The following is a 72089-nucleotide window of genomic DNA, read 5'->3' as shown; positions in this document are numbered from 1 at the left end:
ATAGTACAGGTAAATCACATTGCAACTATGAGTTCATATGGGGCAGATTTATAGGATCATATCTTACAGGAAAGTCAGCAGAATGACAGGTATAAGGAGCTTAGGCACAAGTTACAGCAGGATACAGCTGATCAAGATGTGGACTATCATCTCACAACAGATGGTTTGGTCATATTTAGGGGCAGGATCTATGTGTTGGACAAATAGTGAGCTCAAGAAGCTTATCTTAAGGGAATTTCATGTTAATATGTATTCAGGTCATCCAGCATATCAGAAGACATTGACAGTGGTGAAGAAGTTCTACTATTGGATAATTATGAAGAATGAAGTGGCTGAGTTTGTGGCTAGATGTTTGGATTAACAACAGGTAAAAGCAGAGTGTAAGCATCTAGGTGTTTTACTACAACCGATTCTGATTCCAAAGTGGAAATGGGAGGTCATTTCCATGGATTTCATTATAGATTTTTCAAGGACATCTAGACATCATGATTCCATCATGGTTGTGGTGGAAAGGTGAAAAAAGGTAGCACACTTCATCCTAGTGAAGTCTACTTATTCAGTTAGTGATATAGTATAGTTTATCATCAGGGAGATAGTGAGGTTGCATGGTGTTCTGAAGAAGATTGTGTATCACGAGTATAAGGAGTCATTGAGGATGAGTCTATTTGAGGCACTGTATGGGTGGAGTTGTAATATTCCCATCAGTTGGAATGAATCAGTGAACGAAGTGTTGATTGGACTGGACATGTTGGCAGAAATGGAATAGGAAATGTAGGTTATCAAATAGAATTTAAAGGCAGTACAGGATAGGTAGAAAATTTATGCAAATCAACACAAGGCATTTAAGCAGTTTCAGGCTGGGGAATGTGTACTTACGCATCAAACCAAAGAAGAGCTCCTTGAGGATTGGGTCATGTGCGAAGCTCAAGATCCTTAAGAGAATTGGACTAGTGGCCTACATACTTGCACTGCCTCTGATAGTGAAAGTCCATGATGTTTTCCATGTTTCATTGCTTAAAATTTATGTAAAGGATGTTGATCATGTTATTGATTGGTTTGTATTGTAGGTGGAGCCAGGAGAAGAATTCCAGCCAGAACCTCAGTGCATTTTGCAAAGAAATATGCTCATGCTCCGAAACCAAGCAATCGAGCAAGTTAAAGTGTAGTGGAAGCACTTTAGGCCCAATGAAGCTACCTGGGAGATGGTTGATCAGATGCAAGCTATGTATCCCTTTTTGTTTTCCGGTTGAGGAAAAGCAGTTTTGGTATATGTATATGTGTATATGGATGTAAATACCACCATGAGCTTTGTTATAAAGCTCCAATATGTAGTAAGAGTGTCATGTTGGTTTGTTTTCTAGTAGGTTGATATTGTAAATACTGCATCGATCTAAGTTATAAATATCCATGGGAAATATGTTTTTCTTTCAGCGGCCTTGCTGGTTATATGTGTCATTGAACATTGAGGACAATGTTCCCCTAAGGTGAAGGGGTTTGTAACAACCCCGGGTTAAAATTTCATGTAATAAAGTTAATAAAGGAAAAATAAGACCAAGTTCATGGGACACATATTCCAAGCTGAATATTGGGAAAAACATCCAAGTGGGTGTTCATTTGGTTTATTATGGCTAAGGAAAATTCGCAAAGGCAATGGCAAAGGCTTTGAAAAGGAAAGGGCCATTCATTGGAATTTTATTTATAAAAATAAAGGAAATTAGGAGAAAAGGAAGGTGAAAGGTCATAGGTTTCAAGTGAGGAGGAAAATGAAGGAAGAATAATAGAAATTGAAGAAAATAGAGGCCTCATTGATAAAAAAGGCATATGAGGATCAATTCACAAGCTTTTGTCAATTTATTTTTGGAGCTCTCTCTTTATTCTCTACTCTCTCATACTCCTGCAAACTTAGAGCATTCTTGTAGCATTCTAGTATTGGAGGCAGGAAGGAAGGAAAAGGAAGGAAAACAAATCAAAGGGAATCAAGGATCAAGAAAGGAAGACCAGGATCAAGTAGCTACAACAAGATTACTTGTAGGTATCAAGTTGCATGTATGATTTCCTTGCTAGTTTGGCCTGCATGGTACATGAATGTGTGTATTTGGTTCTATTGTTGTTGTTGGCATGGGTTTTTCTATGTGTGACAGTGGTTTTCAGCCTTGCCTTTCCATTTCAAGATAGCCATGGTGTGATGGGGTTTCTCTTACATGGTTGAGCTGCATTATTGGATGGTTTCGAAAATGAGTGGGGTGGTCTCAAGAAATATCACAAGGCATAGCAATCCTTGGATTGGTAAAGGTGGGATTGCAATAAAGCCTGGTTGTGTATACCCTCGTTGGGCCTAGGAATCCTTCACAGGTAAATGGTGGGACATAATGTAAAGCCTAAAGGGTGGAGGCAGATAAATTCCTCATGGTTTAGGTGGAGAGATCCAGATCAATCCATGCTTGTATAGGCCTAGTGATCCTAGGACCGGTATATGGTGTAATTGCAGTAAAGCCTGATAGTACATGTTTCTTGTTTGGGCCTAGGAATCCCTTAGTGGGATATATGGTAAAGCCTAGTTATATTGGTGCTTGCTTCAGGCCTAGAAATCCTTGACCAGTTTTGGTAGGATATGCAGTAAAGCCTAAGAAGCATGCTCAGTTTAGTTGTATGCCCCACATTCATGGTTGGAATATGGCATGGGGGTGATTAGTTGAAAGAAATACTTGGTTCAACCCAATCTATGGTTGGGTGGTACATGGAAGTCCCCGACTTGGTTGGCTTTTGCATATGAATAATAAGAATATTTCCTCTTGAGTTTTATGAGTAAATGTGTTTGTTACTATGTGATTTTATTGGTTGTTCTATAATTTTTAATCTGTTGGTTATATTCTAGTGATAAGCATGGTTTATGACTGACGTTGATTTTGGCTCTCATCATGTTTGGTTTTGTAAATGAAATTTCAATGAATGTATGACCTAATAGATGATAATGAAACTATTGTGGGAGGGCATCAGACCTTCTTGACTAATCTCAAATAAATATTAGGTCCCTATGTTCATATGTGTTTATATTACCTGTACATTATATGTTTATGATGTGTTTGATGAAATGCATGTCATGTTTAGGATGCGTCTGGTTAGTTCCTTATTCAATTTTTTCCTTTGAGGCATTGTCTCCTTGTTATCTATCACTTCTGATAATTTCATCAAGTTCTTGGCAAAGGGCTGAGTCCTAGCCTTGAAAAAGTGGCTCATATTTCAGCTTCGTTGGCACAAAACTTCCTAAAAAAGAATGCAGTTGCAGGGAGGCCTTGTTTTGGGAGCAACTAGAGGGTTTCAGTCACATGGAGTGCTTGTAATGCGAACAACTAGGGGTCTAGTTCAATTAAAAGGCAAGCTAACTCAGGGGTTGGACACCTAGAGTGGTTAGTTAGTCCTTGGGAGTCCTATAGCTCCTGAGGAAGGTTAGTTTAGTTTTTTATGTGTCGATTCCACTTCCTTAATTGTACACAGGGAGTTGAATCATATCATAGTAACTCTTCGTCACCTGTTTACCCTAGTGGGACAGTTAGCTTAGGTAAATGTGGGATGAGGGTTACAAGTTGATATAAGGAGAAGCACCAACATCAAAGGCACCTTACAGGATAAGCACTCCAGATTTAGTGGAACTGAATTTGAAACTTAATGAAATGCTTGACAAGGGGTACATAAGGCCAAGTGTGTCACCTTGGGGTGAACCAATATTCTTTGTAAAGAAGAAGGATGGTAATCTCAGATTACACATTGATTACAAGAAGTTGAATAAGATGGCCATTAAGAACAAATATCCATTACTGAGGATTAATGACTTGCTTGATCAATTGTAGGAAGCAACAATGTTCTTGAAAATTTACCTGAGATCAGGATATCATCAGGTGCACATTAAATAAGAAGACATCTATAAAATTATATTTCATACCAGGTATGGGCATTATGAGTTTGCGGTGGTTCCTTTATGTATTACTAATGCTCCAACTACTTTCATGTGTTTGATGAACAATGTGTTGCATCCTTACTTGGACTAGTTTGTGATAGTGTTCATTAATGACATATTGATATATTCTAACATTGAGGAAGAGCATTCAGAACACCTACTAGTAGTATTGAGATTGATAAGAGAACATCAGTTGTATGCCAGGCTCAACAAGTGCAGTTTATTTCAGACTAAAGTTTATTACTTGGGAAACGTTGTTTCTAAGGAAGGGACAATAGTGGATCTGGAAAATATTAGAGCTATCATGGAGTGGCCGACTCCTAGGAATGTAGATGAGGTGAGATCATTCATGGGGATAGCAGGTTATATACGAGGTTAATTAGGAACTTCTCAAGAATTTCCTATCTTATTACATCATTTCAAAGAAAAGGAAAGAAGTTTAAATGGACAAAGTAATGTGTAGCTAGTTTTGAGCAATTGAAGCATACTTACAAATGCTCTGGTCTTGAAGATTCTAGATCCTGACAAAGAATTTGTAGTCTGTACAAATGCTTGTAAGAGAGGATCACTTGGTGGGGTCCTGAGGCAAGAGGGACAAGTGGTATGCTATGAGTCGAGGAAACTGAATGAGCAAGAGCAAAACTATGAGACTCCTAATCTTGAGTTGAAAGTTATCGTTCATGCCTTGAAGATGTGGAGATATTATCTTCTTGGCAGGAGGTTTATTTGATGAGTGAACATAGTGGACTAAGGTATCTATTTTACCAACTTGATTTGAATTCTAGGCAAGCTAGATGGTTGGCTACCCTTAGTTAGTTTGACTTTGAGATCAGGTACATCAAAGGTAAGGAGAACAAATTTCCATATGCTCTCAGTAGGTAGAGTGCAGGTAAATCATATTGCAGCTATGAGTTATTATAGGACAAATTTGCATGAGCATATCTTGTAGGTAGGGAAACATTATGACAAGTACAAGGAGTTGAAGCACATGTTTCAAGAGAAAGGTGGAGGTGATAGGGATGAGGAGTATCACCTCACGGTGGATAGTTTGGTCAAATTCAGGGACAATATTTATGTGTCGGATGACAGTGGACTAAATAAGCTTATCTCGAGGGAGTTTCATGTCAAACCGTATTCAGGTCACTTGGGATATCGGAAGATATTGACAACTGTTAAGAAATTGTACCATTGGATGACCCTCGAGAAGGAAGTGGCTAAGTTTTTTGCTAGATGCTTGGATTTTCAACAGGTGAAAGTTGAGTGTAAGCACCTAGACAATCTATTACAACCTATTTCGATTCCAGAATGGAAATGGGAGGTCATTTCCATGGAATTCATTACATGATTTTTGAGAACATCGAAGCAACATGATTCCATCATGGTTGTGGTTGATATGTTGAGAAAGTTAGCTTATTTCATTCCAGTGAAGTCTAAAAATCCCGCTAGTGAGTTATCTTAGGTCTTCATCAGGGAGATAGTGAGTTTCCATGGTGTTCCCAAGAAGATCATATCAGACAGAGATGCCAAGTTCACTTCCAGGTTTTGGAAGGATTTGTTTCCATGCTTAGGGGAATAGTTAGATTTCAATACAATTTATCATCCGTATAAATATGGATAGACAATGAGAGTTAACAGGATTCTTGAGGACATGTTAAGGATGTATGTCATGCATCAACAGACGACGTGGTAGGAGTATCTTCCACTGGTAGAGTTTGAATAGAATAATGGGTATCATGAATCCTTGAGTATGAGTCCATTTGAGGATATCTATGGGCAAATTTGTAATATTCCCAACATCTGGAGTGATCTAGTGAACAAGGTGCTGATTGGACCAGACAAGTTGGATGAGATAGAGTAGGATATGTAAGTTATCAAGAAGGATTTGAAGGTAGCATAGGACAGGAAGAAGAGTTATCCATATCAACACGTATAATTCAAGGAGTTTTAGGTTGGGGAGCATGTGTACTTACACATTAAGCCTAAGAGGAGCTCCTTGAGGATTGGATCACGTGCCAAGTTGGTGTAGAAGTTCCTTGTAGATTCAAACTGTAGATTGTAATATGCTAAAACAATTGACTTGAATCTACTCTACTCATCAGCGGAAACAATAATTGATCGATGAAATCGTGAAGTAGAAAAAGGAAGAATTCAATCACACATAACACAATAATGTTTTGGGGAAAGCCACAGCTAAAAATCCCTGCTATCTGCATATTTCATTAATCAGAAAATTTGAGAATATTATAATGCTTTGCTCATGCCCAAGAAAACTCTGCACTATCACAATCTATCTCACTACTTCACAAACCATCTCAAGCCAATACTTAGCTAATTTTTCTGCCTACGAAGCTCCTATTTCCTTCCACAATTTCCTAGGGAATTAGCCCATATTTAATTGGGAAATTCCTCATCCATTATTGCACAATCCATCAAAAGCCTTCCTATGATTTCATGCACCATCAGTTTAATTTGGATGATTTTGCAACTGATAGTACACTATCCCTAAACTCTAATCTCAATTGGGTCTTTCTCTGATTTGACATGCATGAGTTATTTATGAGTGAATCTTCAATTTACCAGTTGAGCAGTGCTGGTTACATCCCATTACTGCAAGTTACACCTCACTACTAGATCTCCCACTAATCCTCCATCATTTGGAACTAGTTTTACTAAATTTACTCAGTTAAACTAAATTAAATAATTATAACCCAAAATAACTCAACCTGGGCCCCTAAAATTTAGGAACTGCTCTACATGACTCTAGAGATACTCCCAACCCGAATTAACTGAGTCAACTAAGTCAAATTAACTTAGTTAACTATTATGAGTTGCTATGAGAATTAAAATTACAATTTAATTTCTAATTTAATTCAAGGACAAAATTAAACTAGGATTTTCTTGTTGCATTTTTTAACACTTCTTCTCAACAAGGAAGGGATTATCTACTACCCCAATATTGCCTCTCTGAAACTTGAATTTTCATCTTGACAACACCTTTGTCAAAATATTTACATCCTACTCCTCTGTAGGAATGTATTCCAGCAACATGATTCTCCTCTGCACACAATCTCGTAGATGGTGATACGGAATGTCAATGTGATTGGACCGATCATGAAAAAATGGATTCTCAAAGAGTTTGATACAACTCTGATTGTCACAATAAATCATTGTAGGATCAATCTTCTGACCAGATAACCCAACAAGGATCTTCCTCATCTAGATAGCCTCACAAGCTGCTTGACTAGAATCCATGTACTCTTCTTCTGTTGAACTGAGTGAAACTGATCTCTACTTCTTGTTGTACTAAGAAACTATTGTTGAACCAATACTGAAGATTACATTTGATGTGCTCTTTTTTTAGATGGACTCCTTGCCCAATTTGCATTTGAGAAATTCTTGAAGCTTCACTCCCTCTATCCGTCTGTACCAAATAACAAACTAAGTGGTGCCTCTGATTCGTAAGTGCATTTTGGTAGGGTCTCTGGTAGATGCTAGATACCAAACTCATTAAGTCCATGACGTTCCATCCCCAAATTGACGGCCAAACAGAAGTCGTCAACAAGATGATCATACACATTTTTCGCATGTAAAACTCGAGGCATCCACGCACATGGGATGAAATCCTCCCCTATGTCTAGCACAACTGCAATAGAGCTCTCCACAACTCAACAAGCCACAACCCCTTTCAGCTAGGGCTGGGATTTTAGCCATTATGTCCCTTTGATGTGGCCCTACAATTTGCAACTACTCAGGTAGATTCGGCCCATGTCCAGTTTCTTCGCCAACAGGGCTAACAACTTCATTGAGCACATTCAACACATCCACCAGCAGTTCAATGATATATTAGACAGAGCCAATGCTAAGTACAAGAAATGCCATGATCAGCATCGGGTGTTGCACAAGGTCTAGGTGGGTGAAAAAGTTTGGCTACATTTGCAAAAGGATCACCTCGATACACCCTACCGCAAGCTTCACTCTCTCCGATATGGGCCATACACCATCACCAAGGTTGTAGGGGACAATGCCTTCAAGCTTAGAATTCCGCCGTTTCTTAGTCTACACCCAGTGTTCAATGTAGACCACCTTTGATCATAATTTCCACCATTGTTGGACACATCTGACATTGCAGACAACTCACACCAACAGAGCTAAACCCAGACTGCATGGAACAAGCCACAACTGATTAGATCATGGACACGCAAATCAAGAACACTCGTTAGCAGAAGATCCAACTATATTGGGTTGTCAAAGCTGGCCAACTCCTTCACCAAGGCGAGTGGCTCACCAGGGACCAATTCAGCAGAAGTTTCCCCATCTCATGGAGGCACTCAACGCAATTAGGACCATTGCTTCCTAAGGGGGGAGGAATGATCCAAGTGGATATTAGTGGCCACCTACCTATTCCGCTTGGACCCCCAACATTGTATCTTTCGATTTTTTGGTTTCCTTAATTGTAGCACAATTTACTATTTTTGGCAATTTTTCCGGTCCTGAACATCCGGAGCCGTTTTGAGGCCCTAAACGAAGTTTTTAGGGAAAACGAAGAGATTGAAAATGTCTGAAATCATCTTGCCCATTATTTTTGGCCTTCTCTTCGAGATCCTTGAAACAATGTATTATGATAGCCAAACGGAGATCATATGCCAAAGTTACAACCCTAGGAAGTTGATGTACCAATTTACCCAAATAGGGCCCACAGTTTTGGCGCTTCATCTCCTACAGTTAGGTTTTTGGATGTTTAGGATTTTCCATTGTTTCTCAATAATAAATAGGCCTTTGAGCCTCATTGTAACATAATTTAAAGGCATGTAGCTTCCACATCTCTTCTCAAAGATAAGCTACCATCGCCCAAGCTAGTTTATTTCCATTCTATTAGTAAGCATATTTCATTATTCTGATATTAATGAAATGAAGTGTTATTTCTATTGCATTTCTATATTTATGGTTATATGTGTAATTTTGTGTGTTCCTATTTAAGTTCGGATCACTTACACTGCCACCAACATCGAAAGTCCATGATGTTTTCCATGTTTCATTGCTTAAGAGATATGTGCGAGATGTTGATCATGTCATTGATTGGTCTGTATTGCAGGTGGAACCAGAGGGAGGGTTCTATCCAGAGACATAGTGCATTTTGTAGCGAAAACATCTCATGCTCCAAAACTGAACAATAGAGCAAGTTAAAGTGCAGTGGAAGCACTTTGGGCTGATGAAGCTACATGGGAGATGTATCCTTCATTATTTGTTGATTCAAGCAAAGGAGTTTGGTATATATATATATATATATATATATATATATATATATATATATATATATATATATATATATATAGATATAGATATATATATATCTGGTTGTAAATATTGCAATGAGTTGTGTTATAAAGCTCTAATAAGCAGCACGTTTATTTTGCTTTCAGTAGGATGTCATTGTAAATACTAAATCGAGTTGTACTATAAAGCTCCACGGGAAATATGTTTTGGTTTTCAGCAATTTTTCTGGTCATAGGTGCCATAGAACACCGAGGATGGTGTTCCCCAAGGCGGAGGGGTTTGTAATGGCCCCAGGTTAAATTTTCATGTGGTAAAGGATAATAACGGAAAAATAAATAAGACCAAGGTCATGGGACACATATTCCAAGCTTAATGTTTGGAAAGCACTATAGAGGGCATCACTTGTGGTTTATTATGGCTAAGGAAATTGGAAAATGCAAAGAGGCATTAATTGGCATTTAATTATGAAAATAAAGGGAAATAGGAGAAAAGGGAGATAAAGAGACACAAACTTGCATGAGAAGGAAATTAGAGGAAAAATGAAGGAAAATGAAGAAAATAGAGGCATCAATGATAAAAAGGCTTCACAGAAATAGTTTCTATCTTTCTTGCAGTTTTTGGCTTGAGCTATTATTCATTCTCTCATACTCTTACACACTTAGAGCACTAGAGCATTCTCTTGGATTTGGAGAAAGAAAGCAAAGGACAAGCAAAGGAAGTAAATGACAAGCAAAGTAAGATTCGATCAACAACTTCACCAAGAGGATTTTGTAGGTAATAGGTTGCATGTTTGATTTTCTAGCTGAGTTGTGAATTCATGGTAAATGCATTTGTTCATTTGGTTCATTTGTTTTCATTGCCATGGGTTTTGTCGAGTTTGACAATGGTTTCAATCTTGCCTTGTTGTTTCCTAGATAGCCATGGTGCAATGGGATTAATTATTAGTTAATATTTGGATTGACAAAAGGTTTTAGATATAGGAGAGGTGGTCTCAGGAAAACTCCCAAGGGTTGGGGGTGGAGATGTTTTCTCGGGACGCCCTCGATAGGTGGGTGTAGATAGGAAAATTCCTCAAGGGATGTGAAGGAATTATGAGACATCCAATATTGGTTTGGATTTTTGATCTCGTTATTCGTATAGGTGAGATCACAGTAGCTTGAGGGTGGAGGTGGTTTAACCTATGAAGACCCTGGTTGTTTATGTGTTGTCAATCCCATGAGATCCCATGTTCATGTTTGGAACATGGCACATGGGTGATTGGCTGAAAGAAATATTTAATTTAGCCCAATCTATGGTCAGGTGGTGCATGGAAGTCCTTGGATTGGTTAACTTTTGCATATGTAATTAAGAGTTATTTTAATACTTGATTAATGAGCACATGTACTTGTATTTATGTTGATTATATGGAAGAATTTTCATGATTCTTATTCTGGTTATATGTTGGTCACAAACATGGTTCTATGATGTGTTCTAGTTATGTATGTTGTCCATGATTTGATATTTTAATGAATGGCTAATGGATGCACGGACTAACAAGTGTTATTTTAGCTATTATGAGAGGGCATTAGACCTTCTTGCTGATTCTCAGATGAAGTTCAAACTCTTACGATTAGATATGGATTCGTGACCTGTAGTTTATATGTTTGTCATATGTTTGAAGAAATTCCTATCATGGTTAATCATGGTTAGGTCAAGTTCTTATTCAAGTTTGTAATGATTAGCATTCTTAGCATCTTATTTATGCTTCTAGAAAGTTAGTGGGAGTGGTCTGGAGACTAGCCTAGAAAAGTGGCTCAGATCCTAGAACTACATGCACATAACTAGAGCTTTTGGGCCATAACCACATGGAGACAAGCCTATGAGTACGGTTATAGCCTCATAACCACATGGATGCAGTGTCAAGGGTGCGGTTATGGGTCTAGGTTAGTGAAAAAGAGTTATAGCTCAGGGATTGGTCACTAGGGGTGGTTGTTTAGCTCTTGGGTGGTTTGTAGCCCCTAAGGAAGGTCAGAAAGTTTTCAATTGTAGGGCCTACTTCTTTAGCTTGACTTGGAGGTCGTGTCATGTCATAGTAACAATCAACTCATGTTTACCCTAGAGGGCTCATGAAAATAGTAAATGTGGGAGGGGTAGTTACATTTTTTATGAATAAGGCCTAAAAATGTTGGTTCTATGGGGACTCCAAAAGATTTTAGAGTGGCTACAAGGCTTCAAGCACCAAGTTGGTTGTAGAGTGGATGTAAGGCTACATGAACTAGATAATTATCTAGCTTCAGGGCACCCTAAAATTTGTTGAAGACCTTAAGACCACATATACATCTATATCCTTTTGAGTACAACCAAGAGACAGACACTCTCTCAATGGAAGTATACACAAGGAAAGTTCGCTCATTGCATCTCAAATGAAAATAATGGGTGGAAATTCATCCATTATGAAAAATTGATCTATGAGACTCAGTTCTTCTTGCCCCAATTATGAGTTGCCAAAATTATTGTGATAATCAGTAATCTTGCCGAACCACTTTTAAAGACATTTGACATTCCCAATCCTTTTTTGTGCTTTCTCTAGCAAAATAAGTGGGACAATGCTACATTGAGGTGATTTCTTTTTTGTGGGTCAATGTCAACCAATGCAATTTGTAAGTTTTTGATGAATTTGAAGCATTCTATCTTTTTATTACACACACACACACACACACACATATGCATGAAGAATTCTGGCCTAGTGATTTTTTAATAATAACATGTCAATCGAAGTAGAAGTTAAGTATGTGGGACCCTAGAAAGATGCAAGGAAGGATGCGATGTTGGTGGTAAAATGTTTGCAACCTTGCAGTTGTCATTAATTTTATTGAGCATGCAAAATATTTGAATGTTCATACCACAAGCAAATATTATACATAACAAAAAATAAATGGCTTGGACTCTAGAATATGTACAAACTCAATAAGAAAGACAACTATGCATGATAGATCCAAAGAAAGATAAGGGCAGAAAATGACTACACGAGTGATCTTAATGCAATGAAAGAGATAAATATCAATTCTAGCTAATTAATACTAAACATTACCCAAAACTGTGGCCATAATAGAGTTGATGGCAAGTAATAAATTATACAGAATTACGGCCATGATAAATTTGATAACATGTGCAGAGTTCTATATAGTATGCACAATTGTAAATCATTAGAGAATGTAGTTTCTCTTAGAAAATATATTCAAATTTTCAGACACTTACTCTTTTTTACTATCCAAAATGTGATCACGAGAGACCCGTGTAATGCATTAATCTGAAATTTAATATTTTGCGGGGTGCATGGATCGATAACTGTCACAATTAAAAAGTAAGGACATGTATTAATTTAATTAAACAATAATTACAACCTTAAGGATGGCCCATATTATGACCACATATCTCTTAGTTAGGAGAGTCAACATGCATATATAACATTATTTGACATGGTGATAATTATTCACTTTTCATATACCAAATATGGAATAGATTTGGCAAGATCATATGGAATAGATTCAACAAGAGCATATGTAGGGTTAATTGGGGCTATTAAAATGGTTTCTAGAATGATTTATGAGAGGATAAATAAGTAGCTATGCTGGTTCTTTTCCCTAGTGCTTGATTGTGGATTTCCTCCTCCTCGACTAGGCATTAACCGTGGCTAAAAAAATTGAAATCCCTCGAGCATGTGTTGCAAAGTATTTGTGGAATATTGTGTGGAGAATACAAACCAGGCTGAAAACCTCCAGTTAACCCAACATTTTATTGTTTTGTAGACTGGCAGGAAGAATCAGTTCCAGAGCAATAGTGGAAAACTTGTGAGATTTTGGGAAACATTTGGAATTTGTGACTAGAAGAACCCATAGTATATTCGTTGAAAAATCTGGTTGGACCAACACCCAAGCTACTAATTTTATAAAGTAAGCGCTTTAACTAGGAGCACCAGTAGTATATTCACAAGACTCATACAGTAACAGAGGAAAAGGTATGAACTTAATAATCTATTTATGTGTTAGTTGGTTCTCATACTTGCAATCATGTCCTGCCAATTATTAAATGCATTTTATAAATAGCTATCAAAAGAACGTTCCATGGAACCCTTAGAAGTCAGGTTCCATGGGTATGGACACGTAAACTTCACTTTGTCATTCAATGCATCTTCTGAATCATTGTCAAAATAATATTCCATGAAACCCTTAGAAGTTAGGTTCCATGGGTATGGACGGGTAAACTACAAGTGGTTATTGAATGCTTCTTCTAAATCGTTGTCAAAAGAACATTCCATGAAACCCTAGAATTCAAGTTCCATGGGTATGGACGAGTAAACTACATGTGGTCATCTATATTGCAAGTGTAACATACATCATTTCATTGTATTCCATGGCAAGCAAATAAAATAGCAAATTTGTCATTGTATTACAAATGTATTACAAGATTTTACTTCAATAAATATGCAGAAAAGCCAGTGTGACAAATACTTCTTCAATGAGTTCTTACTTGGAAGACTTCTAGGATTAGAAATTATCTTTGCAAGGATTTTCTCCATCCTTTCTTGATTATGTACTCATATATCTTTTATTATGTGCTCAATAGATGAAGTTGTTTATGTGGTCAACAAATAAACCTATGTAGCACCTTGAAAGCTAGGAGTAGGCTTACGAGGACCTTCAACAAGCTAGGAGTAGTATTACAGATATCTTCATGAGAAGTATTACACATATTTTTAGGTGTGTGCAAGCAACATTAAGGCGGACAATATTACAAATATATTCAGGTGTGTGCAAGAAACATTAAGGCTGGAGTCTTCCAAGATGAATGGGAGGCTATTGTGATGTAGGTCTGATAAAAAGTAGCTAAGAGAATTTTCACCAATAGACCTCACCAATAGGCTTGGAAGGTGTTCATCCATATGAGGAAACATTCAAACAAAACACAGGAAGAAACATTCAAACAAAACACAGGAAGAAACATTCAAACAAAACACAAGAAGAAGCATTTTAACAACAACACATCGGGTCATGCAATAGTCTTGACAGATATGGTAGACATGTTAGACATATGTCCATGCATCAACACATCATCTTCACAGATATGGTAGACATGTTAGATATGTGGTCCATGTTTACAAAAGGAGCATACTTTCACTTTCCGAGCCATAGTTACCAAACTTAAAATGTTTGGGAATTAATGCTAAGTGAAAGCTAGCATCAGTCAAATTGTCTTCATTAATTATATTTATCCTAAACTTTTCCAAATAAGATCATGATTTTACTAATTTGTTAAAAGGAAGAAAATGATTTCGATGAATTTTTAAAAGGAAAAGGGAGTTCATTAATATAAAACAAACTTTGGTTAAAATGGAAAAGGACTTCATCGGTTTTTATGGTGAACTAATTCATCTGTTTTGATAAAAGTATTAATATAGTCCCTATCTCTGAAGGGGCAAGGACTAATAACATATTAAAAAAGAGAAATAAATAAAGGGGAATCGAATAGATTTTGACCTTGATTGAAAGGGGATTGAAAAAGACTTTGTTAGATCCAAATGCTTTCGAAAAAATTCATAAACATAATCCCATAATTTTAAGACATATCTATAGTAAAAAAAGGTCCTATTGAAATCAAAATGAAGCCAAGTGACTTCAAAATGACTTTATATTAGAAATGCTCGAGAACCCTCTATAATTTCTTGCCTTTAAAGGTGGTATTTTTAGTTCTTGTTTTTATCCTTATTTTAAAGTGATATTTTCAATAACAATTTTCCTTTTCTAAAGGGGAAAGATATTGCATTAGCATTTATAATGTTTTTATTATGGTGTTGCCAAATTATTGTACATTTTAGATTTTTTGGTCGAATTCAGTGAAACATTTTTTCGTCAGATCTTGTATTTTTGTTGTTTAAAATTTATTTTTAAATGCATAAATGGATTCAGGGTCTTCAAAAAACCTTTAGAGTACTAATATTATGTAGAGAACACAAAACAAACTAGTGATTCCAACAAATTACTATCAGATTCTTGGCAAATTTCATTAAAAAAAATCTTCAGAAAACCTCCAAAACGTGTAACAGTTAAACTATATATATGTGTGTGTGTGTGTGCGCGCGCGTGCGTGTGCTATAAAAATTATTTCAATTTTTTAAATGCTCTTAAAAAAATTAAAATTAAAATTGATGTTATTTATTTTATAAAAAAATAATTAACATTAAAATATATATAGTGAGGTAAATGCCCATGGGGGATTCGAATCGGTGACTTTTTCGCATGGAGTGCCACAGCAAAACACCCATTCACCATCAATTCAACGCCCCATGGACAATATATTATATATTTAAATAAAGCTAAAATGTTATTTTTAAATGTTTTTATAGGCCATTTTAAAGAAAGTTTTTTCATAAAAATAACAATAATAATAATGAAAGAAATTGTGAGTTAAATTGTTTTTCCTTCAAAACTGGAGATTACAGGATAAAACTGTAAAGTCAAAGTCAATTTCTTACTGGGGAGACTAGAGAAAATCCAAAATTGACTCTTAATAGAGAGGTAAGAGGTAACTAAGTGTTAGGAGAAACAAAGTTTACCATACAAAAATGGATAGGTTGGCCTAATCGGTTGTGTAAATAAATAGTAGGAACAAATGACCAATATATCATAGTCTTTTGTTCCTAAACAAAAGGATTAGAGACCATGGTAGCGACTTGGATGGGATCTTTATTGTCCCATGTGGTGCCTCTTGCCAAGGGAAGGATGTTGAGATGTTGTTCAATGTGCTCCATATATCGATTTAAGTACTTCATGTGATGATGAAGATGCTCAAAGGAATGGAGAATATCTGCATGATTCTCATGCCAGTCCAATAGGGTGCAACCCAGGAGGAAATTCATGTGCTAATAGAGATCAAATATGTGCATATATTGATTAAATTGGTTGCAGGTGTGCCTACTGTCTGGTATCCAATTTTCCATCTTAACAAGAACCTCTACATTTGAGAGGTGAAATCAATGAGAGGAGGCTTTTCCCTCATCACGTTAGATCCTCCTAAATAGGGCTCAGTGTGAGGTCATGGAAGAGGGAGGTGGCTTCCTCTAGATGATAATGTATACGTGTACTACCATTGTGGGCTCGCTCTTGGTAGTAAGCGACGCCCCTATGAACCTAAGTGCATTGATGAGGCATGGGAGGTGTCAAAGGATATAAAAGATCTGAACAATAGTTGAGAAAAAGAAGGAATGTCATGCCGAGGGGAACACCACATTGTGAGTGCATAGGGAGGAGGGTCAACATGGCAAGAGTGATAGCTAATGATTGCCACTTGCTATGTCATTGAGAAAGGAAATGAAAGATTGCAAGAGAGTGCTAACAAAGGAAAAGTGAGTTGAATCCAAGGCAAATGTCTACATTGAAGGACCCAGAGTGAAGGAGAAAGTGGTGTGAAGGAATGGACAGGAGGTATAAGAAGGAGAAGTGAAACAGGGATGAAGAGGTTCTGGAGGATGAGGGATCAGGTGCTCAATATTTAGCTCAAAAATAAAGTTATTATAATGCCTCAAAACTTGAATGACTGTGTCCGTCTCGGAAAAACGATCCTAACACAACTCGTTTCATCAAAAATCGAATTTGTATGAGAAAGTTAGTGTGTTATGATCACTTTGCTAAACATGCGAAATTTTGCAAAAAAGATGCCCAATCATTGCATAGTCAGTAGTATGTATTGCTGACATGGCAGATAATTAGGCATGGTCAACGCTGGTCAACAGTGAATCAAGGATGGAAAAGTGGCATCGTTTGGTTGGATTGTACAGTGGTGTGTTGGCGCATTTCTATTGGTTTTATTTTGGACCAATGGAAGAATGCCACATGGCAAGCCCAGAGGCCGCCACGTGGCACCCCCCAAAGGTTGGCTGGAGGTATATACATTGGAGCAAAATTTTAGTTGGAGGTCGGGTCGAACCTGTGACCTCCGGCCTACTGTCCCCACACCTTAACCGCCTACTCTACCGTGTGTTTCTTACCATGTTACAACTCTATTTATATTTGAAGTTTAATGGTTTATGGGTTGGCGATTAGGGGAGGGCCAGCTTGCAGGCCAACCCTCCCCCCATGTGAATGCAATGTTTAAACCACAACAATCATGTTAACCGGGCAGCTATCCAAACCAACACTGTAAATAATTACCAAGTGAACGTTATCACTGCAACCTCAAATAGTCAGTTAACTCCAACGACTCTGCTCCAACATTTAATGTGACATTAACGTTACATGTGACATCCCATCAAAACCACTAGATATAACGGTTGTGGTTAATGCTAACCGCAGATTTAAATTAATTGATCTGAGTTTAAAGCCCTTAAGCACAATTTAACTCTGAGTTTAAGCTAGCGGTAATTTTGGTGGTGCCCCCAAATTCGGGCTTGCCTCCAGATTTAGTGGGGCTAACTGGAGATATTCCAGAATTAGAGGAGAAAATGTAGGAAAAGGTTGACTGAGCCATAGAGAAGTCAATTTTCGACCAAATTGAGCTCAGAAAGAGGTGTTCTTGGCTAATTTGGACATTCTGAACACATTGGTGTAGGTATCAAGAGCCATAGAGCTTTGTAAAACATCATTTTTCCACATTGAGCTAATATAGAGGCCCAAGCCATGGAAGCTAGACCAAGGAGATGTAGCCCAGGAGGGGTGAACTCCTTCATTAGAAAATTGTGTTAAAGTGTCTCTTTGATGGTTTGTTGTACTTTGAATGTCTATTGTTCAGTATTTGTTTTTGAAGCTATTTTCTCATGAATGTCATTTTAAACTTAAGGAAATTTACATGATTGCATACAAAAATAGTTAATGAAACCTCAGAACAAGAAGCAATAAGCAAGCATATGTTTAGAAATTTGTAATTGTTATTAGCACAGAGAAACTAATCATACAAAAACAGATCAATGAGAAAGAGGGTGGGTCTCTAAAGATGGAGAAAAACCCAAAAGGAGATTAGCGGGACTACGCCCAGAGACTGTGGCTAGGAGTGAGGTTGAAACTTCTGAAAATTGAAAAGGCCTGAGCACAAGGATATATAGAAAGTTAACACTACAAGGAAAATACCCTCTAGCAAATGTCTTTGCGGAAGCCCCTATTAAAATAGCCTAAAAATCTATTTGTACTGGAGGTGACTAGCGGAATTGGGTGGACAAATGTTTTAGTGGAGTATTTTAATAGTGTGTCTATAATACACTAACACATCAGTGTGTTACTATAACTATACACACCAATGCTTAATAACATATGGTGCATTGTGGCAAAGTTATTTTTTATAAAAATAAAAAATAATGGTGCACTAAGTACATAATGCACATTGGTGCGTATACTACTCCATAACACCGAAAAAGTATTAAATTTTAAAAAATTGTCAATCATAAAATTCATTTTTCCCAGTATGGTGTTATACTCTCGCGATGACCTAGTGCTAAACCTGTACACAAATGCCCAGGTGCATAAACAATATGGTGCACCATTGTGGGTTTTTTTATTTAAAAGTAGCATTGCATAACTTATATTATACGCACTGGTGTTGTTAACTGAACTAAAGGCCCCAGTGGTTAATAGAAATGGTGCAGTGTTGCAGGATTGCTTTTTATTCAAATAAAAACAACGGTGCACTATGTATATGAGGCACACTGGTGCGTATATTATTCGGCAGCACTAGACAAGGGTTAAATTTAAAAAACAAATGTCGGTCATAAAATTTATTTTCACCATTTTGGTGCTATACTCACATAAAGCACCGGTGCTTTCCCTTTTTACGAAAGCCCCAGTGCGTAAAAGTATGGTGTATCGTGGCAAGGTTTTTAATTTAAAAAATACTAGTGCACTACTCATATAATAAGCATCGGTGCCATTAATAGAAATGTACTTCCTAATGCTTAATAGACAATGGTGCACCGTTTGAGGGTTATATTTAAAAAAATAAAAATAACAGTGTGCAAAGTAACTCTAGATCACCTGTGTGTATACTATTGATAGCATCAGAATGCTGCGATTTTTAAAAATTAAAAACCTTACCACGAGGAACCATGTTATTTACGCATCGGAACGTTTCAAAACAAGAATATCACCGGTGCTTCATAGGAGTATAGCACTGAAATGGTGAAAAATAATTTTACGATCGACATTTTTTTAGTTTTAACCTTTGTCTACGCACGAGTGCTACAGTTTTACCTAGTGCAACATTATTTTTAAATTAAAGACCATGTAATTGTGCACCATTATTTTTAAATTAAAAACCATGTAATTGTACACCATTATTTTTAAATTAAAAACCATGTAATTGTGCAACATATTGTATACGCACTAGGGCATTTAGAAAATGTCATAGTGTCGAGGCTTTGTGGGAGTATAGCACCGGAATGGTGAAAATAAATTTATGACCGACATTTTTTTAATTTTAACACACTTGTGCTTTGTTTTGATTAATTATGGGCCTCCTTGGAAGACCATCTAAGCTAGGATTATAATGAAATGGTCTCTTAAGAGTTAGAATATTAATGGGTAGTAAGTGGCTCCTTCTTCCATGGTTGGGAATTCATGGAAGGCGACACCACATTTATAGTAGTAAAACATCTACAATGTGGAAATGAAACATTTATTATTTTAACAATGTGATATGAGACACTTTTATATGGTGGTGGATGGGGGCTATAATTTCTAGAAATATCCTCAATATAGCTAATATTTAAACATAACATTACTTGAAGGTCCACTTTGGTCACCTTTACCACTATGACCAAAATAATTTTACTTAGCATATTCCAACACACCCCCTAAATATTTGCATGGGAAATGGGATACAAAACAACTTAGTTAAACAACCATTACAGGAACACATTGCCCTCCACCACCCCTACATGAATTGGGTTAGGAAACCCATTCCTATCACATGAAATCCTTGAAATCAAACATATAACATTCTTTATATAAAATTTGTTTCCTAAACTTTATTTGTGGTTTATGGCAGGCCTTTCCTTCCTTTATTTCAATAGTATCCTTTCTCTCTCACCCTGGGGAGAACTTGATTTTGCCTAAGGGGGAGACATAGGCTAGTGAGCAATCGATCAATCAAGCCAGTTAGAGAAACAATTGGGCCAGACAAGCAAGAGGCGTGTGTGTTTCCAGAAACCACGAGAAAGAGCTGAAACCTTACTATCTTCGGCCCCGTTTCAACCTTCAATAAAGTAGTGCTCTCCTTCGCCGCGATAAGAAATTGTATCACTGTCACTTCCGTTACAAGGAACTTGATTTGATCCTTTTTCTTGATAACGAACTCAATGTTCATTTTTTTATTAGCTTAAATATAAAGTAATTAGAAACTAAATCTTTAATATTCCTCATCAAACAAACTTAGTCTAACATACTAGTCTTATTGTGTTCAAATAATCCTTGAAAATAGTTCTATATTTCTATCAATAAGCAAAAAAAATCATTTTTCAAATATTAAATTTTAAATCAAACTTCTAAAAAAAGCTTTAAAACGTTATAATTAAAAATAAAATGTTATTTTATTTTATTAATATTATGTAATATATCATTCGAATATATGATTGATATTATAATAATGAATTTATATGTCAAATTTTTTGAAACTTTTTCATGTTAACATTAACATACATATATTGAAAATATATATATATATATATATATATATATATATATAATTATTAAAAAAATGATTTGAACATTTTGAGGTTACCAATTTTGCATGTCGCTGATGTAGCTCATTGAAATTTTCTGCTTATCTTAAACTTTTATTTTTAAGTTTGGTTGAATTTTTTTTAAATATTTTTTAATTATTTATCTTATTTTAAGTTTTGGAGATTATTATTTATATTAAAATATGTATGTTAAGTTTAGGAGATTACTATTATCATATTTTACATTAATATCATGAGAATCACGAATTCTTTTAGTAAAATGGTGGCGTGATTTTTTATATGATTAATAGCTTTTTTTATTGCAAATATATTTTTATATATATAATGAATTTAAAAAGTTTTAAAATTTCAAATTATTTAATTATATATTTAAATATATAAATAAATTCAAAATTTTAAAAAATAAATCAAATTTTTTAATTATATAAGTAAATTCAAAACATTAAAAATACACAATCACGTCATTATTTTAATTTAATTTAGAGAAAAATAATTACACCTATTTTAATTTATAAATAAAATTAAAATTAATCAACTTATTTAATTATATTAATTTAACCATATATGTTATATGTAATATTAATTTAAGAATTTAAATTTATTAATTTGATTTTTTTAGTTTTATATTTATATATAACTCAAAACATTAAAAATACACAAGTTACTATTAACAAGTTCTCAATTGAAGTTTCAAGTAATAAAAGAAATAGAAAACCAACCCTTGGTATGACAAAGATTGTAAAAGTGGGAGGAGAGCAATTAAGGAAGTTGTTGATGAATCTCTTAAAATTGGCAAGATAAAAATATACAAAGCCCTAACTAAAAGGAAAAAAAAGCAATATATTCGTAAAAGACAAGAGAATCTCTTACACCTCTCTAAAGTAGCTCCTAAGAAATTCTGGAGGCAGATTCTAACTAGGAAAACTTAAGATAATAATAAAATTGCTTTACACGACTAGAATTCCTATCTTAAAAAGCTTTATGAATCTCCAAATGTTATGCATAACTTTGAAACCCTACTCACAATGAAAGAAGTTTTCTCATTAGAAGACATTGATTTTGGGGTTAAACGCATGGCAAATGGGAAAGTTAAGGACATTGAAGGTTACCAGGCAGAAAACTGAAAAATTGGAGGTCTTGTCCTCATCCCCCACATCCACAAGCTTTTCAATCAAGCGGTCAAGCAAGGGTTCCCTAAACCATGGACTCAGAATTATCGGACTATTATGATCAACCCTCTCTTAACCAAGTTATATGGTATTATTTTGGAAAAGAAGTTGAGCATATGGCTTGAAAGTGAAGGTAAGCGAGCTAAAGGCCAAGCGGGTTTTAGAAGGCAACACTCAACAACGGACCACCTTGTTACGCTTAGGATCATTATGGAGGAATGTCGTAATGATAAAACCAATATCTTTTGTTGCTTTGTGGACTTTAGAAAGGCTCTCGATACGGTTCCTAGAAACAACCTATGGAATAGATTAGAAGAGTTAAGGGTTCCTTTCGAGTTGAGAGCTGCCACTATAAGGTTATAAGAGAATGTAATTGCCAAGTTAAAGAGCAACGAGGGGTGGTTGAAAGATATTAAGTGTCATATCGGAGTTAAACAAGGTTGCCCCCTCTCCCCCACCCTATTTGGCATTTACATTGACAAGCTAGAAGGATGTTTAGAGGAAGCAAGTTGCATTGACACAATCTTAGCTGGGATAGTCATCATCCTTCTTCTCTATGCTGACGATATTGTTCTTCTTGCAAGGTGTCCATCTGATCTTGATGAGCAACTTAGAATTCTTGAGGATTTCTGCTCTACCATGGGTATGAATGTTAACACTGACAAAACAAAAGTTATGATTATCAAATCCAAGAATGACACTTACGCTAGTTTTATGTATGACAATAGTAACTTAGAGGAAGTGTCTTCTTACAAGTACCTAGGAATTGATATTCATCACAAGCTCAACTGGAACTATAACATTGAGAAAATGATTAATGTGGGGTGGAAAGCTTATTTTGGTCTTAAAAATAATTGTAAAATGACAAACCTCGTAATGTGGGATAGAAAGAAGTTCCTCTTTGAAACTTTAGTCACTCTTATTATCTTATATGGATGTGAGGTTTGGGGTTGCAACATTTCTAGAGAATCCTGGAGAAAGATTGAGCAAATCCAGAAACGTTTTATAATGTATAACCTCAAAATTAAAAGCAATACACCCTATCCTATTCTCCTTATAGAAGTGGATCTTTCCCCTATCGAGAGCCTAGCTATGACTAGGCTTCTGTTGTACAAGCACAAGCTCAATAACATAGGAGACCATAGACTTCCTAAGCTAGCTTTAAATTCTAGCCAAAACCACCTAAGGCTCAAATGAGGTTGGCATAAAGACGCGAGGGCCTAGTTAAACCATTGGGAGATCCACGAGAATGTTGCATTGCAAAACATTAATAACATCAAAAATATTGTTACCTCTAAGTTCAAAGAAAAGATGTGGTGTGAGAAAGATTTAGCGGCTAAAAGAAAATTAAGATATTATAAGGAGGTCATCAACCCCACCCTAGAAGATCAAAAGTATCTCTCTGTTTTAACTAGCTCAAAGAAGAAAATTAATATAGCCAAGAATAGAATGAACTCTCATGAGCTCCATGGTGAATGGGTCGTTGGGCAGTTCCTAAAACACCGTGGATGGAAAGGATCTGCCATCTCTGTGAGAATATGAACATCGAGGATGAAAATCACTTCCTCTTAGAGTGCCCCACGTACAACCACATTAGATCTCAGTTTCATAATCTTTGTTGCAACACTGACCTTCCTAGCCTTTTACGATGTCAAAATTATAGTGAGCTCGAGAGGCTTCTTTCCAAGCTTTTTGAGCATAGGAATAAAATCTTAAATCAAACTAAATAATTTGTTTCTTTAGATCCGATAGACCAAAATTTGGTCTCATTGGACGTTAACCACCACCATCATCATCATATATATATAAATCAAAACATTAAAAATACACAGTCACATCATTATTTTAATTTTATTTAAGGAAAATTAATTATATTTATTTTAATTTATAAATAAAATAAAATATTATAGTTATATTGTAAGTACAAAGATGTAGAGGGTTGGAGTATGCTCTAAAACTGGTTATGCTTGGTTAAGAACCACTAACAAGTTATTTCAGATGGGTGGTCAGCTTATATTAGTAATTAGCAGCGAGAAATAACTGTCTTCATTACTAATTTGACAACTAAATTACAATCAATTTTCCTACTTATAAAAAAATAACAAAATCACAATACATATGTCATCCTCCCATTTCAATTGAATTTATAAAGCACGTAAACCACATAACAACCAAACGCAATGGAGGTGGAGAAATTTTTTTTCAGAGAGGAGGTGGAGAAACTTACAACTAACTGGAAAGTGGAAACGAGAGTATGGAAGAAGTGAGGTGAATCAGAAATATGGCAGGCTATTCAATGGCTTTATCCATATCCTAATTACTCTTAATGATGGCTCCCTCGCAGAGAACCGGGAATCAATAAATATATCTCGAAGGAGGAGTCCAGAAAACGGTGACATTATTGGAGTGACAGGTATTGGCTGCGCTGCATCTATCGCATGCCCACAAATCCTTCTTGAAGCTGTAAAATTTCACTTCAGAAAAAATATCATGCTTTGGCCCACAAATCCTTCTTGAAGTGATAAAATCGATTAGAAAAAAATATCATGCTTTGATTTCAACCGTGGGGGCAGAGAGCTTCGCCCTCAAATCCTTTCGCAGTATTTTTCCAGCAGGAGACTTGGGAATTGCGTGGATGAAATAGACCTTGTGCAGCTTTTGTAGAACACCACCTGTTCAAAATTTGAAATAAATGTCTATATAATTAGATATTTTGTATAATTAAAGAGTGGATTTCAAATAAATGTCTATATAATTAGATATTTTTCAGAATAATTGATTTCGCTTTTATATATTAGTTTTATTAAGAAAATAGTCTATAATCTAAAATCAATATAAATTTGTGGAATAGTTGAAAATATGCCATCTAGATTTTTTGGAATAGCTTAAAATAAGATATAGATGAATAATTTTCACTACCAATAAATTAGTTTATTTTAATAAAAGATTAAAATCTGCAATGAAAATAAATATGGTTAATTTTTTTTGTGAAAATTGATTCACACAAAAAATTTGAACTTCAATCTCATGCTTTACATAATACTTCATAACATGACAATCAACAATTAAAAATTTACATATTTTCAATTTCCACTTCTAATAAATTAATCTTATTTTTAATTAAAAAACAATTTACCTGTTTAACCACAAATTGTTTGATTTGGCCTTCTATTAATACCACAAATTGTTTGATTTCACCTTCTGTTAATACCACAAAGGCTACTGATACCTCTCCTGCTACTTCATCCCTTTTGAATAAATAATAAAAAAGAAGAAGAAGAAGAAGTAGTGTTAGGTTGTTTGCAAAAGGTTTAATTGGAATTAAAATGTATGAGATTCATTCAGATCAAACTCAAATTACAACTGCTGCATCTGCTATAGATGGATCGGTTATGAAAATTTTTCTAATTCAGCCGGAGGTACCTGTAGATCAACAATGAATAGCCAATTGAAAATAAAATTCATATAGTTGGAATACAAATTTAAAAAAAATATTCAAAATAATATGTTATTTTAAATTTTCTATTATAGATATTAACTTTTTATTATAGATTTTAGGATATTTTCAAAATTTGATAGATTGTGGAGAAAAATATTGACACAGTTTGTATGAGTAAAGACTCTTTCCCAAATGTATTAGATCTATGAAATATTTTGGAAAGCAAATTCCAGAATATTTTCAAAATTTAATAAACCCTGGAAAAAGACATGAGCAAAGACTTTTCAAATGTATTAGATCTATAAAATATTTTGGATTGCAGATTTCAGAATATTTTTAAAATTTTAAAACAAAATTAAGTATTTAACTTTACTTTTATATCTTAAAATCACATCAAACTGTTTGACTTGACTTTGATCATATATATATATTATATTTGAGAAATGTTTTTTTGGAATCTACCATTAAAGCTCAACCAAAATTTTTTGGAATCTAACATCGCCCCACGGTAGAAATTATGGATTCCATAGAGGTGGGGTGATTCTTCCAACACCCCCCTCAAAGGCAATTCGGGGGAATGGAACCTAGGTCCACCCTCCAATACCATAAAGAGATTTTCCTTTACACCAAAACTCACAGGTCTTAGTAAGTGTTCCAAACCAGTAACTAGGATCCCCTTAGTGAAAATACGAATTCCATAGAGGTATGATGATTCTTCCAACACAAACCGAAAAAACCTTATATTTGATAATCTCTTTCACTCTGTCAACAATGAAAACGTGGTCATCGTCATCAATATAACCAATATCCCAGTATGCAGCAGGCTCAGCATCGTTCAGATACCCTCAGGAAAAACTCAAAGCTCAATACAATGGCAGAATTCGGTTGAATCCGGGAGATAGCAAAAACCGATAACTTTTAACCTTAAATAGGGTAGATAAGTGACCTCTCACTCTACAGTACTTAAATTTTCGGGCCAAGTTTTCTTTCACAAATTTGAGATACTGTAGGTTACGATGTAATTTTTTAAATGGTATGGAATCCAAAGTATAATCCCAATTCGTATTTGCGTAGTCTACAGAAGTTTCGGAAAACATTAAAAAGTAATTTTTTAAATGGTATGGAATCCAAAGTAAAAACCCAATTTCTATTTGGTTAGTCAAATTTGTTTGGAAAATATTAAAAATTTTGGTAAGATTTTGATTATTACTTTGGAAATTTTGGTTATAAATATTAAGTTTTAAATTTTTAGTACCTTAAATTTTTTAATAACACTAAATTTATTTAGACACTCTTACTGTAAATTTTTTAATAATACTGAATCCAAAAAAAATTGGGAAAAAAAAGGACCAAATATTACGGTGTTTTTCTGGCAGTCCACACAAATTTGACACCTATCTAGATTTCAACACGTGCCACGTCACAAACTATTGTAAAACCAAAAATACAGGAAGGAATATATTGAGTCTTACCTTTGATAATTTGGGGCCCTCTGATCCAAATTTCTCCCCGTCCCCCATTTTATTATTAAGCTGAGACCAGTATATGTGCATTGTATCTTTATGCTATTTGCAGAAATTGGTTCAGTAGATAAAGATGGTCATATATGTAAAAATTATGAAACAACAATTTCCTTTAAAATATTTATCTTTTAGTATGGATAAAAAGTCTCTAAAATTATATATCCATGTGCTTTCATTAAATATATATTTATGCAGTTGAAAATACTAAAGAAAAGAAAGGATATGTTGTTGTGATCAAAAGAGTCACGAAAGGTTGAGCAGTTCCTTGTCCCATGTAGTGTTGTCCACCATGAATCTGAATTTCATGATTCCGTAAGGCTCTCTAATGCCATCCTTTGACAATTTGTCTGCCTCCATGTTGGCTTCTCTATATATGTGAGTGATAGTGTATGCTGTGAGTGATCCCATATGTGCTTGATCCTCTTTATCCACCCTGATTGTGTGGGGGGATCAAAATATGAGTGTCCCATGATTCCATCTATGAGAGATTTGGAATCACCATAGATATGTAGACAGTTTAGTTTCTTTTGTTGTGCAAACTAGAATAATCCCCATAAAGTGATTGCTTTAGCGCTTGTGTTGGTGCATGTGCCCCCGTTCCAATGAAGATTATACTGTGCGCTTTTGTCTATCCAAAACACCACACCACATCCACATTTGCCCAGCTGTCTAGCTCCATCAAAAAATACAACTGGGAGACTGATTAATGAAGGACTTAATCTATGGGAAAGATAAGTTGTGTAAACAGTCTCATGTGTGATAACATAAATCCATGTTATTGCCTTGTGACAAATCCAACTGATGTTATATATCTTTCCTTCGAACAATTGATGGTTGCGCACCCTCCAAATTTCCCAAATGATGTAGAGGGGTAGCGCCTTGTAATTTTTTATAACATTGTTCCAGTTCATTATGCAATCTTCAAGGTTGTGAGTTCTCCTATATGGGATCTGGAGAGCAGATGATATGCATTCCCAGATCATATTGGTGATTGGACATGTAAAGAATATGTGATTGACAGATTTAGACGATGCCCTACAGAATATACAGTAACCTGGACCCAAGTGGCCCCTTTTTAGTAGGTTGTCCCTTGTAACAATGTTGTTCCTCCACACCAACCATGACAATAGGATTATGTTGATGGGAACTTTCCACTTCTAGATTTTGGAGAACCATGACAGTTCCTGTGGATTGTGAATTTGTGACGACAACGATTTATATGTTTCTGCCACGATGGGTGTGTTGTTGACTATTCTCCAAGCCCAATTTATGCAGTCTCTGCTTCCGTTGTAACACAAACCTGCAAGGCTCAAGTTATTTACATATGTTTTCCATTCCTCAGCACTTGAACCATCCAAGTTCAAATCCACCACATCTTCCCAAATCATGCATCCCGCCTGCCATTCTATGATCATCTGGTTCAAATAGATATATCTTATGTGATGTAGAAGTACCATTGTATGTCCACCAATATATATACCAACATTTACACCCTTTATTTTATCTGTCCCTATAAGAATCTTCTATCAATTGCCAAATCCCCATGCCATATCTATGCGCCACCAATCAATGATTTTTATAAAATATCTCTAGATCATCGATTGTCTAGTTCTATGTTGTCCAGTGTCTTTATTTATGGATTCATTGTCATGTTCTTTCATATATTTTTAACAAAAAGATGTCTTGCCAAATCTCTCTACCATGCAATGCCCTCCAAAACGATTTAATCAACAACGAAAAACCAAAATTCTTTGATCTATCATACCCCATCCTCCAAGATCCTTGGGTATGGTTAGTGCGCTCCATTTGCACAAATGGTATTTTGAAGCAGTCCTAGCCCCGAACTAGAGAAAACGAGATCCGATTTCCTTAATCTTATTAGCAATAATGGATGAGATGATATAGAGATGTGCCCAGTACACAGTGATTTTCTGCAGGATAGCTTGAGTAAGTATTTATCTACCCCCTAAGGAGAGAAATATATTTGTCCATGTGCTCAATTTCTTCTTGTATTTTTCAACCATCCACATCCAGTCTCTTATCCCATAGCAATTGGGTCTGAGCCTAAAGACTAGATAGGAAAAATTCGCCTCCAAAGGTGCTTTCTGAACTCCAAATATATCATCTATGTAATCGATATCCATCCTCTTTCCAGCAGAGTAGTAAAGAAACAATTTGCTACCATTTGTGATCAACCTCATTGTCTCACCATTCCTGATAAATATCTGATGTAGGGCAAACCACTGGGATCTAGAGATGATGCCAAAAGTTAAAATATCATCAACAAAAAACAAATGTGTTATATTTACCTGCCTAGAGATGTAAAACCCCTGAAAAAGTCCATGAGCTTGTGCATCCTTTATTCTTAGGCTGAGGCCACCATTACTAAAATAAAAATTAAAGGTGATAAAGAACAACCTTGTCTAAGTCCTCTTCTAGCCCGAAAGAAGGAAGTGGGTATGCTATTTATCATAACAGCATAGCAAACAGTAGTGATGCAAGCCATGATCCATTCCACATTTTGTGTTAGATATAGGACCAATCCACACAGTCATATGCCTTATGTAGATCTATTTTCATCACCACTGCCTCTTTTTTCTTCGAGTGAATAGTGTGGATGCTCTCCTGTGCCGAAGAAATTTCAACATGTATCTAGCGGTCACTTAAAAAACCAAATTGCTCTCTAGAAATGTGTAGGGATAGAATCATTTTAATATGGCCAACAATCAATCTGGATATTATCTTGTAAATAATGTTGCACTAAGAGATTGGCCTAAAGTCCCTGAAATTTGTTGGGGCAGGAGACTTTGCGATGAGGGCCAAAAAAGTTGAATTAATAGCTCCAGTGATCCTTCCCTGAGTCCCGGACTCTTCCACTATGTCCAAAATTCTCCATCCTGTAAGTTCAAAATAATGAAGAAAATATTCCACGGCCCAACCGTCCAGTCCCGGACATTTTTCTTTGGAAAAAGATTTTAGAATCAGTAATATTTCCTCCAGATTATCAAGTCTGTATAGTTCCTCATTTGTGTTGTCCATAAACATGCAAGCATATAGTTCCAATACCCATAATTGGTCCTCGTATTTCACTTCCTCCCTAGCTTTATAAAAAATTTCAAAGAAATGTACAGCCTCATCTTGTATTTTAGAAGTTGTATGCTTGACCTCCCCATTTGCATCTTCAATTTTCTAGATTATGTTAAGTTGTTTCTTGTGATTTGCATATCTATGAAAATATTTTATGTTTTGATCCCCTTCTCACAACCAGGTTGCTTTACTTTTAAGTTTCCATATGACTTCCTATATATATATATATATATATATATATATATATATATATATATATATATATATATATATATATATATAATATTATTTTTCTTGTCATTCAATATCCTAAGTTGTTCCCAATCAACCTGTGTCGAGGTCTCATTTTCCATGGATCTACTGAATTCGACTATGTCAAATAATATCTTCTGCATTTCCCATAATAAGTGTTTCTTCTTTTGTCTCTCCCATGTTTTGGTTCTGCTTTTAGTAATATTGAGTTTCCCAACCAGGGTTCGCATCGTCGAGTCCATCTACGGGACATGAACCTTCACCCATGTTGTTTTCACTAAATCATTACAATCCTTGTCCTCCAGCCATACCCTATTAAACACAAAAGGTATACAACGTCCGATATCCTCCTACCTCCATTTTAGAATTATGGGTAAATGATGAAATATATAAGTTCCATGTACCCATGACTTTAAATTCCCAAAAATTTTCACTACCTTCTCATGTACAAAGTATCTATCTAACCTCTTCCCAATATGCTCATCACCCGATCTACGATTACTCCAGGTGGGCGAAAGCAGATATGGGAGAATATCAACCAGGTGATGATCTACAAAGAGTCCATATAAACGATCCGCTAGTGGGTCGGGTTTGTTATATACACCTAGGATTCCTGAGCCAATAGGGTGGAGTTGAAATCTCCTGCCAATATCAACCCACCAATTTTGAGAAGATTGCTATTTTGTATCTAATCCCAAAATATTGTGCCATTTTTACAAGTAGCATAAAGGTTGAGAAGATGGAAATGGCACAGAGAACCTTTAAAGAGACCAAATAGAAGAATACCAACAAAGAGAATGTATGTGTGAAATTCCGCCCAATACGGATCCCACATGGAAATGAGTGCCCCGGATAGACCAATGGAGTCTACACCAACAATGCGCCAAGAGGGGAGAATCTCCAGGAAATAAGCAATAGCGTAAGACGTAGCAAAGAAGCTTCTTGTATGAAAATGATAGAAGGTCTAATATGGTGGATCATATAACAGAGATTCAGTTTCTTGGAGTGATCCCCCAACCCTCGCAAGTTCAGAGAGAAAATTTTCATCATGAAGCATTCTGAGCAGGCATATGTGCTCTAAGGGCTTGAGGGTTAGAAGTGGAGATAATAGGAACAACTAATAAACCTTTTGTCAGTTTAGTTTTGGAGCTCTCTCTTTATTCTCTACTCCCTCATACTCTTGCACACTTAGAGCATTCTTGGAGCATTCTAGCATTGGAGGGAGGAAGGAAGGAAAAGGAAGGACAAGAAATCAAAGGGAATCAAGGATCAAGAAAGGAAGACCAGGATCAAGTGGCTACAACAAGATTACTTGCACGTATCAAGTTGCATGTATGATTTCCTTCCTAGTTTGGCCTACATGGTACACGAATGTGTGTATTTGGTTCTATCGTTGTTGTTGGCATGGGTTTTTCTATGTGTGACAGTGGTTTTCATCCTTGCCTTACCATTTCAAGATAGCCACGGTGTGATGGGGTTTCTCTTACTTGGTTGAGCTGAATTGTTGGATGGTTTCAAAATGAGTGGGGTGGTCTCAAGAAATATCACAAGGCATAGAAATCCTTGGACTAGTAAAGGTGGGATTGCAATAAAGCCTAGTTGTGTATAACCTCGTTGGGCCTAGGAATCCTTGACTAGTAAATGGTGGGACATAATGTAAAGCCTAAAGCGTGGAGACAGATAAATTCCTCATGGTTTAGGTGGAGAGATCCAGAGGAATCCATGCTTGTATAGGCCTAGTGATCCTTGGACCGGTATATGGTGTGATTACAGTAAAGCCTGGTAGTGTATGTTTCTTGTTTAGGCCTAGGAATCCCTTAGTGGGATATATGGTAAAGCCTGGTTATATTGGTGCTTGCTTCAGGCCTAGAAATCCTTGACCAGTTTTGGTAGGATATGCAGTAAAGCCTATGAAGCATGCTCGGTTTAGTTGTATGCCCCACATTCATGGTTGGAATATGGCACAGGGGTGATTGGTTGAAAGAAAGACTTGGTTCAGCGCAATCTATGGTTGGGTGGTACATGGAAGTCCCCGACTTGGTTGGCTTTTGCATATGAATAATAAGAATATTTCCTCTTGATTTTTATAAGTAAATGTGTTTCTTACGATGTGATTTTATTGGTTGTTCTATAATTTTTAATCTATTGGTTATATGCTAGTGATAAGCATGGTTTATGACAGACGTTGATTTGGCTATCATCATGTTTCGTTTTGTAAATGAAATTTCAATGAATCTATGGCCTAATAGATGATAATGCAACTATTGTGAGAGGGCATCAGACCTTCTTGAAGAATCTCAAATAAATATGAGGTCCCTATGTTCATATGTGTTTATATTACCTGTACATTACATGTTTATGATGTGTTTGATGAAATGCATGTCATGGTTAGGATGAGTTTGGTCAGTTCCTTATTCAATTTTTTCCTTTGAGGCATTGTCTCCTTGTTATTTATCATTTTTTATAATTTCATCAAGTTCTTGGCAAAGGACTGAGTCCTAGCCTTGAAAAAGTGGCTCATATTTCAGTGTCGTTGGCACAGAACTTCCTAAAAAAGAATGCAGTCACATGGAGGCCTTGTTTTGGGAGCAACTAGAGGGTTTCAGTCACATGGAGTGCTTGTAATGGCAGCAAGTGGGGGTCTAGTTCAATTAAAAGGCAAGCTAACTCAAGGGTTGGACACTTAGAGTGGTTAGTTAGTCCTTGGGGGTCCTATAGCTCCTAAGGAAGGTTAGTTTGGTTTTTTATGTGTCGATTCCACTTCCTTAATTGTACACAGGGAATTGAATCATATTATAGTAACTCTTCATCACATGTTTACCCTAGTGGGCCAGTTAGCTTGGGTAAATGTGGGAGGATGGTTACAAGTTGGTATTAGGAGAAGCACCAACATCAAAGGCACCTTACAGGATAAGCACTCCAGATTTAGTGGAACTGAATTTTCAACTTAATGAAATGCTTGACAAGGGGTACATAAGGCCAAGTGTATCGCCTTGGGGTGAACCAATATTATTTGTAAAGAAGAAGGATGGTACTCTCATATTACACATTGATTACAAGAAGTTGAATAAGATGGCCATCAAGAAAAGATATCCATTACTGAGGATTGATGACTTGCTTGATCAATTGTAGGAAGCAACAATGTTCTCGAAGATTTATCTGAGATCAGGATATCATCAGGTGCACATTAAATAAGAAGACATCTATAAAATTATATTTCGTACCAGGTATGGGCATTATGAGTTTGCAGTGGTTCCTTTATGTATTACTAATGCTCCAACTACTTTCATGTGTTTGATGAACAATGAGTTACATCCTTACTTGGACAAGTTTGTGATAGTGTTCATTGATGACATATTGATATATTCTAACGTTGAGGAAGAGCATTAAGAACACCTGCTAGTAGTATTGAGATTTCTAAGAGAACATCAGTTGTATGCCAGGCTCAACAAGTGCAGTTTATTTCAGACTAAAGTTCATTACTTGGGAAATGTTGTTTCCAAGGAAGGGATAATAGTGGATCCAGAAAATACTAGAGCTATCATGGAGTGGCCAAATCCTAGGAATGTGGATGAGGTGAGATCATTCATGGGGATATCAAGTTATTATAGGAGTTCCATTAGGAACTTCTCGAGGATTTCCTATCTTATTACATCATTACAGAGAAAAGGAAAGAAGTTTAAATGGACAGAGTAATGTGCAACCAATTTTGAGCAATTGAAGCACTTACTTACAAATTATTTTTGGTCTTGAATATTCCAGATCCTGACAAAGAATTTGTAGTTTGTATAGATGCTTGTAAGAGAGGATCACTTGGTGGGGTCCTGATGCAAGAGGGACAAGTGGTATGCTATGAGTCAAGGAAACTGAATGAGAAAGAGTAGAACTATGAGACTCTTGATCTTGAGTTGGAAGCTATCATTCATGCCTTGAAGATGTGGAGACATTATCTTCTTGGCAGGAGGTTTATTTGATGGGTGAACATAGTGGACTGAGGTATCTATTTGACCAACTTGATTTGAGTGCTATGCAAGCTAGATGGTTGGATACCCTTAGTTAGTTTGACTTTGAGATCAGGTACATCAAAGGTAAGGAGAACAATTTCCATATGCTCTCAGTAGAAGATTGCAGGTAAATAATATTGCAGCTATGAGTTCTTATGGGAAAAATTTGCAGGAGCATATCTTGTAGGAAAGGAAACATTATGACAAGTACCAGGAGTTGAAGCACATATTTCAAGATCAGGGTGGAGGTGATAGGGATGAGGAGTATCACCTCACTGTGGATGGTTTGGTCAAATTTAGGGACAATATTTATGTGTCAGATGACAGTGAACTAAATAAGCTTATCTTGAGGGAGTTTCATGTCAAACCGTATTCAAGTCACTCGGGATATCAAAAGACATTGACAGTTGTTAAGAAATTATACCATTGGATGAACCTGGAGAAGGAAGTGCCTAAGTTTGTTGCTAGATGCTTGGATTTTCAATAGGTGAAAGTTGAGTGTAAGCACCTAAATAGTCTATTACAACCTATTTCTATTCCAGAATGGAAATGGGAGGTCATTTCCATGGACTTCATTACATGATTGTTGAGAACATTGAAGCAACATGATTCCATCATGGTTGTGGTTTATAGGTTGAGAAAGGTAGCTTATTTCATTCCAGTGAAGTCTAAAAATCTAGCTAGTGAGTTATCATAGGTCTTCATCAGGGAGATAGTGAGTTTCCATGGTGTTCCCAAGAAGATCATATCAGACAAAGATGCCAATTTCACTTCCAGGTTTTGGAAGGATTTGTTTGCATGCTTGGGGGAATAGTTAGATTTCAATACAACTTATCATTCGTATAAATATGGATAGACAAAGAGAGTTAACAGGATTCTTGAGGACATGTTAAGGATGTATGTCATGCATCAACGGAGGAGGTGGGAGGAGTATCTTCCACTGGTAGAGTTTGCATAGAATAATGAGTATCATGAATCCTTGAGGATGAGTCCATTTGAGGATATCTATGGGCAAAGTTGTAATACTCCCAACATCTGGAGTGATCTAGTGAATAGGGTGCTAATTGGACCAGACATGTTGGATGAGATGGAGTAGGAGATGTAAGTTATCGAAAAGAATTTGAAGGTAGCATAGGACATGAAGAAGAGTTATCCATATCAACACATACAATTCAAGGAGTTTTAGGTTGGGGAGTATGTATACTTACACATTAAGCCCAAGAGGAGCTCCTTGAGGATTGGATCATGTGCCAAGTTGGTGTAGAAATTCCTTGTAGATTCAAACTGCAAATTGTAATATGCTAAAACAATTGACTTGAATCTACTCTACTCATCAACGGAAACAATAATTGAACAATGAAATCGTGAAGCGGAAAAGGAAGAATTCAATCACACATAACACAATAATTTTTTGGGGAAAGCCATAGCTAAAAATCCCTGCTATCTGCATATTTCATTAATCAGAAAATTTGAGAAGATTATAATGCTTTGCTCATGCCCGAGAAAACTCTGCACTATCAAATCTATCTCACTACTTCACAAACCATCTCAAGCCAATACTTAGCTAATTTTTCTGCCTACCAAGCTCCTATTTCCTTGCACAATTTCCTAGGGAATTAGCCCATATTTAATTAGGCAATTTCTCATCCATTATTGCACAATCCATCAAAACCCTTCCTATGATTTCATGCACCATCAGTTTAATTTAGATGATTTTGCAACTGATAGTACACTATCCTTGAACTCTAATCTCAACTGGGTCTTTCTCTGATCTGACATGCATGAGTTATTTATGAGTCAATCTTCAATTTACTAGTTGACAAGTGCTAGTTACACCCCATTACTATAGTTACAACTCACTACTGGATCTCCCACTAATTCCTCCATCATTTGGAACTAGTTTTACTAAATTTAGCTCAGTTAAACTGAATTAAATAATTACAACTCAAAAGAACTCAACTTGGGCCCCTAAAATTTAGGAACCACTCTACATGACTCTAGATATACTCCCAACCAGAATTAACTTAGTCAACTAAGTCAAATTAGCTTAGTTAACTATTACAAGCTGCTATGAGGATTAAAATTACAATTTAATTCAAGGACAAAATTAAACTAGGATTTTCTTGTTGCATTTTTTAACACTCCTTCTCAACAAGAAAGATATTATCTGCTACCTCGATCTTGCCTCTCTGAAACTTGAATTTTCATCTTGACAACACCTTTGTCAAAATATTTACATCCTACTCCTCTGTAGGAATGTATTCTAGCAACACGATTCTCCTCTGCACACAATCTCGTAGATGGTGATACTGAATGTCAATATGATTGGACCGATCATGAAAAACTGGATTCTCAAAGAGTTTGATACAACTCTAATTGTTACAGTAAATCATTGTAGGATCAATCTACTAACCAGATAACCCAACAAGGATATTCCTCATCTAGATAGCCTCACAAGCTGCTTGACTAGAATCCATGTACTCTTCTTCTGTTGAACTGAGTGAAACTGATCTCTACTTCCTGTTGTACCAAGAAACTGCTGCTAACCCAATACTGAAGATTACCCTGACGTGTTCTTTTTTTTAGATGGATTCCGTGCCCAATTTGCATTTGAGAAATTCTTGAAGCTTCACTCCGTCTATCTGTCTATACCAAATAGAAAACTAGGCGGTGCCTCTGATTCATAAGTGCGTTTTGGTCAAGTCTCTCGTAGATGGTGGATACCAAACTCATTAAGTCCACGACGTTCCATCCCCAAATTGATGGCCAAACAGAAGTCGTCAACATGATGATCGTACACATTTTGCGCATGTAAAACTCGAGGCATCCACACACATGGGATGAAAGCCTCCCCTATGTCTAGCACAACTACAACAGAGCTCTCCACAGCTCAAGAAGCCACACCCCCTTTTAGCCAGGGCTGGGATTTTATCCATTATGTCCCTTTGATGTGGCCATACCATTTGCAGCTACTCAGTAGATTCAGCCCATGTCTAGTTTCTTCGCCAACAGGGTTAACAACTTCATTGAGCACATTCCACACATCCGCCAGCAGGTCCATGATATATTGGACAGAGTCAACGCTAAGTACAAGGAATGCCATGACCAGCATCGGGTGCTACACAAGGTCCAAGTGGGTGAAAATTTTTGGCTACATTTGCAAAAGGAGCACCTCACTAAACCCTACCGCAAGCTTCGCTCTCTCCGATATGGCCCATACACCATCACCAAGGTTGTAGGGGACAATGCCTTCAAGCTTAGTATTCCACCGTTCCTTGGTCTGCACCCAGTGTTCAATGTAGACCACATTCGACCATAATTTCCACCATTGTTGGACACATCCGACATTGAAAAACAACTCACACCAACAGAACTAAACCCAGATTGCATGGAACAAGCCACAACTGACCAGATCATGGACACACAAATCAAGAACACTCGTTAGCAGAATATCCAACTATATCGGGTTGTCAAAGCTGGCCAACTTCTTCACCAAGGCAAGTGGCTCACCAGGGACCAAGTTCAACATCAGTTTCCCCATCTCATGGTGGCACTCAACACAATGGGGACCATTGCTTCCTAAGGGGGGAGGAATGATCCAGGTGGATATTGGTGGCCACCTGCCTATTCCACTTGGACCCCCAACATTATATCTTTCAATTTTTTGGTTTCCTTAATTGTAGAACAATTTAGTATTTTTGGCAGTTTTTTAGGTCTTGAACATCTAGAGCCGTTTGAGGCCCTAAACGAAGCTTTTAGGGAAAACGAAGAGATCGAAAATGTCCCAAATGATCTTGCCCATTTTTTTGTCCTTCTGTTTGAGATCTTTGAAACAATGCATTATGATAGCCAAACGGAGATCGTATGCCAAAGTTACGACCCCGGGAAGTTGATGTACCCATTTACCCAAACGAGGCCCATAGTTTTGGTGCTTCATCTCCAACGGTTAGGTTTTTGGATGTTTAGGCTTTTCCATTGTTTCTCAATAATAAACAGGCCTTTGAGCCTCATTGTAACATAGTTTAGAGGCATGTAGCTTCCACATCTCTTCTTAAAGATAAGCTACCATCGCCCAAGCTAGTTTATTTCCATTCTGTTTGTAAGCATATTTCATTATTCTGCTATTAATGAAATGAAGTGTTATTTCTGCTGCATTTCTATATTTATGGTTATATGTGTAATTTTTTGTGTTCCTATTTAAGTTCAGAACAATTACAATGCCACCAACATCGAAAGTCCATGATGTTTTCCATGTTTCATTGCTTAAAAGATATGTGCAAGATGTTGATCATGTCATTGATTGGCCTGTATTGCAAGTGGAACCAGAGGGAGGGTTCTATCCAAAGCGGTGCATTTTGTAGCAGAAACGTCTCATGCTCCAGAACTGAGCAATAGAACAAGTTAAAGTGCAGTTGAATCACTTTGGGCCTGATGAAGCTACATGGGAGATGGCTGATCAAATGCAGGATATGTATCCTTCATTATTTGTTGATTCAAGCAAAGGAGTTTGGTGTATATATATATATATATATATATATATATATATATATATATATATATATATATATATATATGGTTGTAAATACTGCAATGTGTTGTGTTATAAAACTCTAATAAGCAACATGTTTATTTTGCTTTCAGCAGGATGTCATTGTAAATACTACATTGAATTGTACTATAAAGCTCCATGGGAAATATGTTTTGGTTTTCAACAATTTTTCTAGTCATAGGTGCCATAGAACATCGAGGATGGTGTTCCCCAAGGGGGATGGGTTTGTAATGGCCCCGGGTTAAATTTTCATGTAGTAAAGGATAATAACAGAAAAATAAATAAGACCAAGGTCATGGGACACATATTCCAAGCTTAATGTTGGGAAAGGACTATAGAGGGAATCACTTGTGGTTTATTATGGCTAAGGAAATTGGAAAATGAAAAGAGGCATTAATTGGCATTTAATTATGAAAATAAAGGAAAATAGGAGAAAAGGGAGATGAAGAGACACAAACATGCATGAGAAGGAAATTAGAGGAAAAATGAAGGAAAATGAAGAAAATAGAGGCATCAATGATAAAAAGGCTTTAGAGAAATAGTTTCTAGCTTTCTCATAGTTTTTGGCTTGAGCTATTATTCATTCTCTCATACTCTTACACACTTAGAGCACTGGAGCATTCTCTTGGATTTGGAGAAGAAAAGAAAAGGACAAGCAAAGGAAGTAAATGACAAGCAAAGGAAGATTGGATCAACAACTTCACCAAGAGGATTTTGTAGGTAATAGGTTGCATGTTTGATTTTCTAGTTGAGTTGTGAATTCATGGTACATGCATTTGTTCATTTGGTTCATTTGTTTTCATTGCCATGGGTTTTGTCGAGTTTGACAATGGTTTCAATCTTGCCTTATTGTTTCCTATATAGCCATGGTGCGATGGGATTAATTATTAGTTAATATTTGGATTGCCAAAAGGTTTTGGATACAGGAGAGGTGGTCTCAGGAAAATTCCCAAGGGTTGGGGGTGGAGATGTTTTCTCAAGAAGCCCTCGATAGGTGGGTGTAGATAGGAAAATTCCTCAAGGTATGTGAAGGAATTATGAGACATCCAATATTGGTTTGGTTTTTTAATCTCAGTATTGGTTTAGGTGAGATCACAGTAGCTTGAGGGTGGAGGTGGTTTAACCTATGAAGACCTTGGTTGTTTATGTGTTGGTTAATCCCATGAGATCCCACGTTCATGTTTGGAATATGGCACAGGGGTGATTGGCTAAAAGAAATATTTAATTTAGCCCAATCTATGGTCAGGTGGTACGTGGAAGTCCTTGGCTTGGTTGACTTTTTCATATGTAATTAAGAGTTATTATAATACTTGATTAATGAGCACATGTACTTGTATTTATGTTGATTATATGGAAGGATTTCCATGATTCTTATTCTGGTTATATGTTGGTCACAAGCATGGTTCTATGATGTGTTCTAGTTATGTATGTTGTCCATGATTTGATATGTTAATGAATGGTTGATGGATGCATGGACTAACAAGTGTTTTTGTAGATATAATGAGAGGGCATTAGACCTTTTTGCTAATTCTCAAATGAAGTTCAAACTCTTACAATTAGATATGGATTCATGACCTTTAGTTTATATGTTTGTCATATGTTTGAAGAAATTCCTATCATGGTTAAGCATGGTTAGGTCAAGTTCTTGTTCAAGTTAGTAATGATTAGGATTCTAAGAATCTTATTTATGCTTCTAGAAAGTTAGTGGGAGTGGTTTGGAGACTAGCCTATAACAGTGGCTCAGATCCTAGAACTACAGGCACATAACTAGAGCTTTTGGGCCATAACCACATGGAGACAAGCCTATGAGTATGGTTATAGCCTCATAACCACATGGATGCAGTGTCAAGGGTGCATTTATGGGTCTAGGTTAGTGAAAAAGAGTTATAGCTCAGGAATTGGCCACTTGGGGTGGTTGTTTAGCTCTTGGGTGGTTTGTAGCCCCTGAGGAAGGTCAGAAAGTTTTCAGTTGTAGGACCTACTTATTTAGCTTGACTTGGAGGTCGTGCCATGTCATAGTAACAATCAACTCATTTTTACCCTGGAGGGCTTGTGAAAACAGTAAATCTGGGAGGGGTAGTTACATTGTTTATGAATAAGGCCTGAAAATGTTGGTTCTATGGGGACTCCAAATGAGTTTTAGAGTGGCTACAAGGCTTCAGGCACCAAGTTGGTTGTAGAGTGGATGTAAGGCTACATGAACTAGATAATTATCTAGCTTTAGGGCACCCTAAAATTTGTTGAAGACCTTAATACCACATATACATCTATATCCTTTTGAGTACAACCAAGAGACAGACACCCTCTCAACGGAAGCATACACAAGGAAAGTTGGCTCATTGCATCTCAAATTAAAATAATGGGTGGAAATTCATCCATTATGAAAAATTGATCTGTGAGACTCAGTTCTTCTTGCCCCAATTATGAGTTGCCAAAATTATTGTGATAATCAGTAATCTTGCTGAACCACTTTTAAAGACATTTGACATCCCCAATCCTTTTTTATGCTTTCTCTAGCAAAATAAGTGGGACAATGCTACATTGAATGAAGGTTTTAAGGTGTTTTCTTTTTTGTGGGTCAATGTCAACCAATGCAATCTGTAAGTTTTTGATGAATTTGAAGCATTTTATCTTTTTGTTACACACACACACACACACACACACACATATGCATGAAGAATTTTGGCCTAGTGATTTTTTAATACTAACATGTCAATCTAAGTAGAAGTTAAGTATGTGGGACCCTAGAAATATGCAAGGAAGGATGCGATGTTGGTGGTACAATGTTTGCAACCTTGTAGTTGTCATTAATTTTATCGAGCATGCAAAATATTTGAATGTTCATACCACAAGCAAATCTTATATATAACAAAAAATAAATGGCTTGGACTCTAGGCTATGTACAAACTCAATAAGAAAGACAACTATGCATGATAGATCCAAAGAAAGACAAGGGTAGAAAATGGCTACATGAGTGATATTAATCCAATGAAAGAGATAAATATCAATTCTAGCTAATTAATACTAAACATTACCCAAAACTGTGACCATAATAGAGTTGATGGCAGGTACTAAATTATACAGAATTACGGCCATGATAAAGTTTATAACATGTGCAGAGTTCTATATAGTATGCACAATTGTAAATCATTAGAGAATGTAGTTTCTCTTAGAAAATATATTCAAATTTTCAGACACTTACTCTTTTTCACTATCCAAAATGTGATCACAAGAGACCCGTGTAATGCATTAATATGAAATTTAATATTTTGCGGGTGCATGGATCGATAATTGTCACAATTAAAAAGTAAGGACGTATTAATTTAATTAAACAATAATTACAACCTTAAGGATGGCCCATATTATGACCACATATCTCTTAGTTAGGAGAGTCGACATGCATATATAACATTATTTGACATGGTGATAATTATTCACTTTTCATATAAGAAATATGGAATAGATTTGGCAAGAGCTAATGGAATAGATTCAATAAGAGCATATGTAGGGTTAATTGGGGTTGTTAAAATGGTTTCTAGAATGATTTATGAGAGGATAAATAAGTAGCTATGTTGGTTCTTTGCCCTAGTGCTTGATTGTGGATTTCCTCCTCCTAGACTGGGCATTAACGGTGGCTAAAAAAATTGAGATCCCTCGAGCATGTTTGCAAAGTATTTGTGGAATATTGTGTGGAGCGTGCAAACTAGGCTACAAACCTCTAGTTAACCCAACATTTTATTGTTTTGTAGACTGGAAGAAAGAATCAGTTCCAAAGCAATAGTGGAAAACTTGCGAGATTTTGGGAAACATTTGGAATTTGTGACTAGAAGAACCCATAGTATATTCATTGAAAATCTGGTTGGACCAACACCCAAGCTACTAATTTTAACAAAGTAAGCACTTTAACTAGGAGAACCAATAGTATACACACAAGACTCATAGAGTAACAGAGGAAAAGGTATGAACTTAATAATCTATTTATGTGGTAGTTGGTTCTCATACTTGCAATCATGTCCTGCCAATTATTAATTGCATTTTTTGAATAGCTATCAAAAGAACGTTCCATGAAACCCTTAGAAGTCAGGTTCCATGGGTATGCACACGTAAACTACACCTTGTCATTCAATGCATCTTCTGAATCATTGTCAAAATAATATTCCATGAAACCCTTAGAAGTTAGCTTCCATGGGTATGTATGGGTAAACTACAAGTGGTTATTCAATGCTTCTTCTGAATCGTTGTCAAAAGAACATTCCATGAAACCCTAGAAGTCAGGTTCCATGGGTATGGATCAGTAAACTACATGTGTTCATCTATATTGAAAGTGTAACATACATCATTTCATTGTATTCCATGGCAAGCAAATAAAATAGCAAATTTGTTATTGTATTACAGATGTATGACAAGATTTTACTTCAATAAATATGCAGAAAAGCCAGTGTGACAAATACTTCTTCAATGACTTCTTACTTGGAAGACTTCTAGGATTAGAAATTATCTTTGCATGGATTTTCTCCATCCTTTCTTGATTATGTACTCATATATTTTTTATTATGTGCTCAACAGATGAAGTTGTTTATGTGGTCAACAAATAAACCTATGTAGCACCTTGCAAGCTAGGAGTAGGCTTACGAGGACCTTCAACAAGCTAGGAGTAGTATTACAGATATATTCAAGAGTGGTATTACACATATTTTAGGTGTGTGCAAGCAGCATTAAGGCAAACAATATTACAAATATCTTCAAGTGTGTGCAAGAAACATTAAGGCTGGAGTCTTCCAAGATGAAGGGGAGGCTCTGTTATCACTCAGATTTTCCTTGAAGTTGTTAGAAGAAGGAAAGGGGTCCGAGGTAACCACAAACCAATCTTTTAAGTACAGGTTCTAGCCAACCTATACTCAGAGAGGGCTCTCTCTTTAAGTTTTAGCTTTGTTTTTGAGGTTTTAGGCTAGTTATGACAACTTGGGGGTTGTGATTTTGTTTGGTGGTGGAATTCAGGAGCAGATGGATAGAACAAGGTATTTCAGGCCATTGGGCTATGGAGTCAACTGGATGATGGCTTAACTGGATCAGGTTGATTTAACAAAGGAGAGTTTCACAGGGCAAGATAGCTAAACAAAAGACAAATGATAGCTTCAAATGGGTGAAATGGTCTTGAACAGGGAGGAAGGGCAACTAAGAATCCTTCAACAGGGTCCAAGATGAGTGAAGGTGGGTGCTCATTAACAAAAAGAAATTAAGTATTCTTTGTTAAATGGTCACAGTGATAAACTATGAAAGCATGGAGCATTTAAGAATTCCCTACCTATAATAGTCTAGAAGAAAACATTAAGAAAAATAAACGATTTGAAGACAGAATGCAGTAAAGCTCTTTCTGAAATATAACTTTTCGTTTATCATTCAGATATGAAACACATATGAATATTGATTAAACCAGAAAAACTGTAAAAACACAAGATATAGAATACTTATTTGTTTCTCGTTTGACACAGGTATCCTGTAAAAGTCCTTTGCTTTATTACTTTGTTCCAACCAGCCATACAAAAGTTGTTCAACAACACTTCAATTCCAAAAGTAAATTGTCTACAGAAATGTCTAAGAATCCACCCTCAATACTTCGAATGAGGAAGTATTTATACAAATGTTTACATCAAAATATCTCCTAACTAAGAGAGACATATTCTAGGAAAACTAAATATCTTTTACATGAATATAGAGACAGATGGTCTCGAATGTAGAAACAGAATGTGAATTGATTGTTGTTGTCCCTATTTTTGTTGAAGGAGCTGGAGGCAAGTCCTATGAATATGCATCTTGTTGTTGTGCTAGTAACTCTGTGCTGGACATCTGATTTTATCTTTTCACTAATACTCTTTCTTTGTAGCTGATACTCTTTACCTGTTCACCATTTTTCACCCTTTTTACCAAAATTTATTGTGGTAATTATTTCTCTTTACCTCACTTAAGTCATGGTAATTTACAGGATGTCAGTCATGCTGGACCACCAATCATCTTTTGGTATTCTTGTCCTTGTCAGCTTCCTATAGATTTCATCTGCTTCAATATATTTCACAAAATTGGGTTGCACTGGGAATAGGTGCTTCACTTCATGTTCAATGTAAAAAAGGTTCTCCAAACCATCATAGAGAACTTTCCCTGTGGGCAATGCCTTGACTGCAGATGAACTGGCTTGACTGTCAGCTTGCTGATGCAACTTGTTGATGTAGTCTATCTGAACCATTAGCTTGTCATTGATGACTAAAGGACTTGGGAGTCCTTTACTTTGTAAGATGCCAAATTTCCTCATGAACTCATCGATATCTTCCTGCATGCTTAGACATCTGCATTCCAGGCCTTGCATTAGATTCCTTTTGGTCAACACTTTCTTTATTTCGAGGATGGTAGTAGTCCTATCCTCAATGTTTAATTGTTCCAATTGTTGCCTATTTTTAATATTTAGAAAATTGATTAACTGGATTGCCTCTTCAAGCTTTCTACCCAATTCCTCTCTGGTCTTCCGAACTTCTTCAAGAGCAGGCTTAACCAAATCAATTTGTTCAAAAATAATTTGAATTGATGACCAAATATCATTGATGGAATCAATGATATTGGTCCACAATATCCTCCTGATCTCTGTCAAGGGCTTTTCAAATGTAAGGTCTTTCTCCAGTGCTTTAATCTATTGGGTTAAGCCTTTGTTTTTCCTTGTCTCTTCTGCATAATTGATTTTTGATATATCATATTTCTGCTCCAAAGTAGTGAATTTCTCTTTCACTTTCTGTAGTTCTATGACTTGGAGTTTCATCTCCTCCATGGATTTGATTAAGTCTTCTGTACTCTGTGTTGGTGTACCTGTCTGTGATGTACCTGTTACTTCTATGGGTGCAGTTGTTGCCAAAGGAATATTTGGTGCTAAAGCTGATGCCAATGTAGAAGGGACTGTTGTTGAAACTATAGGTACTACAGTCTGGGGCTGTGTGGTCGACTCACTCTGCCTTGACTGTACTGCTTTCTCTAATTCTTGCTCTGTTTCTTTTAATTGCTCATTTAGCTTAAGGACCAAGTCCATAAGCTCTTCTTCATTTTTCTTCTCAATCACTTCAGCAGTCTGAGGGTGAATGAGTGGTGGAAATTTCAATTGTTTCCTAAGTGCAGCTATATCTTCATTTTTCTTTTTTATTAGGCTCTCTGCTGCCTTGACATCCTTTGGGTCATGGCCCAACTCAATAATCAACTCCTCCAATGATTTGATTCTATTGTCTTTTGCCTGTGAGGAGGCCTTTTCTAGTTGCAATTGGGCAGTAGTGTTGCTTAGTGAATTTTGCAACCTATGTGCCATCATTGCCTTACTAGTCAGTGTAGAATAGACCATCTCTCCTGTTTGTTTGTGCAATTCTATCTGGTCTATTGGGTGGATGTCTTTAGCCATGACTTCAAAGTTAGTTTTGAGATAATCTGCCAAAGATTTTGGTTGTAGCACTATGGGCTTTAGAAAGCTCATTTGCATTTTTCCTTCTTTGATGTCAAAAGCTGACATCAATCTAGTTTGGTTTGAAGGGGCCATCTTTAAGTACTGAGCATAGGCTTGGGCCTTCAGCTGCTCATTCTTTGTCTTGATTTCCTTGAATTTCCCCTTTATGTCTATAATCTTTTCAGAAGAAGATCTGAGGGATGAAACTTCTATGCTCTGTTGCCTTTCCAGTTCTTGCCTCTGTGAGCTTGAAGGTGTCCCACCTGTTGGGGATGTATGTAGATTGTCTGCTCCTTCCTTCCTTATGCTCTCTGTGGTTTCATCTATGAACTCCTCCTCTGAATAAGGATTCAACCTTTGCCTCTTAGCAAAGGTTTGATCTGTAGGTCTGCTAGAAGGGGTAGCTACTTCCCTATCTCTTTTCAAGTTCTTTTCCTCATTCAGAGGAGTCCACACTACTGGGGATTTCCCATATTTGTAGGAGCTAGGTGTGGTTGTGGTGGAGCTCTTTCTTCAGAGATTTCAGGCTGCTCTGATACCTCTGGCTGTTCTGATACTTGTGGTTGTCCTGTTTGTTCTGATGTAGGAACACTAGTTTCCTGTGTTTGTTCCTGTGATGGCTCTGTTGTGGGAGCACTAGTTTCTTGTGTTGGCTTTGGAGAAGTTTCAGCTGGCACTTGTACAAAAGAGTCCAGGTCAAGTCTTTTCTCCAAATCTTTCATCACATTCTCAACTTCAACTTTATCACTATCTTCCTCTATCAATGTCCCTTCTCTCCATTCATTTAAATTGGCATATTGTTCTATCTCAGGGATTCTGTGATGGATGTAGGGTGACAGCTTATGTTTTACCCTCCTGTCACTGATGAAACCATGAGGGTCATAAATCCAAGCAAAGCTTTTCTTTAGTCTCATTGTTGTTTCTATGATTTCTTCTGCTCTTTTCCCTACTTCTCTATTGTTGCACACAAATGGGCCTAAGTGGTCTTTGATCCTCAATTGGGCTTTCTTCTTTGCCTTGGTGAAATGAATTTGGTCAGAGTTTAACATTTGCCTGTAATATTATAGGGCAAACAATCTCATAGGAACATACTTAGGCAGCTTGAAAGGAGGGAGTTCACAACCATAGATTCAGATCTCAGTGTGATTCTGGTACAAGTACCAGTCACCTATCTTGTACTGCTTTGACAGTTGAAGGATTCTCTTGATATCATCACTGATTCTTGGGGGAGGATGTCCTATCAGCATAGTGGTTACAGGATAGACAAATTGATCTATGAATTCATTATATGAATAGGGAGAAGTGTATGAGTAATCGAAGATGGAAGTCCAGAAAATGACTGATCTAGGATTACCTCTGGTATCGAGCTTATTCACAGAGAATGGGAATTTTTCAGTTTGGTAATACATGAAGAGGTGATACAAGACTATGGAATACTTGAACACTCTCTCATTTTCCAATCTCATGAACTGATCATGGATTTTGTCAGCTATGAATGCAGCATAGTCATACTTGGTAGCAGGGGGCTGGCCAGGGGTGAAGATAGTCAGATAAGCAAAAGTCATTTCATCCACATATTCATTGCTTGTGAAACCAAGAATACAAGCAATCATGGTAATAATATCCCTCCCTAAGCTTGTAAAAGCACCTGTCATGTAGGGTGGAGGGTTTTCTGAAATGTATTGTTCTAACATGAACATTTTGCAAACTCTGGCAATCTCTGAGCTGGATAGTTTGGAAGATTTGTCAAGTAAATCAGCAATAGACAGAGGGGTAAGGTTCTGACTAGGTTGCAACTGCAATATTTCATTGATGGAGTCTGTTGTAATGGTAAAAAGGATTTGCTGGTCGGGGGACATTATAGCTCTGAGATTAGGGTTATAATTGGCATGGCACTGGTGAACAATGTCTGGGAAAATGTGCACAGAAGGGAATTGGTACTTTGGGAGATTTGATTCCCACATACCAATATTGTCAACATTATTGAGGTAAAGGTTCTGGTATTTACAATGCAGTCTCAAGGGGGAGTCATCAAATGTGAGGTCTTTTATTTGAAAATCTTTATCTGCTAAGGGCAGATAATCCAAATCTCTATGAGGAGTAGTGATAGGAGGTACATTGAGGGCTATGAGGGTTTCCATTTCTGGTTCTTGTGGATTCATTGATGGAAATGTGGTTTTTGAGTAAAGTTGGAAAAAACAGAGGGTCCTAGGAGTCTTTAATTTTAAGTTCCGCAACTGAATTACACTGAATTTTGGGGTTTTCAACATAATCACAGAGGAAATTAAGTATTTACAGGGTTTCTGGAAGGAAACTGGTAAATACCTGTTTATGGAGTGATTGGCAATGGAGTACTGGTTCACTGGGTGCAAATGGTGGATTGGAGCGGCGTCAGACTGCAATTTTCGGGGTAGTTGATGGTTGGAGTACGAGCTGGTCGAATTCACGTTCTGGTTACATGCATGAGTTTTTAGAATAAGGATGGAAAATAGATTAACTTTGTTTTTTATGCAAAGTCAAAGTTTTTGGCAAGTTTCGTGATATGGATAGGTGGCATCAACGGGAGGCAACTTGACATTTTGTTGTTAGCGGGAGGCGGTAAGCGGGTTTCATCGCACCGCTTTTGGAGGGTAAGTGGTATTTGGGGGGAGCAGTGCGATTCCATACATCTTTCGACACGTAGCATCGGCACTGTTCATGAAACCACTCACATCACGTGCTAAAGGTCGACCAAAAGGCCCGTGCGATATGAGCGAAGGCTGTTGGATCTGAAGGATCCGATCGGACAGTGGTTGGGGTAATGATGTGATTGATGGATAACAAGGGCGGGCCTGATATTAATTAAAGGATTTAATCATATCGGGGGCGATTTGATTGGTTGGGAGAGTTATTAATTAGTCCAGATGACTAAATTAATCCTCATTAAATGGTGGTGGGGTTGGGTTCTTAATCAACTACATATTAGTTAATTAATCCCATTTATTATTTGTTTTACGGTTACATTTAACCATCGGGGCGGGATATGTAATAATTTATGGTTTTTCATAATATGATAATATAGGCGTGGGTAATTTTCTTTTATTTTGGAATTATATAATAAAACAATAATGGTTAATATGTCCAAATGAGTGGGAAAGTGCTAAGCCCAATGTTTTTGAAAGCTTTTCATCATACACATTTAAAACTTAGGCTAAGTGAATGAGAGGGTTTTTATATAGAGAATGTGTTAATTTCCCTAAGTAAAATAGGATTTTACTTAGGAAAAGCTTTATCAAGGGAATGAATGAGTTTGTGGAGGGATAAATGTTGATGAAGGGATTAAGTACTTTAGGCATTTCCAATTATTGGGCCGAGGGTCCGGTCCCTCCAAAAGTTAGAGAAATGCTCTGAGCCCCTCTAACTATGGCAATTACCTTTAGCACTTAGGGAATTAGTGAAAATTTTAGGGGAAATGAATGGGGAGGTTAATTATTGTGACTTTGAATATTGATGTGCCTTCCATGTGATACATGCCTTTGCCTAGTGATGAAAGTAAAAGATTTAAGCATTTAAACTTAACATTCACCACACATTTATTCTGCAACCATCATCTACTTACCCTACCTACTTTACCCTAGCATTTTCACTTCTTTATTAGGGTGCACTTAGACTGGCAAACCCTTTTCAAACTTTCTTTTCTTTTACATAGTGATGCCTATCTAAGTCTACACTTATTACATCCAAGGGCTCAGATTAAACTATTGAGCTCCTTTTATTCACTCTACCTATCTACTTATCTGCCAAGATTAAACTGTTTGGTCAGATCTTTATTCTCTATATCTAAAACATGAAATTGAAAACATGGAATAACCAAGTTTAAACTGTTTGGTTACCATGGATTGTGGCATAGGTGACAAGTTGCACACAATCTTTATTATACATAAAAGTAAATGGTAGTGGCATTTAGACTTGCACACTTTCATGGTCTTTTATTTTTGTTGGGGTTCATTTTCTTTCATTTTTTGACCTCTTCTTTATTCTTTTTACCCTTTTATTCTTTTTCTAGGGTATACCCTCTTTACATTTTTTAATTTTTTATTTTTTTCAAATGTGGAAAACCTTTGCAACAAGTAAAGGTATGAACATATTTCAAAGCTAAACCAAGTCAATCATGATATATGACACCTATTGGTACAGGGGCATAACAATCTCTTATGATGTAAGTCTAATAAAAAGTAGCTAAGCGAACTTTCACCTATAGACCTCACCAATAGGCTTGGAAGGTGTTCATCCATATGAGGAAACATTCAAACAAAACACAAGAAGAAACATTCAAACAAAACATAGGAAGAAGCACTTTAACAACAACACATCAGGTCATGCAATAGTCTTGACAGATATGGTAGACATGTTAGACATATGTCCATGCATCAACACATCATCTTCATAGATATGGTAGAGATGTTAGATATGTGGTATGTGTTTACAAAAGGAGCATACTTTCACTTTCTGAGCCATAGTTACCAAACTTAAAATGTTTGGGAGTTAATGTTAAGTGAAAGCTAGCATCAGTCAAATTGTCTTCGTTAATTATATTTATCCTAAACTTTTCCAAATAAGATCATGATTTACTAATTTGTTAAAAGGAAGAAAGATCATGATTTACTAATTTGTTAAAAGGAAGAAAATGATTTTGATGACTTTTTGAAAGGAAAAGGGAGTTCATTAATATAAAACAAACTTTGGTTAAAATGGAAAAGGGCTTCATTGGTTTTATGGTAAACTAATTCATCTGTTTTGAAAAAATGATTAATATAGTGCGTATCTCCGAAGGGACAAGGACTAATAACATATTAAAAAAGAGAAATAAAGAAAGGAGAACGAATAGATATTGACCTTGATTGAAAGGGGATTGAAAAATACTTTGTTAGATCGAAATGCTTTCGAAAAAATTCATAAAAATAATCCCATAATTTCAAGACATATCTCGAGTAAAAAAGGATCCTATTGAAATAAAAATGGAGCCAAGTGACTTCAAAATGACTTTATATTAGAAATGCACTAGAACCCTTTATAATTTCTTGTTTTTAAAGGTCTTATTTTTAGTTCTTGTATTTATCCTTATTTTAAAGTGATATTTTCAATAACACTTTTCCTTTTCCAAAGGGAAAGATGTTGCATTAGCATTTATAATGTTTTTAATATGGTGTTGCCTAATTATTATACATTTTAAATTTTTTGGTCGAATTCAGTGAAACATTTTTTCATCAGATCTTGTATTTTTGTTGTTTAAAATTTATTTTTAAATGCATAAATGGATTCAAGGTCTTCAAAAAACCTTTAGAGTACTAATATTATGTAGAGAACACAAAACAAACTAGTGATTCCAACAAATTACTATTAGAATCTTGGAAAATTTCACCAAAAAAATTCTTCAGAAAACCTCCAAAACATGTAACAGTTAAACTATATATATGTGTGTGTGTGTGTGTGTTATAAAAATTATTTCGACTTTTTAAATGCTCTTACTTAAAAAACTTAAAATTGATATTATTTATTTTATAAAAAAAAATTAACATTAAATTATATATAGTGGGGTAAACACCAATGGGGGATTCGAACCGGTGACTTTTTTCGCATGGAGTGCCTCAATAAAACACCCATTCACCATCAATTCAAAGACACATGGACAATATATTATATATTTAAATAAAGCTAAAATGTTATTTTTAAATGTTTTTATAGGTCATTTTAAAGAAAGCTTTTTCATAAAAATAAAAATAATAATAATAAAAGAAATTGTGGGTTAAATTGTTTTTCCTTCAAAACTGGAGATTACAAGATAAAATTGTAAAGTCTAAGTCAGTTTCTTACTGGGGATACTAGAGCAAATCCAAAATTGACTCTTCATAGAGAGGTAAGAGGTAACTGAGTGTTAGGAGAAACAAAGTTTACCATACAAAAATGGATAGGTTGGCCTAATCGGCTGTGTAAATAAATAGTAGGAACAAATGACCAATATATCATAGTCTTTTGTTCCTAGACAAAAGGATTAGAGTCCATGGTAGCGACTTGGATGGGATCTTTATTGTCCCATGTGGTGCCTCTTGCCAAGGGAGGGATGTTGAGATGTTGTTCAATGTGCTCCATATATTGATTTAAGTACTTCATGTGATGATGCAGATGCTCAAAGGAATGGAGGATATCTGCATGATTCTCATGCTAGTCCAATAGGCTGCAACCCAGGAGGAAATTCATGTGCTAGTAGAGATCAAATATGTGCATATATTGATTAAATTGGTTGCAGGTGTGCCTAGTGTCTGGTATCCAATTTTCCATCTTAACAAGAACCTCTACATCTGAGAGGTGAAATCAATGAGAGGAGGCTTTTCCCTCATCACATGTTATATCCTCCTGAATATGGCTCAGTGTGAGGTCATGGAAGAGGGAGGTGGATTCCTCTAGATGATAATGTATACATGTACTACCATTGTGCGCTTCCTCTAGACAGTAAGTGACGCCCCTATGAACCTAAGTGCATTGATGAGGCATGGGGAGGTGTCAAAGGATATAAAATATATGAACAATAGGTGAGAAAAAGAAGGAATGTCATGCCGAGGGGAACAACACATTGTGAGTGCATAGGGAGGAGGGTCAACATGGCAAGAGTGATAGCTAATGATTTCCACTAGTTATGTCACTGAGAAAGGAAATGAAATATTGCAAGAGAGTGCTAACAAAAGAAAAGTGAGTTGAATCCAAGGCAAATGTCTGCATTGAAGGACCAAGAGTGAAGGAGAAAGTGGTGTGAAGGAATGGATAGGAGGTATAAGAAAGAGAAGTGCAACAAGGATGAAGAGGTTATGGAGGATGAGTCATTAGGTGCTTAGTATTTAGCTCAAAAATAAAGTTATTATAATGCCTTGAAACCTGAACAACCGTGTCCATATTGGAAAAAAGATCCTAACGCAACTCATTTCGTCGAAAACCGAATTCGTATGAGAAAGTTATTGTGTTCTGATCGCTTTGGTCAACAATGAATCAAAGATGGACAAGTGGCATCGTTTGGTTGGATTGTATAGTGGTGTGTTGGCACATTTCTATTGGTTTTATTTTGGACCAATGGAAGAATGCCATGTGGCAAGCCCAGAGGCTGACACGTGGCACCTCCCAAAGGTTGGACTGGAGGTATATACATTGGAGAAAAAATTTAGTTAGAGGTCAAGTCGAACTCATGACCTCCAGCCTACTGTCCCCACGCCTTAACCGCCTGCTCTACCGTGTGGTTCTTACCATGTTACAACTTTGTTTATATTTAAAAGTTTAATGGATTATGGGTTGGCGGTTAGGGGAGGGCCAGCCCGCAGGCCAACCCTCCCCCCATGTGAACACAATGTTTAAACCGCAATAGTCATGTTAATTGGGAGGCTATCCAAACCAGCACTGCAAACTGTTACCATGTGAACGTTATCACTGCAACCTCAAACAGTCAGTTAACTCCGACGACTCCACTCCAACATTTAATGCGACATTAACGTTACAAGTGACAACCCACTAAAACTGCTAGATATAATGGTTGTGGTTAACCCTAACCACAGATTTAAATTAAATAATCTGAGTTTAAAGCCCTTAAGCGCAATTTAACTTTGAGTTTAATCTAGCAGTAATTTTGGCAGTGCCCCAAAATTTGGGCTTGCCTCTAGATTTAGCAGGGCTAACTGGAGATATTCTAGAATTAGAGGAGAAAATGTAGGAAAAGGTTGACTGAGCCATAGATAAGTCAATTTTCGACCAAATTGAGCTCAGAAAGAGGTGTTCTTGGCTAATTTGGAAAATCTGAACACATTGGTGTAGGTATCAAGGGCCATAGAGCTTTGTAAAACATCATTTTTCCACATTGAGCTAATACAGAGGCCCAAGCCATGGAAGCTAGAACAAGGAGATGTAGCCCAGGAGGGGTGAACTCCTTCATCAGAACACTGTGTTAAAGTGTCTCTTTGATGGTTTGTTGTACTTTAAATATCTGTTGTTTAGTATTTGTTTTTGAAGCTATTTTTCTCATGAATGCCACTTTAACCTTAAGGAAATTTACCTGATTGCATACACAAACAGTTAATGAAACCTCATAACAAGAAGCAATAAGCAAGCATATGTTTAAAAATCTATAATTATTATTAGCACAGAAAAACTAATCATACAAAAACAGATCAATGAGAAAGAGGGTGGGTCTCTAACGATGGAGAAAAACCCAGAAGGAGACTAGCGGGACTACGCCCGGAGACTGTGGCTAGGAGCAAGGTTGAAACTTCTAAAAATTGAAAAGGCCCAAGCACAAGGATATATAGAAAGCTAACACTACAAGGAAAATACCCTTTAGCGAAGGTTTTTGTGGAAGCCCCTATTAAAATAGCCCAAAAATCTATTTATATTGGAGGTGACTAGCGGAATTGGGTGGGTAAATGTTTTAGCGGAGTATTTTAATAGTGTGTCTATAATACGCTAACACATCAGTGTGTTACTATAACTATACACACCAATGCTTAATAACATATGATGTATTGTGGCAGAGTTATTTTTATAAAAGTAAAAAAATAATAGTGCACTAAGTACATAATGCACATTGGTGGGTATACGACTTCATAACACCGAAAAAGGATTAAATTTAAAAAAATGTCAATCATAAAATTCATTTTTCCTAGTATGATGTTATACTCTCGCGATGACATGATGCTAAACCTGTATACAAATGCCTGGGTGCATAAACAATATGGTGCACCATTGTGGGTTTTCTAATTTAAAAGTAGCAGTGCATGACTTATATTATACGCATCGGTGTTGTTAAATGAACTAAAGGCCCCAGTGGTTAATAGAAATAGTGCAGTGTTGCAGGATTATTTTTTATTCAAATATAAACAACGGTGCGCTATGTATATGAGGCACACTGGTGCGTATATTATTCAGCAGCACTGGACAAGGGTTAAATTTAAAAAAAAATGTCGGCCATAAAATTTATTTTCACCATTTCGGTGCTATACTCACATAAAGCACCGGTGCTTTCCCTTTTTACGAAAGCCCCAGTGCGTAAAAGTATGGTGTACCATGGCAAGGTTTTTAATTTAAAAAATATTGGTGCACTGCTCATATAATAAGCATCGGTGCCATTAATAGAAATGTACTTCTGAATTCTTAAGAGATAATGGTGCTCTATTTGAGGGTTATATTTAAAAAAAATAAAAATAACAGTGTGCAAAGTAACTCTAGATCACCTGTGTGTATACTATTGATAACATCAAACTGCTGCGATTTTTTAATTTAAAAACCTTACCATAGGGCACCATGTTATTTACGCACTGGGACGTTTCAAAACAGGAATATCCCCGGTGCTTCATAGGAGTATAGCACTGAAATGGTGAAAAAGAATTTTACGATTGATATTTTTTTAGTTTTAACCTTTATCCGATGCTATTGAGTAGTGTATGCACCAGTGCTATAATTTTACCTAGTGCACCATTATTTTTAAATTAAAAACCATGTAATTGTGCACCATGTTGTATATGCATCGGGGCATTTAGAAAATGTCATAGCGCCGGGGCTTTGTGGGAGTATAGCACCGGAATTGTGAAAATAAATTTACGACTGACATTTTTTTAATTTTAACACACTTGTGATTTGTTTTGATTATTATGGGCCTACTTGGAAGACCATCTAAGCTAGGATCATAATGAAATGGTCTCTTAAGAGTTAGAATATTAATGGGTAGTAAGTGGCTCCTTCTTCCATGGTTGGGAATTCATGGAAGGCGACACCACATTTATAATAGTAAAACATCTACAACGTGGAAATGAAACATTTATAATTTTAACAATGTGATATGAGACACTTTTATATGGTGGTGGATGGGGGCTATAATTTCTAGAAATATCCTCAATATAGCTAATATTTAAACATAATGTTACTTGAAGGTCCACTTTGATCACCTTTACCACTATGACCAAAATAATTTTAATTAACATATTCTAACACACCCGCTAAATATTTACATGAGAAATTTGATACAAAACAACTTAGTTAAACAACCATTACAAGAACACGTTGCCCTCCACCATCCCTACATTGATTGGACTAGGAAAACCATCCCTATCGCATGAAATCCTTGAAATCAAACATGTAACATTCTTTATATAAAATTCGTATCTTAAGCTTTATTTGTGATTTATTAGCTTAAATAAAAGTTAATTAGAAATTAAATCTTTAATATTCCTCATTAAAAAAGCTTAGTCTAACATACTAGTCGTATTGTGTTCAAATAATCCTTGAAATTAGTTCTATATTTCTATCAATAAACAAAAAATTCATTTTTCAAATATTAAATTGTAAATCAAACTTCAAAAAAAAAACTTTAAAACGTTATAATTAAAAATAAAATGTTATTTTATTTTATTAATATTATGTAATATATCATTCGAATATATGATTGATATTATAATAATTGATTTATATGTCAATTTTTTTTTGAAAAAAATTCATATTAACATTAACATACATATATTGAAACATACATATATAAACATATATATATATAAAATAATTATTAAAAAGTGATTTTATCAACATTTTGAGGTTTACCAATTTTGTATGTCGCTGATGTAGCTCATTGAAATTTTCTGCTTATCTTTTATTTTTAAGTTTAGTTGAATTTTTTTTGAAATATTTTTAAATTATTTATCTTATATTAAGTTTTGGAGATTATTATTTATATTATAATATGTATGTTTATCATGAGAATCACCAATTATTTTAGTAAAATGGTGATATGATTTTTTTTATATGATTAATGTTTTTTTATTGGAAATATATATATATGAATTTAAAAAGTTTTAAAATTTCAAATTATTTAATTATATTTTTAAATATGTAAATAAATTCAAAATTTAAAAAAATAAATCAAATTATTTAATTATATAAGTTAAGTTATTTAATTATATTAATTTAACAATATATGCCCTATGTTATATTAATTTAAGAATTTGATGCAGGCAGGGCCTGCAAACCCATCTTAACCATCTACCATTCAAAAAATTCAATCTGGGCAATTTACAACAATACATGCGGAAGCTTTCACTTTCATTTATAATCTCATGAGTTATAAAAATCACACTTCAATCTTCATGATGGTACCCACTAGACTTGAAAATCCACTACCAACGCACATACTGATTTTAATAATCAATATCAGCGTATATAAAGACCAGTAGCTGATGTTGGACCTCTGCGTCCTTCAGTTCAACCACAACATTATATATAATATGATTTAAACACAAATTAACCATATACTGTTTCATTTCCTTCATGAACTGATCACCATATGTTAATTCAATACAACGCCTCTGCAATTCTCAGATTTGAAACATTGTTTCAGCAACCAGATAGTTCGACCTCTGCAGTAATCATTATGTCCGGCAATTAAACGCTCCATACTCCACATGCTTCTGCATCTTCCAATCCGCTTCAACCTTACCCAAATCGGTCACCTTGCCGAACATTCCTGTAAATTGGAACTACGCCCTTTTTCCCTTCGGAACCCAAAGCCTTTGAAAAGGCTTTAAACAATGCTTTGTCCTTTCAGGACCAGAAACCTTTGCAAAATGCCAAAAAATGTGCTTTAATTAAAAACAGCCAGTGCTCAATTTCTTACCTCCCATCCAACTGAACGCAATTCATAACGCGCCACAGATCTGGTTCTCGATACCTTACTCACCTTATGCTCAGTTTCCAAATTGAATATTGTTCAATTCCTGCCAACTACGGAGTCGAAATTCACTTGCCGCTCCACAAATCTGAAGGATCCGATGATTCGAATTAATTTGCAAAACGCACTGATGATGTGCTATCACTTTTAATCAATTTGCAAAACGCACTGATGATGTGCTATCAATCGGCGATCATAGAGCACAATAATTGGATGTCACACCTGTCCCAACTACACACATTGCCCATGCGATGTTTCAGAAATCGCAAATCACAATTTGCATTGCGCTCCCACCTTTGACACTCTTCAAAATCCCGAATGCGACTCAACCGGCGATCAGAATTGGCTGCTTAACTCCCAATCGGATTCTCCGGACCCGATGCAATTCAAATTTGAAATATAATTTAATTCGACTCTATCAAAAAGGATCCACGAAGTCCTTCTTAAATCATTTCTCTGTGTTTCAGTTTATAAACGATGACAAAGCCAGGATTGCATTAATACAGAATTCTTATTGAAACACAAAACGAACCCACTTCAACCAACGCATCAATCCTCATAAATTCTTCACATATAATGTTTAAACAATATTTCAGATCCACTCAAAGCTTTCAATAGGTGAATTACACCGGTATGATATAAATCAGCAATCGCAATCACTCAGGTTCGATATCACCGATTTGCTATGTTTATGACTTTTCCATTGACAAACTTTAACTACACCAGATTCATTTTAAATACGGAATTCTATAGTTAAAATAAACATACAAATCGCACACCAATAAATCAACATTACAAACATCATACTCGAACTTCCATTTTTTGTCATTCGATTTGTACAATTCACAATTTCATTCAATGAATGGAACAGAGTATCGGCTCTTGGCCAACTACACAAAGACTCTGAACTATTTTTTTACATACACACCTCGCTACTAATTTGAGCTTTCCGCTCCACACAAAACCTCACCCTCACACTATTGCTCCACAGAAAACCTCCTACAATCCTCTCACATCTCCTCCTTTTATGATTAACTAATTCCTAAACCAATGCTACGCAATCTCCTATTTCTTCGAAAAATCTTAACAACAAAATCTCCTAATCTTATCACTCTCGATCACATTTGTTTAACAACCTTATCTCTGATCTAAAATAAGGCAATCTCACACTTATTACAATAACAAACTAATTGAGAAGTTTATTCTTCTTAGTAATCCCGAATTTGGCAAAACAGTCAATGAATTTTACTGTGATTAGCCACAACATGTGGACAATCCTCCACATTGCTGACTAATTCTGATGCTCCTGCATCAGAATTTAAATTTACTAATTTAAGTTATATATATATATATATATATATATATATATATATATATATATATATATATACTCAAAACATTAAAAATATACGATCGCGTCATTATTTTAATTTAATTTAAGGGAAAATAATTATACTTATTTTAATTTATAAATAAAATTAAAATTAATCAAGTTATTTAATTATATTAATTTAACAATATATGTTATATGTTATATTAATTTATGAATTTAAATTTACTAATTTAATTTTTTTTAGTTTTATATTTATATATAACTCAAAACATTAAAAATACACGAGTTACTATTAACGAGTTTTCAATTGAAGTTTCAAGTAATAAAAGAAATAGAAAAACAACCCATGGTATGACAAAGATTGTAAAAGTGGGAGGAGAGCAATTAAGGAACCTATTGATGAATCTCTTAAAATTGGCAAGATAAAAATATACAAAGCCCAAACTAAAAGGAGAAAAAGGCAATATATTCGTACAAGACAATAGAATCTCTTACACCTCTCTAAGGTAGCTCCTCAGAAATTTTGGAGGCAGATGCTAACTAGGAAAACTAAAGATAATAATAAAATTGCCCTACACGACTGGAATTCCTATCTTAAAAAGCTTTATGAATCTCCAAATGTTATGGATAACTTTGAAACCCTACTCACAATGAAAGAAGTTTTCTCATTAGAAGACATTCATTTTGGGGTCAAACGCTTGGAAAATGGGAAAGCTAAGGACATTGAAGGTTACCAGGCAGAAATCTTAAAAATTGGAGGTCCTGTCCTTATCCCACACATCCACAAGCTTTTCAATCAAGTGGTCAAGCAAGGGTTCCCTAAACCATGGACTCAGAGCCTCATTATCCCTATTTTTAAAAGTGGGGATACAAATAACCTCGCTAATTATCAGACTATTATGATCAACCCTCTCTTAACCAAGTTATATGGTATTATTTTGGAAAAGAAGTTGAGCACATGGCTTGAAAGTGAAGGTAAGTGAGCTAAAGGCCAAGCGGGTTTTAGAAGGCAACACTCAACAATAGACCACCTCGTTATGCTTAGGATCATTGTAGAGGAATGTCGCAATGATAAATCCAATCTCTTTTGTTGCTTTGTGGACTTTAGAAAGGCTTTCGATACGGTTCCTAAAAACAGCCTATGGAATAGATTAGAAGAGCTAAAGGTTCCTTTCGAGTTGAGAGCTGCCACTATAAGGTTATACGAGAATGTAATTGCCAAGTTAAAGAGCAATGAGGGGTGGTCGAAAGATATTAAGTGTAATATCGAAGTTAAACAAGGTTGCCCCCTCTCCCCTACTGTTATAGACATATTTGGGCACTGCAACCCCAATCATATATGTCCATAAACCAAGGGCTTCTAAGTCCCTAAAAGTGTTGTTTCATACCCTAAAGGAGCAAGGTCAGCTGATTACATCATCTCCCAGAAGTTCTCCATGAAAAACTACTCAGAACTGGTCAAAGCAGGACCATACAGATTGCCCAGTGCTAAGGGTGCGATGCATCTCACCTGCCACATGCAAAAAGTGTGATGCATACTAGAAATCCCTTCTGTAGGGTGCGATGAGCGAGAGCAAACAAATGGCACAAACAGTTTGCTAGGTGGAGAACCTGAGAATCTTCTAGAAGCTGTTCATTTGACACTTGCCTCTCTGAATTCGCCCAAGGATGAGTAAGAGATCATGAAATCTCCAAGTGGAACCAAGAACTATCAAAGAGATGACACTAATCAAAATCCCAAAAGCTGACTCACCCCCCGGACCATACAGATTTCCCAGTGCTAAGGGTGCAATGCATCTCGCCTGCCACATGCAAAAAGTGGGATGCATACTGGAAAGCCCTTCTGTAGGGTGCGATGAGCGAGAGCAGACAAATGGCATAAGCAGTTTGCTAGGTGGAGACCCTGAGAATCTTCTAGAAGCTGTTCATTTGACACTTACCTCTCTGAATTCGCCCAAGGATGAGTAAGAGATCATGAAATCTCCAAGTGGAACCAAGAACTATCAAAGAGATGACACTAATCAAAATCCCAAAAGCTGACTCACCCCCCTGCAAACATCTATATATGGATCCCTCATCCCAGAGATCCAGAGGCTGGAATTTTGTAATTTGTAAGGAAGTGTTGTTGGTTTCTCTTTGAAGACATTGTTGGGTGTTTTTGCTTTGTATGAGGTGAAGAGGGCTTTCATGCTGGGAGGATGGTGCTGGGTCAGACCAAGTGGTTGTAATCCTCTCTTCTACTACTTCTATCAATAAAGCTATTTGAGTTCTCCTCCATATTCTTGTGTATCTCTGAATATTGTGTTGATATATGCATTTGTATGGTCAATATATATCTGATCCTATATTTTTTACGATGATAGATCTCTATGCTTTGAAGGTATTATGTTTCTTTGACTCTACAGGTGCTCTTTGAAGTGGGACAAGTAAGGGAGGAGTGTCGAAATTTTGTCAAAGGGGAAAGGAAACAAGCAAGGATCCAAGCGAAAGACTGAGGTTGGTACTGTCTGCTTCTTTCTCATCTATCTCTCGTAAAGGAAAACACAAGTGACTTTAGTTTGCTTGTTTCTAAGATAACTACCCGTCTTAGTGGGACTAACAGCTCTGAATAGACACTAGTTTTCCCGATAACAAAATGGCGACTCCGCTGGGGAGAAAATAGTTTGATTGCTTGTCTCTATTTGTTTGCTTCATAAACTACAGACGGAGCCTGAAGTTAAGCTAGCTAGCCTTTGAACTGCATTTGCTATGCAAGTGCAAAGTAGATCAATGCTACTTCAGTCAATCTCTAAGTTTGTTTATGAACTAAGCAACTGACTTGCAAACATCCTAAGTGCCCTAGAGGTAGCTCAAGTAACCTCATTAGATCAGCCCCTATACTTTGTATTTACTAACTATCATTAGCTCGACCTAAATCCCTGAACTAAGCTGCAAACTGTGACCAAAAACCAAGTTAAAGTCTCGTCCCTGGACCATCGCACTGTCTCCTTTTGCAGACTAGATTCATTGCACCTCTCATTTGCAGTAGGTGGGATGCATCCCTATTTCCCTGTGTTACAGGTGCGATGATCAGGTAAGACTGTTTCTGCCTCCAGATTTTGGTTTTTTCTTCACTGTCTTCAGCTTTATTCAGGAGTTTTGCTATCTGTGATCAGTAGACCACTGTTGAAACCCCCTTCCTTTGCATTATTCAGCCTCCAGTATACAAAGAATTGTGAATGTTTTTATGTATTTTTTTCCATTTACAGTTCTCCTTTACAAAATAGTAACTTAATCGAACTGTTGTCTTTTGATTTGAAAGTGTCGTTTTCAGTCAAAGAAAAGAATCCTTCTCTTTTTGATAGTCGATTACACTGTTACTCTTGTATTTGATCTGAATTAATAGTATTTCAAGTGTCGAAAGCAGTTTTCAATTCAAAATCGCAAAGTGTCGTCTTGTCTTCCTTTCGTTTTTTGAAAAGAAAATTGTTAGTACTGTCGCTTTGAAAGAAGAAATAATTTAGATTTGTATTGAGCATTCTTTTTGTCATTCATACATTAAGAAAGCGGAAAACAAATACATGCATGTGCATTTGCATTTAGACTGCTTGTTGATTTTGATTTAGGATAGTGCATCTAGTGTGTGCTCTCTGCTCTATGTTGAAAGGATTTCGCTTCTCTTTCCTTAGTAGCTAGTATTTTCATTGCAAAAAGAAGAGTAAACGACTATTTATCATCTTAGATTGCATATTTAGGAGTTGTATATCTACATCACGCAGTGAACCTTAAAGGAAAACTTCTTAAGAAAGATCAACTGTAAAATAAATTCAATGAACATAAAAATGCTTTGGAACCTAACGCACAACATCTAGAAGTCTAGGCTAGAGACATATTCTGGCGTCGTAAAGCCTGGTAACTGTCGCTTTCATCGTAGGTTGGGTGATTCCTCCTCTTTGAGACGATAAGTGCCAGTACGGACTTGTGCTCCCACGTACTGTCGAGTATATATTGGGAGACAACAATATGCTATATCCTTTATCCTTAGGAAGTCGTGTCTGCCGCCCTATCGATCGCAATGCACTGAGCACAACATTCGGGAAGATTGACTACCGTACCGTAAAAAGTATTCTGCAGTTTTGCGATTGGTTTGGTAATCCCTCTGTCTAGATTTCCAGAGTAGTCTCTTTTGTTCCTTTTCAGACTCCTTAAAGGAAAAGGTCCATCTAAGCACTTGTCACTTTAGGCTCATTAAAAATCGAAGGCGACTAGAGTCATATTTAGCTTTCTCTCAACTCTTAAAAATTGAAAAACAAGTTGTGTCAAAGCGTCTAAAAATTATTTTAAACGGAATAACGTCACCGTTCCCTCGTTGATCTTAGGTTGAGAAAATGGAGTCCACCAATCAAGTATTTTCCCTTGGGGGAAATCCTAGTCCTTTCTCCTCTTGGGGAGATGTTGGTGCACCTCATATGGCCACATTGTCCCTTCCAGGATTGACAATTGGCCTGCCAGTATGGCTTTTCTCGACCTCTGTCATTCAAAGCACCGTGATTCCTGAGCAATCAAATCAGCAACTAGATGATACTAGAGTTACTCCCCAACCTTCTACTTCGTTTCTTTCTCCCTCTCCTTCTTCCTCTTCACTTGGTGAAGCTAGTAAAAACAAAAACCAAGTAACTGAGAAGAATAAGAAAGGGAAGGAGAAGAAGAAGAAGGAGCCAACAGCAAAAAGGGGCAACCATACATCGTCTAGCAAAAATCCACACACTCCACCATCCAAACCTAAATCTCCATGTGTCATCTACAAAGGGGACCACTATCATTGAGATTGTCCTTGCATCCCATAGATCTTAAGGGACTAGTCTCCCTGCGTGCACAATCCGGTGTCGTCAACCTCTGACAATCATGTTGAGAGCACACCATCAACTAGTGAAAATGAAGTCACCGAACAAAAAGGAAAATCTAAATTTCCTTGCAGACTGTGTGAAGGCGATCATGCCCTCCACCGTTGTCCCTTCCTGGACGAAGCTAAAAGAGTCTTGGATAACCGTCCTGCATCACCGCAGCGACTTCCTCCTGGATACAAGAAACTCTTGCCAAGTCCATTGCTAGTTGAAAATCTGACTGACACACCTTTTTTCTCAATCGAAACACCTATCATTGAAGATAAACCCTCTGATTCCACATCGGACCAAAGTCAACAGGTCGAGACGGCAGTCGACCCCATCTTGTCTTCAGAGGATTTACCTTCAGATGATACAGTCACCAAAGAGAATGAGAACGACACCGTTCAAATTCTTTTCATAAACACAGACTCCGATGAACATGGGGGCAATCTACCCGTTCCTTTACCATAGGAAGGAAGTTCGTCAGAGATGTATCTGGCCGTTTATTCGGTCCCACCTCCAAGCAACCTAGTCGTCTCCTTCGATTGGAATCTACTAGGCAGACCCCGTCTACCATCTAATGTACCATTCTGAATCATAGTGCAAACTTACAGAATGGTCATGGTGGGTACCATCATAGATGAAGGGGCTTCTATGAGTATCCTTTCCTCAACTGCTTGGAAAGTGCTTGGTTCGCCATCACTTTTGCCTGAGATGCGAAATATGACAGGCTTTGACAAAGGAACCAGTCGACCGTTAGGGATCCTTCCAAATTTGCCTATAACTTTGAGAAGGAAAACCATTTATCTGAACGTAATGGTAGTCCAAGGACCTTTAGATTACAATCTACTCCTTGGGCGCGACTACATTTATAGCATGGGAGCTATTGTTTCCTCACTCTTTCGAGTGATGTGTTTTCCGCATGAAGGCAGAATGGTTCAGCTCGTAGACCAGCGTTCATTCCCCGGTTCACACATATCTAATAGCCAAATGCCATCCCTAACAGGTCTTTTTGCGCAAGGAATGTCTCATCAATCTCTAGTCTGTCCACCTGATGAGCGCGAGTGATTTGGTGGTTGTGACTGAAACCCAGGGGCATGCACCCTGGTCTGCTTCAACAGGAGAACTTCAGGTATAGGGTAGGTTTCCGCGGAGGATATATGACTGGTCTAACACACCCATCCATTTAGGAAAATGGGATTAGACCGGAATAAGATACCTCCGTCAGAAGGTATGCCTTTCTCGACAGAACAAATGTTTTGTCTGCAAATTGAAGGGTAACCCGGAAACTCTACTTCGCTATACCTGGGGGCATGCAAACCTTTTTGCATGAAAGTGAAAAGCGACCAAATATTTTCTTAGTTTTTAGATTATTAACCCTTTAAACTCGTAGGATTGGTTGTTCCTAGCTTACATAATAAAAGGAGTTGGAGCAAAATTTCGAATGGTGCAAGCTCCCTAAAAAATGAACCTATCAATGAGACATCCTTATTATACGACTGGCACGAGCAGTTTTACGCGAAGTTCAAGCTCGTTAAAAAAATAAATAAACCTAGCAATGAGCATATGTTCCACCAGAGCTTAAGCTCGTTAAAAAATGAACCCGCCTATGGTAAATAACCATTACATTATTATCATCTTTTGAGCCTTGGTCGTGTTCTTACCATCATCTCCACTCTTTTTAGCGGATCATACACCTCCATTTGATTGTTTACCCCTTTTGAGGAACAACTGCGACGAATGATCCTATTAGCTTCCTTCTTTACACTGCCATGATTGAAAAGTTCCAAACATTACTTGGAACCAGCTGCTATTCGAAAACATCACTCGTTCCTCAAAAATGAGTCTCCTTTAAGCTCTTTTCATCTGACTCGTAAAATATGAAAAGATTTTCGAGCAATTGGCCTCTCCAGCTCGTTAAAGTGATTGGAAGTGCCATCCCTCCTCTATATTTTAATCTTTTTGGACTTGAGGGATTATTACACAAAAAGATCGAGCATTTGTCTTGTTCGGCTCGTTAAAACTATCGAAAAGTCATCCCTTTCACATTGTTTTATACTTTTTCAGACTTAAGGGATTATATTACGAAAAAGGAATATTGGAGTTTCCTTTCCGTCTCTTTTCAGACTCTCTAAAATTGAAAAGAACCGATTTATCCTTGTCGTTAAACTCATTAAAACAATAGCGACAAACTTGTCCATTCAGACAAGAGCGAGTTTCACTGTCGCTAGGCTCGTTAAAACATAGCGATGGGTTTGCCCGAAGGGCAAATTATAGAACAAGCATATGTTATCCTCCTCAAGCTTGACAAAAATAAAGAGGTACTGGTCAAAAATGACTGGGGAAAATTGGGAAGAAAACTTGAAGAAACTTTATTGGTAGCAGGTCGCTCTTGAACATGACACTTTCACTCCATCACCATGATTGAGTCGGATTGGGTTATTCCGTTCACCGGTCATATCACCATTGGTCCACCGTACCATCCACTTTTGGGGTTAATGCTACCAATCCATTTCAGTGTCGCCGATATGTTCAAGAGAAGTCGCTCAGAGAATTCACCTACCCATCTTGTGTCTCATCTGCCGCAATACCTTCACGCTTCATTCTTTTATGACCGCCACCCTGAACCTTGTATCATCATATCGTTTTCACCTCCACAAAATCATTTGATCTGTTTCGTGTCGTAGATGTGGGATTCATTAATGCCCTCCTACGACGGGTCACTTCTTGTCGACATCAGCTCATTATCTAAGAAGTCGACCTAGGAACAACCCTTTCAGTACTTTGAAGCTTGCATGCCTCAATGGCAAGTTTCTCACTTCCGGCGACAGGTTTACATCAATGGCCTTCGACCGAAATATTTTGTGTGGTGTTCGACATCGACTCATGTATTCACACCACGTGAATTGTGCTGCAGTACCTTGAAGGTCATCATCATCATCAGTGATTCCTCTCGCGCCTATTAATAGCTTAATCATTGGCTAGTAATCAGGTAATGTCTTTCCATGTTCGACCTCAGAACATCTTTTCACATGGACCGACTTGTACTTTCGGGCGAAGATTGAACGAGTTTTGAAGACCCTAGATCTAGTTTCATCCATCCGGGCTGCAATATATTCAGGAAAATAAAGACATCAAATGTACATCATTGCTGCACAGATAATCATCCAAACCAAAGGATGGTGGCTCTACCAGAATCATCAGTCTGCCACACAGATGATTGTCTGTCCTATGTACATGAAAATGAATTTATAAAGTTGAGCATGGGAATTCCCGCCTCAGCTAGATCATGAAAATATTATGAAGATAATGTATTGTATTGTATCTTATTACAGGTCACCTTCCAGTTCGAAAAACCTCGGATCCTCATTATAAAGCATTTCACCCGACATCAGAAGATTTACGACCTCATACTTTAGGGGGCAACTGTTATAGACATATTTGGGCACTGCAACCCCAATCATATATGTCCTTAAACCAAGGGCTTCTAAGTCCCTAAAAGTGTTGTTTCATACCCTAAAGTAGCAAGGTCAGCTGATTACATCATCTCCCAGAAGTTCTCCATGAAAAACTACTCAGAACTGGTCAAAGCAGGACCATATAGATTGCCCAGTGCTAAGGGTGCGATGCATCTCACCTGCCACATGCAAAAAGTGCGATGCATAATGGAAAGCCCTTCTGTAGGATGTGATGAGTGAGAGCAGACAAATGGCACAAGCAATTTGCTAGGTGGAGACCCTGAGAATCTTCTAGAAGCTGCTCATTTGACACTTGCCTATCTGAATTCGCCTAAGGATGAGTAAGGGATCATGAAATCTCCAAGTAGAACCAAGAACTATCAGAGAGATGACACTAATCAAAATCCCAGAAGCTGACTCACCCCCCCGTAAACATCTATATATGGATCCCTCATCCCAGAGATCCAGAGGCTAGAATTTTGTAATTTGGAAGGAAGTGTTGTTGGTTTCTCTTTGAAGACATTGTTGGGTGATCTTGCTTTGTATGAGGTGAAGAGGGCTTTCATGCAGGGAGGATGGCGCTGGGTCAGACCAAGTGGTTGTAATCCTCTCTTCTACTACTTCTGTCAATAATGCTATTTGAGTTCTCCTCCATATTCTTGTGTATCTCTGAATATTGTGTTGATATATGCATTTGCATGGTCAATATATATCTGATCCTATATTGTTTACGGTGATAGATCTCTATGCTTTGATGGTATTCTGCTGCTTTGACTCTACAGGTGCTCTTTGAAGCAAGACAAGTAAGGGAGGAGTGGTGAAATTCTGTCAAAGGGGAAAGGAAACAAGCAAGGAGCCAAACAAAAGACTGAGATTGGTACTCTCTGCTTCTTTCTCATCTATCTCTCGTAAAGGGAAACACAAGTGACTTTAGTTTGTTTGTTTCTAAGATAGCTACCCGTCTTAGTGGGACTAACAGCTCTAAATAGACACTAGTTTTCCCGATAACACCTACCCTATTTGGCATTTACATCGACAAGCTATAAGGTTGTTTAGAGGAAGGAGGTTGCTTAGAGGAAGGAGGTTGTGCTGACACAATCTTAGTTGGGATAGTCATCATCCTTCTTCTCTATGTTGACGATATTGTTCTTCTCGCAAGGTGCCCATCTAATCTTAATGAGCAACTTAGACTTCTTAAGGATTTCTGCTTTACCATGGGTATGACTATTAAGACTGAAAAAACAAAAGTTATGATTATCAAATCCAAGAAGGACACTTACGCTAGTTTTATGTATGGCAATAGTAACTTGGAGGAAGTTTCTTCTTACAAGTACCTAGGAATTGATATTCATCACAAGCTCAACTGGAACTATAGCATTGAGAAAATGATTAATGGGGGGTGGAAAGCTTATTTTGGTCTTGAAAATAATTGTAAAATGACCAACCTTGTAATGTGAGATAAAAAGAAGTTCCTCTTTGAAACTTTAGTCACTCTTGTTATCTTATATGGATGTGAGGTTTGGGGTTGCAGCATCTCTAGAGAATTCTGGAGAAAGATTGAGCAAATCCAGAAACATTTTATAATATATAACCTCAAAATTAAAAGCAATACACCCTATCCTATTCTCCTAATAGAAGTGGGTCTTTCCCCTATCGAGAGCCTAGCTATGACTAGGCTTCTATTGTACAAGCACAAGCTCAATAACATAGGAGACCATAGACTTCCTAAGGTAGCTTTAAATTCCAGCCAAAACCAACTAAGGCTCAAACGAGGTTGGTATAAAGACGCCAGGGCCTAGTTAAACCATTGGGAGATCGATGAAAATGTTGCATTGCAAAACATTAATAACATTAAAAATATTGTTACCTCTAAGTTCAAAGAAAAAATGTGGTTTGAGAAAGATTTAGTGGCTAAAAGAAAATTAAGATATTATAAAGAGGTCATCAACCCCACCCTAGAAGATCAAAAGTATCTCTCTGTTTTAACTGGCTGAAAGAAGAAAATTAATATAGCCAAGAATAGAATGAACTCTCATGGTCTCCATAGTGAACGAGTTGATGGGCAGTTCCTAAGACACCATGGATGGAAAGGATATGCCATCTCTGTGAGAATATGAACATCGAGGATGAAATTCACTTCCTCTTAGAGTGCCCCACGTACAACTACATTAGATCTCAGTTTCATAATCTTTGTTGCAACAGTGAACTTCCTAGCCTTTTATGATGTCAAAATTATAGTGAGCTCATGAGGCTTCTCTCCAAGCTTTTTGAGCATAGGAATAAAATCTTAAATCAAACTAAATAATTCGTCTCTTTAGGTCCGATAGACCAAAGTTTGGTCTCAGTGGACTTTAACCACCACCACCACCACCATCATCATATATATAACTCAAAATATTAAAAATACACAGTCACGCCATTATTTTATTTTTTTTAAGGAAAATTAATTATATTTATTTAATTTATAAATAAAAATAAAATAATATAACTATATTTACTGTAAATATAAAGATGTAGAGCGTTGGAGTATGCTCTAAAATTGTTTTTGCTTGGCTAAGAACTTGGCTTCTTCTTGGGAAATAAGTTAACGACCTAAAATCTAAAAGTATCTGGAGGAATGAAAATTTGCCGTGTTAAGAACCACTAACAAATTATTTCAAGTGGGTAGTCAGCTTACATTAGTGATTAACACCTAAAAATAACTATCCTCATTACTAATTTAACAACTACATTACAATCAATTTTCCCTTATAAAATAATATATAAAAACATAACAAAATCACAATACTCCCATGTCAAATGAATTTATAATACTCCCATGTCAATTGAATTTATAAAGCACGTAAACCACATAACAACCAAACGCAATGGAGGTGGAGAAACTTACTACTAACTGGAAAGTGGAAAGGAGACTTTGGAAGAAGTGAGGTGAATCAATGCCTTTCCCTATATCCTAATTACTCTTAATGATGGCTCCCTCACAGAGAACGGGGAATCAATAAATATATCTCGAAGGAGGAGTCCAGAAAACGGTTACATTATTGGAGTGACAGATATTGGCCGCGTTGCATCTATCGCATGCCCACAAAATTTCACTTCAAATTGATTAGAAAAAAATATCATGCTTTGGCCCACAAAGAAAAAAAGAAGAAGAAGGTGTTAGGTTGTTTGCAAAAGGTTTAGTTGGAATTAAAATGTATGGGTTACAACTGCTGCATCTGCTAAAGATGGATGGGTTATGAGAATGTTTCTAATTCAGCACGAGGTACCTGTAGAATGGCCAATTAAAAATAAGATTATTCATATGGTTGGTATACAAATTTTTAAAAAATATTCAAAATAATATGTTATTTTAAATTTTCTATATAGATTTTAAATTTTTTATTATAGATTTTAGAATATTTTCAAAATTTGATAGATTGTGGAGAAAAGTATTGGCACAGTTTATATGAGCAAAGAATTTTTTCCAAATGTGTTAGATTTATGAAATATTTTGGAAAGCAAATTTCAGAATATTTTCAAAATTTAATAAACCTTGGAAAAAGACATGAGCAAAGACTTTTCAAATGTATTAGATCTATAAAATATTTTGGATTGCAGATTTCAGAATATTCTCAAAATTTGAGAACAAAATTAAGTGTTTAACTTTACTCTTAAACCTTAAAATCAGATCAAACTGTTTGACTTGACTTTGATCATATATATGTATATATATTATATTTGAGAAATGTGTTTTGGAATCTACCATCAAAGCTCAACCAAAATTTTTTGGAATCTAACATCAAAGCTTAACGAAAAGAATCCAAAGTGAAGAGGTTTTCAGTTACACCAAAACCCGCAAGTGTTGGTAAACGTTCCAAACCAATAACTAGGATCCCCAGGGTGGAAATTATGGATTCCATAGAGGTGCGGTGATTCTTCCAACACCCTCTTCAAAAGCAACTCGGCGGAGTGGACCGTGGGTCGAGGCTCCAATACCATGAAGAGGTTTTCTATTACACCAAAACTCACAGGTGTTGGTCAACGTTCGAAACCAATAACTAAGATCACTAAGATGGAAATTACAGATTCCATAGAGGTGCGGTGATTCTTCCAACCTTATATTTAATAACCTCTTTCACTCTGTAAACAATGAAAACGTCATCATCGTCATCAATATAACCAATATCGCAGTGTGCGGCCAGTCATCTTTGTCGATAGTTCTGGCTGTACACTCAGCATCGTTCAGATACCCTGAGGGAAAAACTCAAAGCTCAATACAGTGGCAGAATTCGGCTGAAT

The sequence above is a fragment of the Pinus tabuliformis genome, chromosome 7 (genome assembly GCF_031772625.1).
Source record: "Pinus tabuliformis cultivar Carrire ecotype Pingquan chromosome 7, CPIR1, whole genome shotgun sequence".
Classification (NCBI taxonomy): domain Eukaryota; kingdom Viridiplantae; phylum Streptophyta; class Pinopsida; order Pinales; family Pinaceae; genus Pinus; species Pinus tabuliformis.
Note: the sequence above shows the minus strand (reverse complement) of the source record.